Source organism: Lactuca virosa, chromosome 5, assembly GCF_052849685.1.
Source record: "Lactuca virosa cultivar CGN04683 chromosome 5, Lactuca_virosa_CGN04683_v6, whole genome shotgun sequence".
NCBI classification, from domain to species: domain Eukaryota; kingdom Viridiplantae; phylum Streptophyta; class Magnoliopsida; order Asterales; family Asteraceae; genus Lactuca; species Lactuca virosa.
The window spans coordinates 428,789,806-428,861,894 of NC_136430.1; the positions used below are offsets into that span (position 1 = coordinate 428,789,806).

General features: G+C 36.1%; 2 protein-coding genes across 2 annotated transcripts; one reads left to right on the forward strand and one right to left on the reverse strand.

Annotated features, from left to right (window-relative positions):
- Nucleotides 1–10,238: 10,238 nt before the first annotated feature.
- LOC145113049 (putative E3 ubiquitin-protein ligase XBAT31) lies at nucleotides 10,239–13,463 on the reverse strand. The gene is made up of 8 exons (XM_079049156.1): nucleotides 13,093–13,463; nucleotides 12,918–12,980; nucleotides 12,710–12,781; nucleotides 12,497–12,618; nucleotides 12,242–12,382; nucleotides 12,017–12,124; nucleotides 11,657–11,918; nucleotides 10,239–11,122 (listed from the first exon to the last, which is right to left on the reverse strand). The coding sequence occupies exons 1-8, from the start codon at nucleotides 13,267–13,269 to the stop codon at nucleotides 10,712–10,714; spliced, it is 1,356 nt and encodes a 451-aa protein (XP_078905282.1). The 5' UTR covers nucleotides 13,270–13,463; the 3' UTR covers nucleotides 10,239–10,711.
- Nucleotides 13,464–14,346: 883 nt separating this feature from the next.
- LOC145114144 (uncharacterized) lies at nucleotides 14,347–16,037 on the forward strand. Its single transcript, XM_079050148.1, has 2 exons — nucleotides 14,347–15,715; nucleotides 15,805–16,037. The coding sequence occupies exons 1-2, from the start codon at nucleotides 14,347–14,349 to the stop codon at nucleotides 16,035–16,037; spliced, it is 1,602 nt and encodes a 533-aa protein (XP_078906274.1).
- The last annotated feature ends 56,052 nt before the right edge of the window (nucleotides 16,038–72,089 follow it).

Below are 72,089 nucleotides of genomic sequence, written 5' to 3' on the forward strand. Positions count from 1 at the left end.
TTAAACTTAGGGGTGGTTGATTGTACAACCTTATTTTGGCCACCTCTATATTGTAATTCCCCCTAACATCTTGCTTATTCTATAAAATTCTTCGGTTAACAAAAGATTCAAACGATCCTAAAATTTTGGTTTTAAAAAACAATAAACTCCCGTTAACTGTCTTGGATTTTCAGCCATGTGATTTTGATTTTTGATTTGGTTTTGGTTTTTCTACACACTCTTAATGAAATTTAAAGTAACAACGAGCCTTTAAAATGGTGAATTTTCAGTTATATATTATTGTTTTCAAAATAAATAAATATAAACAAATATGCTGTGGTTAGAAGTTAGATGATTAGAATTTATGCGTAAATGATCAGAAAAAAAAAACCAATAGAATTTCTGAAATTTACAGTCCAATCTTGGCGTTATGCTTATTATATTTTTAGCCAATTTTGATTTTTTTTTTCGCAGTTACAAAGTTTCAGAAATTATGAAACTATACTTGGAACATATATATTGGAGTTTTCAACACCAAGAGCATTTATTAATTCTAAAAGTTTTATTTAGTAGAAATATATTAAATTATTATTTACTAGATGTGAGACCCATGTATTACATGAGTTTATTTAAAAGAAAAATTAAATATAAAAATCTAAACATTTGAGAAATATGAATTTATAAGAAAAGTGAGAAAATATTTAATTATAAAAATTGAAGTGTTTTTTTTTTTCTCTTTTAAATTTAAACAAATAATTTAGATAAATAAATTAAGAAAATAAATGCATCTTTAATTTAGTAATTTTGAAATTATAAGGAAAGTTCGTTAATAAAATTGATATGCATTTATTATTGCTTTTAAATACTATCTAGAATTTAATAAAATGAAAAACTCATAAAATGACATGTGGAATAAAAAATAATTTAAAATAACCACAAAATTACATGTGACAAAATAAACAAGAATGTGACATGTGAAAAAAAGATCTTTATTTATTAGGGAGGATTTTCTAAATTTGAGGTTAACGTGAACAATTTTTTTATTTTTTTTATTTTTTGTCTGTTAAAAAAACCCCAAATAAAATGGTTTTTTTTTTCTTTTTCTATTGAATGAGGGATTTGTTTACTTGGTTAAAACGTTGAACCATATACTGATATAGTGATATACATGCCCAACCCATTTTGGTGGACACTTCATTTTTTGGACCTTTGAAGAATTGGGTTTGGTTCAGCCATATTTATTAAGTTTTGGTTTTAATGATTTCGGTCTATATTATTTGGTTTATGAAGAATTGGGTTTGGTTCAGCCATATTTATTAAGTTTTGGTTTAATGATTTCGGTCTATATTATTTGGTTTATTATGGACCAAACTTGGAAACCGAACTAGTAATTTTTGTGATTTTTATAATAACATATGACTTATCTAGTTATCTACTACATTAGCCATTTTTTCTTAATATCTCATTCTCATTCCTGTTTGATTACAATAAAATATTTCTTTCTTTAAATACAATTTTATCCCATCAATGAAAACAGTTTACAGAAAATGGATTCAAGAAGTGAGATTAAGATCTAGATCAATGTCACCCTAATGGGTGCCTAGTGGTTGAAAAATAAAATTTCACATAAATGTTTCAAATCCTGACACACCTAAAATATTATTAGTGTTTTACGATTGACCACTCATGTAGGCCTTGTAGCTGGTTGACATCTACCGTTCAAATAGTGCACTTTACCATTTTTTTTGAAGATCTAGATCAAAATGATATTTGTAACTTAAAATTTAAAGCAAGAACCAATTAATGTTCAATTGGTAAAATGTTTAGGTAAAATGTTATATTTGAAGGAGAGCAAATCCACTGCATTTAAACATCTAAATAAGATAAATAATCTATAACTAATTAAATGTAAAAGACTTTATATTTATGTACTTTTGTCGATCTTGTTTTGTTTAAAAAATTGCTTGAAACGCAACATGTTTCTATTATAAAATATAACTTAAATTCATAAAAACATGAGGTGTCGGAAATGTAAAACATATGACCAAATATCAACGTCTGTGGTATCTACATTTTTTTTATATAATTCCCTCTAGCCCTGTCGAAAATACCCCATACCCGAATTACCCGCCTGATTTTTTCGGGTATCGGATAAATCGGGTATCGGGTAAATTTTTTCTGGTAATCGGGTAACCCGATTTTTTTTCAGGTCGGGTAAAGGGTACGTTTGTTGGGTTTCGGGTATACCCGAATTATTTTAAAAATTCTTTTTTTTTTCGTAGAGTTTGTACTCTGTAGCAGGTATTTGATCACGTTTAAACTAACTATCATTATTGTAAAACATGAATCTCTTTTATTATGACAATATGACACTAACAATATTAAAAGTAATTGTTTATATATCATCTTGTTCTTTAAAACTTAATTATTTTCTAGATTATAGTTTTTATTGCAACTAATAAACTCATTATCTCGACGAAACTTCAGAACATGTTAAAACTTATGGCTACAATTATCTTAAACATTTTAAACTTTTAAATTAAGATCTTTAAGTATTTGTTTTTTTAACATCTTATTAGATTAGATTAAGTTGTTAAAAAATTACTTAATATCTCAGGTATTATTGACTAAAAAATCTCAATGTTCAAAGCTTGAGTAACTTCGTTTATGTCTCGTTTGTTTATATAAACAAGACTAATAAAGCACGACGTATTTATTTCATTAAATTTATTTTCAGATGAAATTCAAAAAAAAAATTATATATTTCGGGTAATACCCGAATTACCCAAACCCGACCCGATACCCGAATTATCCAAACCCGAATTACCCGAATTTAATTTGGGTCGGGTAATGGGTATTTTTTTAACATGAAAAACCCGAATTACCCGAAACCCGAAAAAATTACCCGATCAACACCCCTAATTCCCTCACCGTTCAAAATTAATAATAACTAGGAAATACACCCGTACTTCGGGACGTTTTTTTTTTTTTTGTATTGTTTGGCCTTGTACACAAACACTTGGACATAGGATGTAATATCCATCTCCAAACCCAATTCTTGTAGAAGTTTCTCCTCTACATGGAGCTCATCATGTATGGTAAGCCCAAGAGATCCAATCCTTTGGACATTTTCACTTAACTCATCTAGCTCTTCATCTTGTTGCGTAAACTCACCAATTAATTTATTACATACATATAAATAATAATAATAATAATAATAAGATAAAATAGACATTACCTACCTGATTAAAACCATTTGTGTATCAGATTCTGAAGAAATGAAATCATCATGATCTTTAGCAATATAATGGCTGCTTCTGTGTTGCTGACCTAGACTTGGCTGATGCATCCCATTATATATGCAAGAGCTTCTGCCATTCAAGTCTGTTCTCATCACTAATTTCCTAACATTCACCACCTGAATCTTGTGTGAATATAAAAAAATTAAAAAAATAAGATCAAGAATTTACTTGAGTCCTACTGGTTCTTATCCATTTAAATCTTCTTTATAATATCAATTCCATATTTAGAGGAGTCTATAGTAGTTAAAGAAATAGCTTTCTCCAATTCATCCACCTTCCGAATAGGGATGAACATAGGCGGGTACCCGTTCTAATTGTCTGGAACCGAAACCGAAACGGCAGTTCTTGAAATGTAGGAACCGGAACCGAAACCGATTGCACCGATTCTTTAGATTTTGGAACCGATTCTAGAACCGGGTACCCGGTTGTATTGTGATTTTTTTATAATTTTCTAATTAAAAGATAGATAAATTAATCATTACAAAATTTTAAAATATATAAACATTAAACATTGAACATTGAAAATTTACATCACGAACAAAAATTAATACTTACAAACTTAACCATAAATGGGAAGAATAGCAACCAGGGCCGAACCCAAGAATTTTCAAGAGAGGACAATTTTTGTTTTTTAAACTTTTTATGGGGGCAAATACTTAACCACTAAATCGATACTCGTTACAAACTCAACTAGAAGTCAAATATATACATCCTTATTTGGGAATTATATGAGCGATTCATGGATATTTAATTCTGAAAACAAAGAGAAATATTTAATTCTGAAAACAAAGAGAAATAAGATGTTTGATGAGGGATTCATGGATATATATGTATACAGACCGGTTCTGACGGGTATCCGGCGGGTAGCGGTTCCGAAAAAATAAGAAACAGAACCAGAACCGCCTAAGGCGGTTCCGGTTCCAGAACAGACAGTTCCGAGACGGTTCCGATTGCGAAAACAGGTATCATTAGAGCTGTAAATGAACCGAACGAACACGAACGGGGCTTGTTCATGTTCGTTCGTTTAAGTTAGCCGAACAAATAAACGAACACGAACGGATACACGAATGAGTTTTCTTATTCATGTTCGTTCGTTTAATAAATTACATTGTTCATGTTCGTTCGTTTATGTTCGTGAACATGCTAAACGAACATAAATGAACAGAGATAAAAAAAAAACATAATTGAAGATATATAAACATAAATTAACATATAATACACTAATGTAATCAAACACAATTAAACATATGTGAACAAAAAATGAACTTATATGAACGAACATAAACGAACGTGAACGAACATAAACGAACGTAAACGAACAACATAAACGAACGTAAACGAACAACATAAACGAACGTTCACGAACATAATTGAACGAACGAGACCATTGTTCATGTTCGTTCGTTTAACTAAACGAACGATAATTTGTGTTCATGTTCGTTCGTTTATTAAATAAACGAACATAGACGAACTTCCCGCCGAACGGTTCATGAACAGTTCGCTGAACGTTCAGTTCGTTTACAGCCCTAGGTATCATGTTTCGTTGCTCATCCTAATAAATATTGAGCGTCATCGTTATGATAGTGTGACATCCCCATTTTCACGGCCAGAAAAGACCGATTTTGTTTATGCTTTATAAAAATCAGAGTACCTCTTTTAATAAAAATGTTGCGGAATTTGTTCCCAGTAAAAATGATAAATACGTTATCAAAGCATTTCCGAAGAAAAGTATTTTTATTCATTTTAAAACATTTGGGATGTCATCGTCAATACAGAAACATAAGCATAAACAGAACTTACATTCATTATCACTAGTGATTTATATCTCCTTAATCTCTCAGTGTAATGTGACTTCATATCAACACATGTGATATAAATAAACTGAGTGGGTCAGGTTGGGAAACCTGGTGAGTACATAGGGTTTTCAACCCACAATAAATAAGTTTATTAACTTTATCAAACCAAACAAACCCGATTACCCATTCCCGTTATCCTCACTTTACGTCCCTAAAACATCTAACACAAGGGACCTAGTCTAAGGGACTTTCATCGGGGTGACAACACATGCTTCGGGGGTTCCTCAGCAATTCATGTCAAATAAGGCAACCATGTGGGGGATGGAGTACTGCTGGTGAGCACACAGTTCAAATAAACACCTACAGGTTGCGAGCCTGCTAGCGTTCCACTGGACTGTCTAGAATAGTCCGTGGTCGTTATCTATACTCCGCTAGATGACTGGATCATCAATAACATCTATATCGATGCCTCTCATTATTTTATTTGGTCACACAGCAACTATTACATCTACCCATGTTTTACCCAACACGTTTTGTAGATATAAAATACATATACAATTTAAATCATTTAAAACGTGTATAAAAATATTTCACCCAGCATAGACAGCAAGTATTCAGACAATATGCACACATAGCACGTAATTTATATAAAATACTTCATATCTATGTGTAAGATGAAAGGGACCATGCACTCACTTGAAAAGGTGGTGATTCCGAACTCAGACAGCGCTTCGCTTCTTAAAAATAATTTCCTTCGACGAAACCTAGTATTATTACCACTAGAGTTTAGTATATTATTCGCCGAGACTAATTAATAGTCTAGCTATTATTACTATTATATAAGCGTAAAAAAATACTTATATAACCCATAATAATAGTCCAAGTACTTATTATAAGTTCCTAATAACGTTACTATAATTAAATAAAAGCTATATTAAAAATAGCGTAGGTGTACCTCACTTACAACGGGTTTTATAGAAACCGGGCTTTGCTTGGAGCAGCGTTCCCGAGCCGAAAAACTCTTCTTCTCGGAGCCGTCGAGCACTCCGGGGCTTCCGCCTCGTGCTAGGGAGGTTCCCTAGGCTTTTCGGGGGGTTTCGGGGCTAGAGAGAGGTTCTAGAGAGAGAGTAAAGAGAAGAAAGAATGGGAAATGTGTGAAGAAAATGAGGGTGGGAGAGGTTCTATTGATAGGGTGAAAAATGGCTGAACTTGGTGTCACATGTCACCATCTAGTGGCAAGACTTGGGGAGAAAGCAATGGCCAAGATTGTGCCACATCACCCATTTTCGCACAACACACTTCCGACTTCTAAAATCTGTAACTTTCACATATGACCTCCGTTTTTGATGTTCTTTATATCCACGCGTAGATAAAAATAAGATCTACAACTTTCATTTTGACTCCGTCGGCTAATTCTCGACCGATCTTAAATTTAACAGTACGAGGAGATTATACTGTTAAATGTCCGCGTAAAATTCATAACTTCTACATACGGACTCTGTTTTCGTTTGTCTTTTTACCGTTGAGTTCCTATTAATGAGATCTTCAATTCTCATTTAGGTCGCGTAGGCCAAAAACCGCTCGGTCTAAAATTCGAGTTTCGGACTGTGCACTGTTAAGCCAAATCTTAGAAAATTCATAACTTCCTCATACGAAGTCAGATTTGGGCGTTCGTTTTTTTTGTATGTTCTCGGTTTAACGTATACTACAACTTTTGTTTAGATTTCTAAGACTAAAAAGTCATCCGTCGTAAATTCACTATTTACGTCTCCCGGTGTCGTGCCGGTTTTGCCGTAAAACTTCGACGGACCATAACTTATTCGTTATAACTCGGATTTCAACGTTCTTTATATGTACGGAACCCTTGAGACGTATTCTACAACTTGGTTAAGATTATTTATTCTAAATAATCTTTTGTCAAAAAGTCGTTTTCAACCCCTATTATCTCTAAATTGACTAGCCCGGATCTCCGGGCGTTACAGATAGTACATTTTGTATTGATACTCATTTTCACTCTTTTTAATACAATCTCACATATGCCGCATCGATACATAAATTAACCTACTAGAAATTAATTTATTAATTTATGTGATCATTTTCTCTATTAACTTATTCCAAATCTATACCCTACTTAAATACATTTGTGAACGGCTTGTCATAAGCTGTTTACTGTTTATTTTCTGGGTTTTGCTATTTTATGCCGTGATATAGGTTATAAACACAGTTCTTCGTTTTAAAACATATAATTATACTTGGCTTAGTGGTTTGTAAATAGTTATTCAAAGGGGAGGGTTTGTGTTCTGATATGCTATTGCATTTCTCTTTTTCACTTCTCTTATCCATTTTTTTTACATAGACTGATACACCCCTTTTATTTACCTTTTGTTACAGTTTTAGCCCAACATCTATTTTCTTGACGAATTTGAATTATCTTTCTTAAGTTTTAGTCTAATTTCGAGTTATTTTTAGAAAAATGGTCCACATTTTATTAAAACTATTTTTTACAATTTCCTTCAAATTTATTCTTTAACCTTCTTGTACAATATTTATGTACTTTTTTGAACATTTTTTTTAATGAGAGCATTATAACCAATGTTGTTAAGATCAAGATCCTACGTAAGATTGTTTTTTGGTTTGCAGGATCGGGATCGGGATCCTAAGATCCCACAAAATAAAACATAATTTTAATTTATAATTTTAAAACATGAAAAATATTTCAAACATTCAATTTTTAATTTAAAAGTTATAAAAAACTTCAAAATGTTAATCATAAGTCACAACACAAAATGATAAACGGTAAATTGGCAAATGTTAAAAATATAAAATGGTAAAAAAAAATTAATAAAAAAATCAGGGGAAAGTAGGATTGGATCGGATCTCGATCCTACCTACAATCTTACTATCCTACCTACGATCCTACCCTAAATACAATCCGATTCGTTTTTCATATCTAAGACCGTACGATCCTACGATCAGGATCGTAATTTTGACAACCATGATTATAACATTTGTTACAAAATTTCTCCAACTTTTTTCTCAATTTTGTTTCCTTATACTTTTTATAAAAATATTTTATACTACTTTAAGAGGGTGTTATTTGTTACACTAATTACGTGATTTTTACTTTTTTTACAACGTTTTTTATGAGATCGTGAAAACACTTCTTACAATTTTTTTCTACATTTTTTTTTTAATTTTCCTCCCTTACATTTTTTTTATATTTCATTTCACCCCTTTTATTTTCACTCTTTGTTTATAATTGCACCTTCTCTTTTCTTTAATCGCCAACGCCTATAATTTTTAACTTTTTGCAATTTAAGTCCTCGTACTAAGCTTGCTATCATCCTTATACTTTATAAAATGACATTTTCAACCTTTTACCTTTTAAAATGTTATATTCACTCCTATACTTAAACTTTAAAAAAAATATCAATTTCACCCATTCTATTTTCTTAACTTTTGTTTTATCCCTCGTAATATATATAATCTGATTTACCTACAGTTACCACTCTTCTGATTTTCTAACCTTTTGTATGCATCGGTATAAATTAGAGGTGGTCAACGTTTCGACGTAAATTTAGAACTTTAGTTCGTTAATTAAAAAAAATACTTTGTGTTTTTTACGTTCAGTTACTAATATTTATGTACGTTTTGCATATAATATGGTTTTGGTTATCTCTTCTTGGCATGGCTTTGACCATTCATTATTGTGGTTTGCCAACTTAAGGCTTTCAAGTTCCTGTTCAAAATATAGCAACTTACTTTCTACTACTTCTCGAATACAAAACTGCCGCCGCAACACGCGACGGGTAAAATCCTAGTTATTTTCTAATTAACAACTTTTCTTTTAACTTTTTTTGTTTAATATCTTTACATTTTTTTTAAATTCATCCATATATTTTTCTTACAAAAATTTACCTACTTTTTCCATTTTTTTTTTATGTTAGTATTTTCATAATTTTTTTGTGGAACTTTTGCAATTTTTTTACTAATTCATTTTTAAAAATATTTTTTTACATAATTAAATTTCTTGAACTTTTTTATATCTTTGTTTTGATACATATTTTAAAGATTTTTTCATTTCAAAAAATTATATTGTACATTGCAATTTATGAAATATATATACATAAATTTTACCATCCGATTTCGAAACAAATGTTGTTGTAATCTTTTTTATGAATTAAATTTTTTTTCTCAATTGTTAGAGTTTATTTTTTTTTATCAAATTAAAAAACTAAAAATATAGAAATTGATAAATTTTTATTCTCTTTCCATTGCTATCAAATTTGATATAATTTTTTTTTTTTTTACTTTTTTTGATCTGTTCAGATTCCTTGTGAATCTAGTGCGTATTCACAGTGTGAATCTGAAAAGTTCAAAAAAGTAATATATATATATATATATATATATATATATATATATATATATATATATATATATATATATATATATATATCGAATTTGATACCAATGGAAAAATGATAAAATGTTATGAATTTAGATATATTTAGATTTTTTTTCGATAAAGAATACGATCTAGAACTTGAAAATATAATGGTTTTAAGGTTTAAAATGATTTCTTGTTAAACTTTTATATATATATATATATATATATATATATATATATATATATATATATATTTGTTCTGAGTGTGTGTGAAATGACACTTTGTCTTTTGTACGGAAGTCGCCTCAGCTTTGCTATATTCAATCAATATTGTTACAAGATTGAAATAGCATCAATCTCTGATACCCCATGTGTATTTCTTCCTCCTTTCGACTTGACTGATTTCACCACACAACACAGTGCGTTTGCCATTTCACCCTTCAATTGTAGTAAAACACAATCATCAAACACTTTGCTTCTTCTGTCAATTTCTGAGGTAAATTTGTGTGTGTTTGTGTTTTACCTTTATTCGTCAAAAGTTAAAGTTAAAGTAGATGATGATGAACAGATGATAGGGATGTACCTCTGCTCGTCTACTTCCCTTTTTCTTTTTTCTTGAAAACCAACCACACGCACTATTCAAGTAGCTAGATTTTGTTCATATGATTTCATAAAATATCGCCAAATTATGTAAATAATAATGCCACCAACAGACATGATCACATGAGTCATGACTTGCCCCTGAACTCTTCAATCATTTTGTACAAATAAAAATAATGAAAACTGCCAAGATTTTACATTATACAATACTACACTCCATACTCAATCAAGCAAGAAACTTACAAAAGGTGGGGTCCAATCTACCACACACCTCATTTTCTACTTTTGAGTTGGCCAACCCTTTTCCCCAAACTCAATTTACAACTTTTGATGCACGGGTTACAATTTGAGAATTGTGATTAGGGAAAAAGGTTATACCTATCATATCTACTAAAGAACAATCTTAAAGAATACTTTCTAAAGAGGCATATGCTCCTTCTTGATTCATAAGAATATTACAAAAGAAACAATACTCACCATCCCAAATATGCAAAAAAATCACATTTTGCTTTAGCTTTTGCTTATATCGTTATATGCTTATTCCTTAAGAAGACATATTTCCATAAATACCCAACCGGGCCTGACTTTCTTCAACCAATCCATGCTCGCCACATGTCAAAAGCCCTAACTTTTTTTTTAACTAATTTTCATGGTTTGTTGATGCATTCATTATCCAGTGATATCCTCCCGGATCCACGGCCCACCATTTTCCCGAATGAGGGCACACCCGATAAACCCTTGAAGCTACTGCTTCCCTCACTTAAGTTCCGAGGCTTTCTCAATTTTGGCACCTTTGTGGACGAATAGAGGTCAAGGTCAAGGTCAAGATCATGATCAGAAGCATTGACTTTGACTTTGACTTTTGCAACCACCAATTGGGCAATGTTGCTACGGCAAAAGGGACAAACGGGTGCAGTTTGGGATGAAGTTGTTGGGTTGGGCTTGTTGTGGCAACACAAGGCTAAGGTGCATTGAGCACACATTTGGTGCCCACAACCTTGGACCTCAATTGTGCATACTTGGTCAAAGCATATACAACATAACTCCGTTTCACTTTCCTACAAAACAAACAAACTATTCATTTGTTAAAAACTTGAAATACTCGACTTTTCATCCCTCTTGTATGCTTGCAAAATTGGTCAAGGGTTCGAGTCACAACAGTCATAGTGAAGGGAGTTTTAATCCCAATGTGGATTGCACAGGGTTGTGTGGGCTAGCTCAGTTGTTGTTTACTAGAAGAATAACCCTTTTGTAAAAAAAGTATCAAGATTTATGTACTTTTTGTTATTTAAGCAAGAAAGAATCAATGTTTATGCAATTTTTGTTATTTAAGCAAAAACCCATGATCAAAATTGATAATACACGCAAGAAACACCATAAATCACGCATCTTTCCAAAACAAGAATTCCAAAAGGGATCAAGTCAAGAAAAAGATTGACACTAAAGTCAAAAGTCATCAACTATGACCAGTTCAAAGCCAAATTTTCTGTTTTTGCTTTGTCTTTTCAATATTGTTTCTTTAGTCCCATGTTTTTTACTTTCTAAACAAAGTAAGAAGAATGGTAAAATTTAAACAATTTAAATAAAATTACCTCGGAAATAGTATCATCGGTGGATCCAGTATCCTGATGTGATGGTGATTGTACTGTGTACCCTGTACCTTTTAAGATTGTTTTCTCCCTCTCTCTATTCGCTTCCATTAGAGCTTGCTCTAGCAAAGCTTTTGCATCTTGATTAAGCTCGCTAATGAATTTTAATGGCGATGGCCACACTAAAGGCTCTGCAGATGATGGATTTAACAAAGCTGCACACCCTTCGTTGTTATGCTTTAACGCAACCAAATATGGAATTCTCCTGCATTTATTTGCAAAGATCTTAACACCAATCAAGAAAATAATGCTTCAACTTTCACGACACTTCAACACATTACGATTGGAAACTGAATAGTGTACCCAGATGCATCTCTTTGAAGTCGATCTGCACCCCATGCCAATAATTCTCTGATGCAATCCATTGAACCTCCTCTTGCAGCCAAATGAAGCGGTGTGCTACCAGCGAAGCTGTAAATTATGACAAATAGAAAAAAAAAATTAGAAAATACAGACGCTATATATGGTATAAAAGTATATAACTATATATATAAGAGAAGTTTATGTTATATTTGTATATATTCGTACCCATTTCTACCAGTGGATGCGCAGACAAGAGCCCCACTGTCTAGAAGTAAATGAACACATTGTGGACGTCCTTGACGTGCAGCCAAATGCAAAGGTGTTGCCCCTTTACCATCTCTAATATTCACAAATCTTGAAAATCCCCTGAAATCCCCAATTCGATTAACAAAATTTAGTCTTGATTTGGATCTTTTTTGGGTTTTAAAGTACAGATTTTGATGCATGAATTGAAATCTAATAAAGATAAGAGGGACCCACCAAGAAGCAGCGACATGGGAGGTCCGTGCGGCGTAAAGAATGGTTGCAAGACAATCGGAGTGACCATAATAAGCAGCATAGTGCAAGCATGTTCTTCCGTTTAGTGAATCAAACATCAAAATCTGGCAAATTACAGACAAAATTAGCAGCAATTCTGTTTTAAACACGAAAATATCGAAGTGGGAAAGAAAAAAAGGAAATAATTTGACGTACATTAGCCCTGGCTTCAATGAGCTTTTCAACACAACTGATCTTCCCATAGATTGCAGCCAACATTAATGGAGTCTAACGAGGAACGCCCAGTTTTCAAATTAACCAAATTCAGTCAAACTTTTAAAAAAGGGGGAAAAGATAGTTCACATTTATTCAACTGAAACAGGAAACAAATCGATGAGAGCGCAAAAAGAAGACACAATCACACCTTTTTATGACGATTCAAAGCATCGGGATTCACTGATTGATCTTCCAAAAGCAGAGAAACAATCTGAGAAGAAAAACCCCAAATGGCATATGTCAAGAAACCCATTAAATATCACAAAAAATGAGTGATTTACCGAACGATGAAACAAGAATTCAAGAAATCTTCAATTACCCACCTCGATCTGGCCATTGGCAGCGGCTATGTGAAGAGCAGAATTACGATCATAGGTAGTTTGTTGAACGAGAGATGGATCTCTTTCAAGAAGGCTTTTCACAAGCTTCAAATCCCCAAACTGTACAGCAGTGAATAACCCATGTTTCTCTTGCACTCTGCAACTAAGCCCCTGCCCCATCTTTTAATCCTACCTTATAGGGCTTGATTGTCGGGGAGTAGAGTGGCGGAGGTCCACCGGAATCATCCACTACCACCCAGAGGGAGGGATAGGTGGTGGTGTTGGAGGTGGTGAATGAAGAAGGTGGTAAAGCTTTCACATTTAAGCAGGGGTGGAGAGAAATGGGAGGCGTCGGGCAGCACAAGGAAGACAGGGAACGGGCAGATGGGAGGGGTAAAGGCGGGACCTAATCTGACAAACGGGTAGTAGTCAGATATTTTACGGGCAGTTGGTGGATACTCTAACTTCGAGATAAAAAAAATATTAATTAAATAAAGTCCAGTTGTTTGACTGTTTTCGTTACATTTGATCAAATTTTATGGTAACAAATTAGTGCGTTTTGTTGACGGATTATTTTTCCAAGGAGAATTGAAATGCGAAGAAAATGGTGTGCGACAGTGTTTGGTTGATGGAGTAAATTAAAAAAACAACTAAAATAAATAATTCTCATACGTGACAGTGTTTTTAAGGATCAGTTTGGTCTCTTACAGTAAAAAAGGATTACAATTTAATTTGAATGTCACTATACTACTATAGTACCTTTTATGTTTTCATTGCATTTTCTGTATATTAATCAAATAAAATTCTAATCGTTTTTAATCGATTAAAAAAATAATATATTTTTTTGCTATCCATTATTATCGATCATTCAAATACATCATTATTTTATATTTTTATAATCATCTCATTTTTATGTTTTTTTTGGATAATGACTTAAAAGAGTAACATATTATTGGATTTGTACATATTTGGTCCCTGATTTGTTTTCATATTTTCTCTTTGAACTTGTTTTTGTGTGTAAATTAAATTCTTATTACCGGCTGATGTAGGTTAAGCCGGTCATTTTGTGTTTTACGAGATTTTAAGAAAAATCAAATTAGTTACGTGGCAATTACATGGAATTACCCTCTTCCACCCTTATTTACGAAGAAACCTCATTTACGAAGATCAACGGTTAGGGTTCCATTCTCACCCTTCGTTCTCGATCGGTACCTCATTACTCACTCTTCCCTTCTACCAAAACACCACTCTAATTCAATGGATGAAAATCAAGCTTTTCCAAAAGTCGATGTACACTATAATGGCACTTTTATGCCTAATCCATTATTGTATTTTGCTCCAGAAGTACTACGACTTAATGAAGATGCAAATGAGTTTGTTTTCTCCGATTTCATTAAATATGTTGAGAAGCTTATCGATTTTCAGTGCAAGCATGTGTATTTCTGTATACCTGAAGTGAAATTGAGTAAGAGGCTTCAAACACTACAAAATGAATATGACTACTCTGAGTTTCTTGAGGTTACAAAGGCTCACAGACATGTGGATGTGTATATTGACCACGATAATGAACCTATATTTGAGTGGATTGAGAAAGAAGAACCAGACCGTGAAGAACTTGAGTATTCAGAAGAAGATGTTGACTCTGTTTTAGAAGATGATGAGAACTGTGAACATGAAGAGGATGACTCTGTTATATCAGGCAAAAGAATCTTCAAAATAACCTACAATGATAAGTTTTTGAACAAGTTATGTCCAATAGTTGATACAGATGAAGAGGAAGACGACAATGAACTTCCAACTGTCTACCCTAGGCATGATGCTACTCAGGAATGGAGGAAGATGAAGCCTGAACTAGGTATGAAATTCTCTTCTCCTGCTGAACTTAGGTCGTCTCTCAGTAACTATGCAGTAGCACATGGATATGCCTTGTATTATGAGAAGAATGACAAGGATAGGTTGCTTGTAAAATGTTGTAAAGGAAAAACACCACAATGCCCTTTTAGACTGTGGGCTTCCTGGATGAGAGATGAGCAAACATTTCAAATAAAGTTCCTTAGAGAATACTATAGTTGCTCAAGGGCATTCAAACTTGGGTCAATTGTTACCTATAAGTGGATAGGGAAACAGTTTGTCACTGATATATTGGAGTCCCCTAAAATGTGTTTGAGGAAGATCAAAGTCATGGTATCCAAGTTATTCAACATAAATGTTAGTGTTGGACAATGTAGGAATGCAAAAAGAATTGCATTGTATGAAATTGAGGGTGATTTGAAGGATCATTATTCCAAGCTGTGGGAATATGGAGCTGAAATTAAAAGGGCCAACCCAGGATCTCATGTTGAATTGTATGTGCAGCCCCAAAGTAATTCTACTGTGGTGTTTGAAAGGTTTTATGTGAGTTTTAAAGGAGTGGTTGATGGTTGGTTAGATGGGTGTAGGAAGGTTATTAGCATAGATGGATGCTTTCTAAACGACATATATAAAGGGGAGCTCATATCAACAGTAGATAGGGATGGAAACAATAACATATACCCAATAGCTTGGGTAGTAGTGAATGTTGAGAACAAGAGTACATGGAAGTGGTTCTTGGACAATCTAATGAAAGACATAGAAAAAGGGGGAAATGGTAATGGAATCACATTGATGTCAAATGGACACAAGGTACATATACACAAATTACCTTTTACACATACTAACATTCCAAATAAATGCAAGGTATAATGGAGGTTGTGAAAGAAAGATGTCCAGAAGTGGAGCATAGGTTGTGTGCTAGGTACATCCTTGCTAACTTCCATAAAAAGTTTAAGGGTGAGTGCTACATAAAACCTTTTTGGATGGCTGTAAAGGCAACTATAATTCATAAATTTGAACTTGCAATGGAAGAGATCCAGAACTTTGATGTAGGGACATATGATTATCTCATTAAAAAGGACCCCAACTATTGGTAAAAGGTTTTTTTAAGTGGGAATGGGATGTGATGCAATGGAAAATGGTGTTTCTGAGAGCTCCAATGTTGTTATTGAAGAAGTTAAAAAGAAGCCACTGATCACTGTGTTAGAGGACATAAGGGTGTTTGTGATGGAGAGATTGTACATGCAGAAAGGGAAAGGATTGGGCTGGAATTTGGCAATCTTTCCAACTATCAGAAAGAAGCTTGGTGAACTAAGAAGTTGAAAAGGTTAGTGACCATATATGTTTTACTTACTTTTTGTACATGCAAGTGTTAACTAACTTTTTATAATGGCAGATTCTGGGCTCCATATGTTAGTGGATACAAACAGTTTGAAGTTGTGCAAGGTAATGAAAGGTATGGTGTTAACCTGGAGAAGAGAGAATGTGGATGTAGAGCTTGGAAATTAACAAGAATTCCATTTGTACATGCCACATGTGACATATCTTCATTGAATATTGATTCAGAGGAATATGTTGCAGAGCGGTTTACAAAATCTGCATTTTTAGGGCCTATGAGTACACCATACATCCACTGAATGATAGTACCTTGTGGCCCCACATGCCTAATGTTCACCAGATACTACCTCCTATTAGGAGGAGGTTACCTGGTTGGCCATGTGTGAAAAGAAAAAGAGACCAAGTAGAAAATGAACTTAATGGGAATACAATACATACTATAAGCATGGCATGTGTTCAACACAGATGTACAATTTGTAATGAAACTGGACACAACAAAGCTACATGTCCAATGAGAGGTCCTTCTGAAGAAGGTCCAAGTAAACCAAGAAAGAACAGTAATGAAAAGAACTGTCATTCACAAGCAGGTCCAAGCACTCCAATACATGTGAATCAAAATCCTATGACTCAAGAGCATGTCAATCAAGAGCCTGTGATTCATGAGAATATCCATGTGAATCAAGTACCTGTCAACCAAGATCCTATGAATCAAGTACCTGTTAACCAAGTGCATATGAATCTTGGTGTTAGAGTGCCTAAGAGCCTTGGTGTTAGAGCAAGGAAGCCTTCATAGAGAATCAACAAGATACAAATCAGGAAGTAGGTTTTTCGAAAGAATGGCAAAGGAGTGACTGAGGACAACCCAGTTACTTTAGAATGATTAGGGTTACTTGTTTTCTTTTGCTTTGGAAGTGTGTAATAGTACACTATGTATGGTGACTTTCTTTTGATAATTGGGCCAACTTTTGATGTAATTAACAATACTACCCTTACTTGTAACCTAACAATTTTTGATGGCCTTTTAGTAATGGAATCGGATATGGTATCCTATGCCAATTGTGTTTTGTCTTTTTCAATCTTTATTGGTACCAATGCATTAGTTTATCAAGAATCTTGTTATAATGGGAATCATATGTCAATTGTCTACTGGGAATCATATTTGTTTATATCAATGTCCTTGTCGTTTGGTTGTTGAAATTGCAGCCAAATTCAATGTAAATTACATTCAAATGTGTACCATGTACCATTTCATTCAATACCAACCCATCATTCAATAGAAACCATTCAATACATTCAAATTACCAAAATTCATACATCATACTAAACTCCATTCAACTATTTTCAGATAATATTACAATTGATTTCAACCCTATAACCATGTATTTTATTCTTCAGCTCTTGAACTTCTTTTTTTTCAAATATGCAACATTCTCTTTAACTGCTTCAAGTTCTTGTTCTAAATCTGGACTCCCAGTTACAGGTTCATCAATCCATTCTCAATGCTTACACTTTTTACCTGGTTTCTTCGAAATCAAATATAAAGAGGGTAAGAAGCTCAATATCTTTATTTATTAGAAGGGAAATCAAATGTACAGAGGGAAATCAAGATTGACATACCAGAGAATTGGGGCAAACTTTGAACTGTTTGTTAGGGTTGTCTTTAGTCTTGGATGTGCATATTCGAACTGGGAGTCGAAAATCACAAAGCTCATCTTTCTTTGCGATGGAACCAGATGAACCTTGCGACATCTTCTTCTCTGATTTTAGGTATGGGTTCAAAAGTTTTTTTGATTAAATTTAGGGCTAGGTATCGTATTATAATCGATGGAACTCAGGGATGATCCACGTAGGAGTATTTTCTTTTAATTATTGTCCACATATGCAGTCATGTCAGCAAATATGGCATCAACCGGTAATAAATATTTAATTTTACACACAAAAACAAGTTCAAGGAGAAAATGTGGACAAAAAAAATCAGGGACTAAATGTATACAAATCCAATAATATGTTACCTTTTTAAGTCATCATCCTTTTTTTTGTACCGACCGCATTAGATTTCCACAACATCCTCTTCTTTGCATTCCGCATACTATCCATGCTTCCGTTTAGAACTAGAAAATTAACCAAAATTTGTGTAGATCATGATATTCCACCAAAAGCATAAAATGTTTCTAACATAACTCAAAATGCATGAATTTACTGCTAAAATACAATGCATGGACATGAAATAAATATGCAAAAAGGATGAATATAATGCACCTAACACCCCGGTATAATGTCACATCCCCGAACCGATAAAATGACGGAAACGTCCGGGGGCGGATGACGTCATATACAATATCATAACAATTGAATAATAGAGATCAAAGCATTACAATCATTACATTGATAAAAGGTATTTACATTGTATTTGAATCATTGTTTGACTCCAAAAGCATACGGCAAAATTATAAGACGTAACAATGCTAAGCTCCGTCTTCACAAAACATGTTTGGTTACGTGTCTACTGACTCACTGAGAATACAAGTGGTTTTGAAAAAGTGTCAACATTTAAGTTGGTGAGCTCATAAGCATTTTGTATCAGAAAGATATGTTTTTGTTCCTTGAAAATGATAGTGTGTTCTTCCAGAAAATCCAATATTTTCTTTAGAAATGAATTGTAGTCTTAAATGTTCCAAGACCGAAATGTACAAGTATTTTCCATACTTAAAATATTAATATGTAGTTTTATTCGTATATAAAACCATTTGTATGCATGTTTCCATAAATGTAAACGGTATTATTCTGGAAAATAGTGTAGTGTAATAATATCTGGCTATTATGATCTGTTAGATCGGTATCCTGGTACATAGGTTGTTATTATGTTGTTATGATATGTTAGATTGCTTTGTCTGTCTATAGATTGTTATGTGATTATCTGATGTATGTACACATGTTTGATTAGTGGTTGAGGCTTATCTGCTTTGTGCGAGAGCCAATAGACCTGACGTTCCAACCCAATGGTTGTGGGCCGTGAGTATTCCATACCGAGGATGATTGAACTCGTAGTATGTGGGCATTCCAACCCGATGGTTGTGGGCCGAGGATATTCCATCCCGTGGATGACTGGACACATAGTATGTTGGCATTCCAACCCGATGGTTGTGGGCCGAGGGTATTCCATCCCGAGGATGACTGGACCCATAGTATGTTGGCATTCCAACCCGATGTTGAGGGCCTGGGGTATTCGAACCCGATGGTTGATTGGACCTAAAGTATGTTGGCATTCCAACCCGATGGTTGAGGGCCTGGGGTTTTCCAACCCGATGGTTGATTGGACCCATAGTATGTTGTTTGTGATTATATGTGTATTGTTATGTGTATGAGTATTTTGGGGGAACTCACTAAGCTTTGTGCTTACGATTTCAGTTTATTGTTTCAGGTGCTTCAGATGTCTCGACAAGGCGAAGGCGTGACCGTATACATCCTCGCGTTTTGGACTTATGGTTTCTGGGACATACTCTAATATGAAACTATTTTGAAAGCATTTTGTAATAACTAATGCCTTTTGGATGTTTGAAAAAGTTTTAAATTGGCTTGATTTTTATGGGTGTTACAGATATACTTAGTTCACTATAAACAATGCTCTGATACCAATCTGTCACACCCCCGAACCGATAAAACGACGGAAACGTCCGGGGGCGGATGAAGTCATGTACAATATCATAACAATTGAATAATAGAGATCAAAACATTACAACCATTACATTGATAAAAAGTATTTACATTGTATTTGAATCATTGTTTGACTCCAAAAGCATACAACAAAAATATAAGACCTAACAATGCTAATCTCTGTCTTCACAAAACCTCTTTGGTTACCTGTCTATTGACTCCCTGAGAATACAAGTGGTTTTGAAAAAGTGTCAACATTTAAGTTGGTGAGTTCATAAGCATTTTGTATGAGAAAGATATGTCTTTGTTCCTTGAAAATGATAATGTGTTCTTCCAGAAAATCCAATATTTTCTTTAGAAATGAATTGTGGTCTTAAATGTTACAAGACCGAAATGTACAAGTATTTTCCATACTTAAAATAGTAATATGTAGTTTTATTCATATATAAAACCATTTGTATGCATGTTTCCAGAAATGTAAATGATATTATATTGGAAAATAGTGTAGTGTAATAATATATGTGTAGAACCCTTTGAAAGTATGTATCTGAAACTACCAGTTTGTACTGTAGAATAGTGTAATGTAGTTTTATTATTAAATAAAACCATTTGAAGGTATGCTTTCCCCGTAAATCAAACGTTGTATTAATACTTATTGTGAGTGTTTATTATAACCATGCTAACGACTAGTGGCCTGTACGACGTTCTTCAGGCGTCAGAATGGTACGACATTTGTCACCCCAGACCTGCCGGTCCAACTGTAGCTAATAATTTAGGTGCGGGATTGTCAGTCCCGTATAGATCTATACACAAGTGCCATGCTCTCCCTACAAGAGACTCTGGTTATAATTCAGGACTTTAGTGTGTACTCTGGTAGGTACAATAAAGGTAATGGCTCACAATTCTGTATTAATACGTTTACGTATTGTGTAATGAAATCTTTTTTTCTTGTAACTGTATGTATTATCCTTTCATAGTGTTTACATAGCATAAAAATAATTATACTTTTAAAAGTAATTATTTTTATTGTTTCAAAAAGGGTAAAATAGTGTGAACGTTCCATAAACTATACCTATTATAGTTTATATAAATGTTTCGTTTTAGTCAAAACCCGGTATGTATCTGTTTCACAAATTTAGAAAATAAAACCATTTCATAAATTTAGTATTTTTGTATAAATGGAAAGAAAATGTATGTAATCGTCTCGTATTTTTAACACAAGTTTTCTTGTGTTTTACTTGTATTCCCCCTTCAAAACATAGGGAAATCGTGAAAACTATAGGGGTATGAACTCACCTCGGGTGTGTTCTTGGCTGGATAACGAAGCGAAAGTGATAATCTTCAAGTTAGAACACTTGAAAGTGGTCGTAATCCTAATAGTATTTAATCACATAATAAATGCGTAAATTAGATGAACTAATATGAAAGTGTTTATAAAAACACTAGATTATATATAGGGAATACTTACTAAGATTCCTAAGAATCAAGTGAGGAATTAATCTTCTGGGAATTGTTTGAAGGAGTTTCCTGGGAACTGTTTGAAGATGTTCTTGGGAACACTTGAAGATTTGAAGATGTATGTATGAATCTTGAGAGGAAACGTAAAGGATTATAAAGTTGAAATTGAGAAATGATGTGGTGATTTCGGTTTAGTATATAAATAGAGGGTAAGAATGAGGTGACATGTGCATTGAAATGTGTATTTATCACATTGGAAGAAGTGCCAACGGATAAGGTGGGTGATTTTGTCCTATCCCCACCGAAATCACGTTGATTTCGGTCCAAATGTGTAACCGAGAACCAAGTCTTCGGTCCAAGTGGTTCTCGGTGGAGGGATTTCGGTCAAAAAAGTGGTGTTCTCGGCCTAAGGGATTTCGGCCTAGGAAATGATTTTGATTCTCAAAACCGAAATCCTCAACAGTAATTTGAATTTTTATGATTTAATTTTTAACTATTGATTTTTCTTGGCACAATTGACCTTTGTTTGACTTTCTTTGACATTTATTGACCCGAATCAACCGGTTGTTATATATAATGTCTTTAGATATTCAATATAAATACTTTCACCTATTTATCATTGTCGTTAATGCAACAAAATACATTAGTTCCACTAATGTAGTGAACGGTAAGTTAAATTCATTAGCTTGTGGTTAGTAGAATAAATCAAATAATATGAAACGAAATTGCAACTAAAAAAACTGTAGCTAATTGTAAGAGATGTCATGAACTTTTTTTTTAAATAAAAAAGAGTGTTTAATTGTGGGGAAAACGATAATAAGTTCGAGTTTCCAGTTTGAGTAGTAATAATCGTATAATATTAAAGTTCACTAATTTTGTATTGTTAAGGTCACATAAACATAATCGTGGTGTTAATATCTTAAGTTTGAGATCAAACTATGTGTATCAACATCCTCTATCTTACACACCATTTTGAATGTTTGTTCACGTCGAGGAAGATCAACAATAGATTTGTATTACACTTAATATAAATAACAATTTAAGTAAAATGATTAAATTAATCAAACTCGAATGAATTAAAATAAGATAATCATTTTTACAAACCTAAAAGGTTCAATAAAAAATGAAATCAAAATTAAACACTGCTCTCATTCGTGTTCAGGGGTTAATTAATTAGACATTGTTGAAACGATTTTAAACAAGTTATTGACAAAAATCCTAAACGTTAGTGAAAATATATGAATTTTGGTGATGATCTTTAACCGTGGACTACTTCTAAATTGGAACATATACGTAGAAATATTCAAATACGAATGGAATAATATGGGGTTTAATTGAGGTTTAATGAGATACATGAGAGGAACTTTAGTCGTTTGGGTTGAATGGATGTGATTTTCGATATAGGCAGCATGGGGACCCGAATTAGAAAAACATACTTATACTTTGGTTCGCTTGAAATTGGTTGTTTCTCTTAGGCTAGAAAGGATGGTGTCATGATTGTCATTTCCTTTTACCTGTCACATTTAGCATCGCTTCAATATCACAACAATTTTATCATAGGGTTCTCCTATATACACGAATAAATTCGTCTATTGCATAAAAGTCCCCTTTTTACTTACCTTCACATCCAATCTGTCCAATCCATTATAAATCCATTATACTTGTCAAATATTTTCATTTAAGACCCTATAACTTATAACAATAATCTGTATTACCCCTTTAAATTTTAAATCTTTTTACTTTAAGAGTTTGTCTTTTTTTATAATAATATATTCAAAACATATGTTTTTGACAAATTTTCATATATATATATATATATATATATATATATATATATATATATATATATATATATATATATATTCAAACGAAAACAATTATGAAATCGAGAACGCGAGAAATGATATTGACAATCCATTTTGAAATGATATTTTTTTCGATTTTGTTTTTCAAATATATTATAAATTTTAATTTTTAATTCTCTATAGATGAACATTAATATTGATATGATACTTTTTTAAACAAATACAAATAAATTAATTTTTAATTCTCTATACATGTCCAATACGGTTGACTAAAAATGAATGTTGAAAAAAAATAGTGTAAGATTTGTTGAAAAAACATATCATTTCAAAAGATGTTGATGATTTTAGTGTCACCGTGTCATTTTATATAATTGGAACTAAAAATAAATTTATATGTTTATGGTTCTTAAGTTGAATATTTATGTTTGTTCTTTTATTTCATATGGTTTTTGACACTTAGATATATCATTATTTATGAAAATAACATATATTTTTTATCCACGTAATGAAATAACATATATATGTCCGTAAAATCAAACGTGTTTGAAATAATACCAAGATTATATTTATTATTCATCAATACAATATAAAATATTAAACCAAAACATAACTAATGTTACACACAATTAAAAAAAGCTTTTTATAAAAATAAAGATAAAAACGGCTGGGCAATATATATTTGGATTTATATATTACTTGATATTAAAAAGGATGATTTGGAATCTTAAACAAGAATCATAAAAAACAACAAGATTATAAAAGAATAAGGGTTAAAGTAAACACTTCTATATATATATATATATATATATATATATATATATATATATATATATATATATATATATATATATAAATTTATAAAAAAAAATTATAAATAAAAATAAAATTGATATACAGTCAATCAAAATTTGTGTTTGACATTGACTAACGGCACATCAAATCTTCGTGTAGTTGGAATATGGTTCGTGCCTTTAGAATTACCCTTTATCATATTTTCATTATTTATTGTCACACAGAGAAAATTGTCACCATGACATGTTATATTTATTTTTTTAAATTTATTTAAACAATTATTATTATATATAATAATTTGAATTGAGAAATGAATAGTAAACTTTTGGATTTGAGACATTTGCCACAAAAGTTTTATATATTGCCATATTTAGTCCCTATAATTTTTGGGTTTCATATTTTAACCATATAAACAGTTTTTATATTGGCAGGTTTGTTCCCTAGAATTTTTGGATTTAAGACTTTAGCTACAAGACTTATGTATGTTGGCAGGATTGGTCCTTATGTAAAAAATAAATTACAAAACTGTCCCTGTAATTTACAGAATATGTCAAGTGATGTTTTTTTACAGAAGCAATCCATATGTTTAAGATTTTTGTAAGTTGCTAGATTTGGCCCCTATGTGGAAAATAAATTACAAAAATTATCCTTGTAATTTATAGAAAAGGTCCTTATGCATTTTTTACAGAAACGATCCATATGTTTAAAAAGGTTACACAAATTATCCCTACCTAATAGAAAATTTACAGATTACACCCCCTGCAAAACGGGAATAATATCATCTTAGTTTAATTTAAATAAAAACTTAAAATTTCTGAAATATAAAATACATAGCAAGAAATTGAAACATAAAAACTTAAAAATACAAAAAAAAAATAAATAAATAAATAAAAATTAAAACATGTTAAAAGAACTCTTCGTCCAAAAAATTTTCTTTCAGATCATCTACGGGATCCATGTTAAAATCAATGTTCTAAACTCGGTGACATATCCACCAAATTGATGTGAAGATTGTGATGTGTTTCATTATTAAATATTTTGGCTCTGCTTTTCTTTGACTACTCAATTTATATTGAGTGGTTAATAAACAAAACAAATAGCCTATATGTTCTAATGACAATAAATGATCAATAAAAAAACCAATAGTAATAAGCTACAAAATAAATCTCGTTGAAAGCTCTAACAAAAAAATATTAAAAAATAAGATATATACAAAATGATAAGAGATGTTTTAATAATGAAACACCAAGTACATTGACTACAAAATAAAAAAGCAATAGTAATAAGCTACAAAATAAGTCACGTTAAAAAAGCTATAACAAAAAAATATTAAAAAAGAAGATATATACAAAATGATAAGAGATGTTTCAATTTATAGGCTACAAAATAGTCTATATCTTCACCACCAACCACCAAGTACATTGACTACTCAATTTATATTGACCAGTTAATAAACTAAAAAAAATAACCTATATGTTCTAACGACAATAAATGATCAATAAAAAAATCAATAGTAATAAGCTATAAAATAAATCTTGTTGAAAAAGCTCTAACAAACAAATATTAAAAAAATGAAAGATATACAAAATGATAAGAGATGTTTTAAGACATCTTGAATTGAAAAGCTTGATATAAGAAAATGAATACTTAAAAATGCATTAATAAAAAAATTACATACCTAATTTATGACATTTATATAAGGATTAAAAATATTTTATTATTTCTATTGAGGAGTTCAATATCTATTGATAACCATATCTATTGAACGACAATATAACATCTTAATATGATTGAGTTTAATCATTGAATAACAACTAATTAGGAGGTCTTGCGTTCAATCCCAAAAAAAGGAGAAAAAAATTATTTTTCGTTCAAAAAAAAACTTCGAACTCTTTTATTAAACCATGTCACCTCATGGTGTTATTTGGAAAAATAGTGTCTATTGTACTACTAGTTTTCATGTTGATGACCAGAGAGCATAAGAGTAGAAACAAATCATCGTAAGACTATCCATACAATCTGATTTTGACTCTACAATTAATACTATTTAAGGCTATTTTGTATTTCCACGCATTAAAGCCTTGAGTAGATTCTGTACGCATATAGCTTCCCCAAGCCTTGTAATACCGTACAAATAAATCTAATTATAAAAGATTTGGGTGTGTTTCTAGTTACCATTGTGGACTTGAAAAGTCTTTTCTCGTTGTCATTTCCTGATATGTTATCCTCTGTTGCGTTTGCAAACTTTTACAAAGAATGGATATCATATGTGTTTAGTTTTATATCAAATTAAGTTTTTTTTACAAAGCTAAGGGTTTGCTTAATTTTTAGTAGTGTATGCAAATTATGTTGGGTAGCGGAGTCTGATGATTGTCGAAGGGTGTTTATCACCGCTACAAAGACCAACCAATGGGGTTTGTTGCTGAAAGAGCATCACTCAATTAAGGAAAAAAAATTGGGCCTGGTCTCTATGGTATTTTAGGTATGTATGCTCTAAAATGTTCAAAAAAGCGTCCTTAGCGTAAATCCCGAACTATTGTCACCGAAAAGGCTCTTAAACACACTTTTGATCAATCCTATATAAAAAAAGATAAAATTTCATAGTTGGTTCTTAAGATTTTCCGTTTGTCCCTAAAATAGTCCTTATGAAACCTTTTTTTTAATGGATGGTCCTATTAAGATATAACCTGGTCATATCTATCCCCACATATTTAGCCCACATGTATATGATGGGTTTTGAGCATAACAACAAACATATGTGTTCATGCAACCCTAATTGCTTTGGATCTAAGTTTTTCACTATTGAACATGCAAATTGAATTCCAAAGCAATAACCCTAGATCTGGCATATAATTTTAGAAATCCATATGAAATTAGGGTTAGAAGATTACCTCACTTGTTATGTAGTAATAACAATAAAATATTGAAGATCCTTGACTCTTGAAAGCTTAGTGCCCCAAATGTTGCACCTATAATGGTTCACAAACACCCAATGCAACAAGATGAGTGGAGAGACAAGGAAAATAGGCTAGGATTATGTATCATATGCATAGGCCGAAATTCCTAGGGTTTTGGGAGGTTTATACAGGGCTATGTTGCTTAATCTTGGAGCTGGACTTGAATAAGGAAACCCTAGTTCCCATCTAAAACCCTAAACAACCCATGAACCTCTATTAGAAGCCCTTGGATGCAATCTTATAGGGCCTCCTATAAATTTCGTCCACTCCATTCCATGGAGTCCTAAGCCCAGTTTCACAACTATCAATGATTTGTAAAACAACCCCTCAATTATTAATCAGTTCCTTTAATCCCAAAATTAATGCCAAATTAATTTCTGATTAAATAATAATTAATAATATGATTTCAAATAATATATTAATAAAATCATGTTAAGTACCAATTTATTATTTCAAATAATAAATCTTACTCTCTCTCCACCAGTCATCCTGTCAAGTTGCATGAGTGAAGGCAACCCAAAAGGACCATGCTACTATCAAATCAAGTACATACCAATTATAGTCATGGGCTTAGACACCAAATCTAACAGTCTCCCACTTGGATAAGTCTAATAACTATGATTGCAAGTATGACCTCAAAATTTGACCAACAATCGTAGCTTTCAAAAGCCGATGTCGAACTCTGACCTAGTCAGTTACGTGTCCTTTAGATAAGTGATCAAATTTCCCACCGTTCTACAAGATATCGTATGGACATGAGACATGGATTATAATCATTCACTGTCCAAGAGTTGTTTCCTGATTTCCGATTTATGACGACTGACTATAATTGAACACATCAATTCAGTCCAGGCTTGACCAAGCTCTTTAGTTGTCATCACTAAATCATCGAGGGGCCCATATATATCGCTTTTATCCCATTAAGGGTAAAAGGAACGGATAAACTTTGACTCATATGTTTGTACTATTTACTCATCAAATCACACACAACAATACGTTTTATAACATCAAGATACTGATATGTTTACATATTATCAATGCACAACCGACTCGTAAACAACAAGTCATATATATCCGTTTCAAGAATATAAGATATTATCGTCTCAGAATTACCCGTGATAAAATCCATGAAGTAATTCTCTGAGTGTGGGTTTAATCCAATACTCAAATCCTATTTCAGGAGTATTCATGAACGTTGCAACAAAAATTTGCAATGTCTAAACACTTAGACAATCTACGAGCCGATTCATGACAGTCTTACTTCATTACTTACTTCCAAAGTATGATCGACTGTGGATAGTTTGAATAATCCATTTATCCAGGAAGTAAAACATCCGAAGTGAAACACAAGAATAACCTAATTAACTATGGTCTCAAAACATTTGAATATAAATAAAATCATTTTTATTTAATCACCATATTAATTAGACTTTACTCATTGTATAATATTTCCAGTAATCAACTTAATACTTGAATTAATACATTAGTCATGTCACGCACAAAACATGCACACTATGTTTATCTATGGTCATTTCTTTGTGAAACATATCAATTGAACACATTTCCAATGATGCTCATTTCACAATTCCAAATCCTTATTACAAGTGTAAGAATACCAAATTCTTGCCACCATGAGAATCCGTTAGAGTCTAAACTTACATGCAATGATCCTTTTGTAATGTCAAGACACCAAAGTCACAGAGACTTTGCCAATGATATTACAAAACATTCCATTGGAGATTGGTTACAAAAACAATTCCATGGAAATGAAGTCTCACATTCAAAGAACATTCCTTGAACATCCTTCTTGCATTAAAGTTGCTAATCTTACACACAGATCTCAATAACCAACTCCCACTATGGAAACATTTCCATATTCCCATATGACTATCAATTCTGAACAAGAGTTACCTCTACTCAGAACATGTCAATATGGTCCTTCCAAAATTATACTATACTTCCAACTGTCCACAAGCAACCAATCTTTGGTAAACCTCAGATTGTCCTTGACGGTTGTTTAACAACTTTAGTCATATCTGGTTCTAGTCCTTTTCCCTCTTAATGCCCTAGGAATTTGGAAAATCAGAACGAGTGAATATTATAGCATATGCAATCGATCCTATACCAGAAGCATATGGGATCCGATACATAATGTCTTACATAGAGACATTATATTTGATCAGTCTCTTGCTATAATATTTCCATATATTGAATTTTCCGTGTTGAATCACTTCAACACGATATTCATATATGTTCATGACTAAGTTCCATTAAAACTTCAATTTAAGCATTTAGATTCGAAATGAAGAATCAGTATCTTCTCCCTTAAAACTTTCTATAGCGAAACAAATTCCAAATTTGCAACTTTGCAAATTTGTAACTTTGTTTCCTATAAATAGCATTGCTAACTTGCAACACTTAACATAATAATCACGCTCCCACTAGCACAACAATTATGTTTTTACTAGCATAACAATTACGCTCTTGCTAGAATAACAATTATGCTCCCACTAGCTTTGACATGTACCTAGAAATCAGCTGGACTTCTAGAAATCAATACCTATTGACCTTTTTACCAAAGTTCAGATTTCTGATACGTGGTGCCTCGATAAGTCTTTATCTAGACTTCTAAAGCTCATACACCTTTCACTAGATAGCTTATGTGTGTGTTTAAACCTTTTTAAGAACTTATAGCAATAAATCCCGAATGTTCAATCTATTTTCCATTTCTCACAATTCGAACTATGAAAAGGGATGTCGTAATCATACTCGAATTTGAGAACGCAATTATCACAACTGATAACTCCAAGGACATTAATCAATCCTTTAAAATCTACTAGTGAAAGCGTTTCCTCAAAATCATTTTCATGAAATAGAGTGAAACCTCTTGCCACTTAGATTTTATGGTGTATTTGTTCGTATCCATGTGAATTTGTCATTTCCAACCACTATCATAAGACAAGGTTCATGAAAAAGTCAAATTCATGTTCATATGGACTAAACTTGCTTAATCTCAATTTCTTTCCATTCTGTAGCACAGGTGTAAAATCCCAAAATCCAAGAGCAAAAATTTCATTTTTAATTTAATAATTCATAAAACAGATTATTGAAAACATCATCAAGGTTATCTCATATAATAAAAACCCATAAGTCATATGTCTCAAAAACATGTCATAGGATAATAATGTTAGAGTACAAATCCCAAGAATATCATAATGCGGAAGATCGTGGTGTGATGCGTTGCAGTCATGTCGGCTCCTTTCCTTTCGAAGAAGAAGTACATGAAACAAAAACTGTAAACCATAAGCACGAAGCTTAGTGAGTCCCCCCATCATACCACATACCATACAAATAACATACTGTCAGGCATATCTGAGTGCTCGACCTACCCTGTTGCGCATACCTGGGTGCTCAACCTACCCATGTTAGGTATACCGGGGTGCCCAACCTACCCCTGTCAGACATACCAGGGTGTCCGACCTACCCCTGTCAGGCATATCTGGGTGTCCGACCTACCCTACCACATAATAACATATCATAAACATACTGCCAGGCATATCTGGGTGCCCGACCTACCCTCCGGTTTATCACAACCGGTTACGGGGTCTAACCACCCCTTCTACCACTGTTACATATAACATGGAATATAACAGATAAATCACATCAGATAGTGGCAAACCATACAATTATCACAAAGACAATCATCTCTACTCTATACTCCTACTAGTGGGTCGACATTGGTGCCTTAGACCCACTCCTATAGGAAGGCAACTCACCTCGATAACTGGAAGTAGCTGCAAAAACTCCGGCTTCGGATATCACCCGACTCAAGCCCCTATACATAGAAGATTCCCTTTTCATACTCATAACCCCTTAAGGGTCAACTTTGGTCAAAGTCCAAGTCAAAGTCAACATTCTGGTCAAAGTTAATGTTCTAGTCAAAGTCAACATGTTGGGTTGAATCAACTCGCCGAGTTGGTCCATCAACTCGCCGAGTTCCATAAATCATAAAACCTGACATCGCGATCCAACTCGTCGAGTTCTTTCACGAATTCGTCGAGTTTATCCTATCAACAGAATTGGGACACCCCGACCCAACTCGTCGAGTTCCGCTATGAACTCGTCGAGTTCTTTAGTCTGTTAAGCCCTTCTTAATGGATTAAGCTCCAATCCTTCAGATCTAAGCTCCATACTTCATATACATACTGTAAATGTCCATCTAAGGGTAAAGTTTGCAACTTTACCCATTAATACCCTTCCTTAATGAATTTAGCTAAAACTCTAACTCTTTAAGACCTAGATCTTGATCCAAAAGCCCTTAATACTTCAAGCTAAGGCATACAAACTGAGATCTAGACCCTAGTCACTACATGAACATGTAAAGGCTCTGACTTTCTCTCCATGCATGGCCTTTTGGAGCTTAAAAGGCCAAAATGACATCCTAAAGCTTGCATGGGGCTTCAATGGCCATAAAGTTTGCACCTTTATGCCATGAAACCCCTTCAAAGTCCTAGATCTGGAAGTATACTCACTTGGGACATCCATTTCCCAAGGACCATGCTACTTGGACCAAAATATGAAGAAAATGCCCTAAAACTAGATCTAAGCATATTATAGACAAGATAGGAGCTTTATCCCTCTGATGAACCAGAAATGAAGCTAGACTTCTGGATCTACTCTTCTCCAACACTTCCTTGCTCCTTTTTCACGTACCTTCTTCTTCAAAATCACAAAGAATGCACCAAGAATGGCTCAAAACTCTCAAAAGTGTATTAGGCTTTCGTGGCTAGGGTTTGGGATGATGGAGGATGTAAATGAGGCCAACCTTTGGAGGTTAAGGTGTTTAAATATGGTGCAAAACCCTGAAAATTAGGGTTTCATTCTGCCAGTCCTACTCGTCGAGTTGAGGCTTTCAACTCGTCGAGTAGACATCCTATCCTACGTCCAATTTCCGTCCTTACTCGACGAGTTTGGGGCCTCCAACTCGTCGAGTTTCTATACAAAAACCAATAAAATTTTGAATTAAATACATACCAGGAACTGTGCGTTACAACATGGGACTACCATTACATCCAGGTTGTTGAGCAGCTCACCCATACAAATCAACGTACTTTCACTGATCAAGGTGCTTTGCCATATGCAGTCAAATGAGAACTCATAGAACTCACATGCATAGTCAACTTAACTGGAATGGGCACTGAAACAAGAATATGTTAACATGATAGGTTATCAACCTCAGGTCGTGTGCTAGTGATAACTAAAAGGTTTATTCTTGATCAGTTCCTGAAACTATTCAAGACCATTAAGACTCCCACTGACCTCTTGACATATAAGATTCTCTGTCAAGGAACATTCCTCGACAAACAAATATTCAAGAGTTAGTATGTGTTCTTAACAAGAAAACACTTCATATAATTGGTCTTAGTTGGTCTTTGTTTTAACCAAAACATCACAACTACCAATTTCAAATGTGCTAGAGCAAGAAAACATTTCTACTCCACATTTCATGAGGTGTTATAAACCTACTTAGAACATATTACTCAAAGTACAACTTGGAGTAACTAGAGTATGACTCTAAACTTGATTTTGGAACAAAGTATGCCACATCTTCTTGATTTAACCATTTCAACAATACCCGATTCCTCTTCTTAGTCATACAAATGCACTAAGATTTTCTTAGAGGATCAATTGTGACATGGTTCCATAATCATTAGGATGATCATAAAAGACAATACTAAAGTACTCTCCTTTCCTTTCAGATTGGAGAAAGTTTTATCCTTCTTCCCAATGGATTCTTCTTAGTCGTTCTGCTATACTTTGAATCTTTTCAAGATATCAGAATTACACTTAATATTGCAAGCATAACCATATTTACTGAACTATCAGTAAATCATGACGAATAGACTTATTGTCCTTTGTGGATGATCTGACCAGTTCACATCAATGTGTACTAGATTATTTAGTCCTTCGCCTGACTCACATATACACGTGAGTAAGGAACTTAGTCTTAATTTTCCAAAGATCAAGATTCTCATACATCACACAATTCAAATCGTATGATTCCAAGTTTCTGTCCAATTAAACCTTAGGTGATAAGAATCCTTCCTCACTTGGTAAATTATGACACTACTACATGCGATATAACTAAGAATCAAATCTATTTTCAACATTGCTAATAATAGAAATATATAAACACCAATTTTCATAAATGCCATTGCAAGTAATCATAAAGCGAATAAGATAAAACCAAAATTCACTTTATTGATGATGTGCAGAAAACTTGTCCTTACAACTCAAATACATATGAAAACTATGTTTCTAAATATTCCTACGTAATCTATCATAACTTCTAAGTAGCAGCTCCAAATCCTGATCACTGAACCATGTGACTGAAATCCATTTCTTCATATCAAAATTAGCATTTACTTCCTCTTAAGATTCCTTCATTCTCTTAGATTCTGCAAAACATCAAAATGCAAATTATCACATCATGTACTAAGAATCTATGAACAGGAACTTAATAAAGTTAGATAGTGGATGTACCTGAAGTAGGGTCATACAATTTGACTTTATCATCTCTAAGATCTCTCAGGTAGTCAGGGCAGCTTCGCTTCCAATTTCCCTTCAATCAGCAATAGAGACAGATGGACTCTTCAGGAGTGACACGTGAAACTATCTTAGAATTGGCCTTTCTCTTATGGTCAAACTTTTTGACCTTGGCCAATTTCTCTCCCTTAGGAGAAGAAATCATTTTTGTACTATCGTTGTTGTCATTGCCTATGTCCATGGAAATTTTGGAGGTAGATCTTACAAAAAAAATTGCTTGACCAGTACGCCAAAGCATTGCTGCTGCAGCAGCAATTAGCAAATACGTCAGATCGATTAGGGTCACGTCGTGATCAGTCATGTAGTAATCCTTCAGGAACTGACTATATGATTCAGGAATCGATTGAAGAACCAAGTCAACAGTTAGCTTTCTTGGGAAAACGACACCCAACTTTCCCATTATGTCAATGTGCGACTTCATCTTCAGGATGTGTGCACACAAAGAACTTCCATCTCAGTGTTTACATGACAATAGAGCTTGAGTGACCATGAAATTTTCAAGTCGACGAAAACTTGGGTCAGGGAGAATCACTCGAGGAGGTGAAGGAAGAGAAGTATGATTTCCAGTTCCACCATTGCACGAAGAAGGGAACGTTCTTTCACCTTGATCGACACATGGAAGATCATCTTCAAAAGGAAAGCTTTTTCCAAAGGAATGTGGAAGACCATAGTTGTCTGAACCCGACATCTATAAAAGGGAGAAAATTTAAGTTAGTTGATTTAGATCCTTAATATAACCCTCAAATGAAATATTAAGGCTAGGACCCAACACAATAATTTACAATTCAGAAGAGGGATGCCGTAATCCAATTGCAAATTATTTGAAGGTAGGTAAACGACGATTTACCAATTCCACCACGAAAACGAAATTTTAACGAATTATGTTTTAGATGAAATTCCTAGATCTTTTGAGATTCATTGAACTTTTCAATGACATGTTTAATCTCGATTATGCTCTCACTTTGTAACTGGGATGCCGAGGATCCCAAACGAGATGTGAATAACCATGCAAATTAGCTTGGTATTCTCGATATCATTTATCACCTAATCAATGTGCCGGTTAACCACACACGCTCCATTGATCAACGATAATTTACGAGAAACCCAATGCCAACAATATTAGTCCCATATTAGTGTGTCGATTAACCACACACGCTCCACTAACGACCAATAAGGTGCAATGTGCAATTTCATGGGTTAGCATCAAATTCACATTTTCCTAAAGTAACTAAGATTGAGAATTTAATAAAATCATTTAGTTACTTTATAATTCATTATAATTTTAATGAGAGTTTAGTGTCCTATCAAACCCGTTCGGCTAACGACCCTCCACTAGTCAAGGGTGCGGTGGGTAAGAGTGGATACCCAATGACGGTCATTTTACAGTCCGCTTCTTTAAACACCCCTTATAGATCAGCTTCGTGAATGAGGCCTACTAACGGTAAGACTAACTTTTCTTATACATATATAATATATTAGACTTTTAATTTTATATAATATAAGGGTGCATGTTAAACTTTTAAAATACTAAGTGGTTTAATCCTTTAATAAATTAAACTTTTAATTTAATTAAATTCAAACCATATATGGATTTATCAATTGTCATTTAGTTAATCCTTTAATTAAATTATCAATAAAATCCATAAGGATATTTTTCTAGGTTTTTCCATTTAAATTTCCAAAAATAAACTTTTAATTTCAAATTTAAATTATAAAACCAAGAGGGTGTATTTTAAAAACCTTTCAAAATACCAGGTTAAATTTTAAATCAAAATAATCTTATCATTATCCAAATTTAACCAAATCCTTTAATTATGATAAGGATATCGTATTACCTTTCAGAAAATTCAGTTTTAGGCATTAAAAACGAATTATGGTAATTATCCTAATCAAAACGAGATCTGAAAATCGAAAAATCAGGGAACTGACGAGTTAACTCGTCGAGTTGGACAATGAACTCGGTGAGTTCATCCAACTCGTCGAGTTCATACATGAACTCGTCGAGTTCCTGGATTAGACAGCAAAAAAACGATTTTCTACTACTTTGGACAGTTCACTATTGCATCAATTCAATTGAAAAAAATCCTAGGCTCTGATACCACTGATGGGTTTTAAGCATAACAACAAACCTATGTGTTCATGCAACCCTAATTGCTTTAGATCTTAGTTTTTCACTATTGAACATGCAAATTGAATTCCAAAGCAAGAACCCTAGATCTAGCATACAATTTTCAAAATCCATATAAAATTAGGGTTAGAAGATTACCTCACTTGTTATGTAGTAATAACAAGACAATCTTGAAGATCCTTGACTCTTGAAAGCTTAGTGCCCTAAATGTTTCACCTCTAATGGTTCACAAACTTCCAATGCAACAAGATGAGTGGAGAGCCAAGGAAAATTGACTAGGGTATGTATCATATGCATAGGCCGAAATTCCTAGGGTTTTAGGAGGTTTATATAGGGCTAGGTTTCTTAATCTTGAAGCTGGACTTGAATAAGGAAACCCTAGTTCCCATCCAAAACCCTAAACAACCCATGTACCTCTATTAGAAGTCCTTGGACGAAATCTTATAGGGCCTCCTATAATTTCCGTCCACTCCATTCCATGGAGTCCTAAGCACAGTTTCACAACTATCAATGATTTGTAAAACAACCCCTCCATTACTAATCAGTTCCTTTAATCCCAAAATTAATGCAAATTAATTTCTGATTAAATAATAATTAATAATATGATTTCCAAATAATATATTAATCTTATAATATATTAATATAATCATCTTGAGTACCAATTTATTATTTCAAATAATAAATCCTACTCTCCCCCCATCAGTCATCCTTTCAAGTTGCATGAGTGAAGGCTACTATCAAATCAAGTCAAGTACATACCAATTATAGTTATGGGCTTTGACACCAAATCCAACAATATATTACTATGTCAATATGGTGTTTGTGTATATCTCCTTTAGTTAGTTGTATTCCTGATATATATATATATATATATATATATATATATATATATATATATATATATATATATATATATATATATATATATATATACTGGATGTATTCATTTGTAAAAGATATCAATTTATAATACAAAACAAAATATTCTATGTATCTTCTCTTCTTATATTCTTTATATGGTATCAGAGCCCGGCTCTGAGCACATCACATCTGAAAACTCACCTCCTTCCTCTCCAAAAAGCATGGTGACCAGTGATGACTCCTCCTCATCATTCATCGTTAACACCGCTCTAAAGGACATCATTATTGTCTATTTCCTAGCAACCCTAAAACTAACATCCACAAATTATCTTGGGTGGAAAACACAGATCGGAGACTTGCTACATGGCCTTGATCTATATCGATTTATTGATGGCTCACATCCCGCACTCGCACAAACAATTATTTCAGACGGTACAAACTACCTACACACAGACTATCGAAAATGGTTTAGGCAAGATTGACTCCTCTTTGGCGCTCTTGTCGGAACCCTTTCCCCTCAAATTGTTCAATATCGCCTCAAGAAACTCACCAAAACCTTCAACCAAACAGTCACTGAATACATGCAGAGTGTCAAAATTATTGTTGACGAACTTGAAATTCTTGGAAAGAAGCTTGACCAGGAAGACATAACTGATACAATTGTCAATGGGTTAGATCAAGCCTCTTACAAACCCATTCTTGACGTCATCGATGTTAACTCCTCAATATCCTTCACCGAACTCCATGAAAAATTAATAAACCATGAATTAGCTCTTGCTCAACAGGTATTTGTTGTTGACATTCTCCAACCCGCCACCGTCTTTTACTCAAATCACGAGTCCAACAAGAAGTCATGGCCTTCTCGATTGCAAACTACAACTCCAGGATTGCTCCCTACACTCTTGAAGCATACCAATCCAGTCACTCCAACCACTAGTCAACGTCCGATTTTAGGAAAGTGCCAATGGTGTCACCAAAAGGCCACTCATTAAGCAACTGCTCAACCTTCAAAAGGTTCTTTCCAAATGCCTTTGTGCCCTATTATCTTAACATGCAGGTCCCACATGCTTAAGCTCACTCACGTCATGAACCCTACCAACACACCCACCACAACTAACTGGTTGTTTGACAGTTAAGCAAGTTTTTCATGCCAATAATGACCTTAATAACCTTTCCATCCATGCACCATACAATGGTACTGAAGAATTAGTCATTGGTGACAGTACATTCCTACAAATCTCTCACATTGGTTCTGTAATTACTCACACACCCAATACACCATTAATTCTCAAAAAACGTTCTATATGTTTCATCTCTTTCTCGAAATATTATCTCAATCTCTATTTTATGTATTGATAATCAATTCCTAATAGAATTCTACTCTTTTGTTTTTGTCATGAAGGACCTGGCATCCAAAATTCCACTATTCAAGGGCACAACAACCAAGGGAATGTATGAGTTACGTCTCACTCTATCCCTGTTAACGTTATTGTATGCGACCACGTTAAATCTGACAGAAAGCACTGACATGACGTTATCTCGCCAGGGTCTTGGCCGGGTTATAGCCTTAGCCCAGACAGGCCAGCGTCGGGATAACAACTTATCTTCCCCCACGAGGAAGAATATTCCTTGAAATCTTCTCATTCTCTCATGACCAATTATATCATGACAAAGAGCCTGCTGACGCCCAGAACTGACATCACCTAGCTGTCAGACGGCGTGGGCATACTTCTCCCAGTAGGAAAGTGCCACGTCTCACTCCCCCATTCCGTTAGCAACAGGTAAAAAAATCCCTTCCTACCAAAGGAAGGGGATCATCTTATTCCCTATAAAATTTACCTAAATCTCTCTCAACAGGAAAACTAACTTGATAGTCGGAGTAATGTCCCGGGAGAACCCCCGGTCGTCCTCTAACGATTCTTCTATGTTGTGTATCCAGGACACCTTCCAAGACCAATTCACCAACAAACGATCAATTCCCTGGAGAACATCTCACAACATTTGGTGCCATTCGGACGTTTTCTCAGAGTGATATAGCCAATAGACGGCGCTGGTTCTCTACAAAAGAGGGATCTAAACCCAACAACAACCGGGACGGTAGAAGAAGATCTGTTCAGAACACCGGTGATAGTAAATGAGGGACATCACCACGAGTGTAGAGCACAAGCCCTAATCCAGGTGCTAATGGCACAGGTCCTGGAAATTATGATAGAAGTAGCAGAGCAGTACTCAAGAGCAGTTTCCGGCAACTATCATCAGAAGGTTCACTGCCTCAAATGGCGATAACACATCTTGATTTGCTTCAGGAACCTCCGTATGATGGCAACGAGGTACTCACTATCTCTAAATCTCGTAAGAGAAACGCAACTCACCAAACGGAAGATGAGATAGAGGTACTCTCGAGAAATCTACTCAATATCACTTTTTCGAGTAGCGATCCCAGGCCGTCGAACTGGGATCCACTCCTCATATCTGGATTCATTCGCCATACGAAAATCCATCGAATATACATCGACAATGGTAGTAGCTCCGACATACTCTACGAGCATTGTTTCAGGTAACTACCGGAAATATGGAAGGAGGGGCTAAGGCCCCCAACTGGAGGACCATTGGTGGGGTTCACCGGTCATAGTTTGTGGCCATTAGGCACTATCCGGCTGCCTTTAACATTGTTCAGTCATGACGAAAGGGACATGATCATAAGAACAATTGAATTCTTTGTGATTTGGTTCCCAACAGAACACAATATTCTGCTTAGACGATCAACAATCTCCCTACTACAATTCGTGACATCGACAATACATGGCATAGTCAAATTTAGCACACGCGAGGGATCAGCAACAATTATTGCCGCATATACCAGGGAGCAACACTGCCATCAGATCATAGCTACTCCTGAGTTGGTGAGAACTCCAAAAAATTCAAAGGAGGATTGTATCACTGAACAACACCATGTGAATGCAGAATACCCAGAGCAACTTGTGCAAATCGGCGCTCACCTATCTGGAGAGACCAAGGCACGACAGGTAGTGCTCCTGAAGCAATATTCCATTGTTTTCACCTGGAAGCCAACATATCTGACGGGCGTAGACTGATAGGTTATAGAGCACAGCCTCAACATCACGCCCGAAAGTAATCATGTCATACAAAAGAAGAGGGGCCAAGCAGAAGACCGCAACAGGGCTATAAATTCAGAAGTAGCCGACCTAGTGAGCGCCAACATACTTAGGGAAGCAATGTTCCCGACATGGATAGAAAATCCCGTTATGGTAAAGAAGCCAATGGCTCATGGCAAATATGCATCGACCACTCAGACCTTAATAACGCTTGTCCAAATGATCATTACCCCCTCCCGGAGATAGATCAGGAAGTCCAATCGCTCGAAGGATTTCAATTCAAATGTTTCCTCGACGCGTATAAAGGTTATCATCAAGTACATATGAAACGAGAGGACGAGGCGAAAACAACTTTTCACACCGATAAGGGAACCTTCTGCTACCAGAAAATGTCGTTTGGACTCAAAAACGCAGGTACTACATACCAGAGACTAATGCACAAGATATTCGCTGATTAAATTGGTAGGAACATCGAGGTCTACGTCTATGACATGGTCATCAAGAGCCGTAATGAAGAAACATTACTCCATAATGTGGAAGAGACCCTTAAAACGTTAGCCAAAGCACAAATGAAGTTAAACCCAGCCAAGTGTACTTTCGGTGTAGAAGAAGGTCAATTCCTTGGGTATCAGATATCCAAGGAAGGGATTCTGCCCAATCCCCATCAAAGTCCAAGAGTTCCTTGAGTCGAAAACTCCCCAAAACCTCAAGGGTGTACAAAAGATCGGTGGTAGGCTAACGATATTAGGAAGAGTTATTGCTAGATCAGCAGAAAAGGCGCTTCCCCTGTACCAAACCCTCAAAGGGTGTTTAGATAAAAAACAATTCAAATGGACAGAAAGAGCGGATGAAGCATTACAACGGCTGAAAGATGCCTTACACCATCTACCGGCCCTCGCTTGCCCGCTACCAAGAGAAACACTACAGATATACCTAGCAGCATCAGAAGAAGCTATCTCCTCCGTGTTGGCGGTGGAAAGGGAAGGCAAACAGGTTCCCATCCACTTCGTAAGTAGGGCCTTGAAAGGGCCAGAGGTTAATTACCCAGTCTTAGAGAAACTGGTCCTCGCCCTAGTATACACTGCCAGGCGATTACGGTGGTATTTCAAAGCTCATACGGTGGATGTCCTAACTAGCTACCCTATAAGCAAGGTCTGCTCAGGTCAGAAAAGTATGGACGCCTGGCCAAGTAGGCCATAGAATTAGGCGAACACGATATCAATTATCACCCGCAGACTAGCATCAAAGCCCAGGCCCTCGCAGATTTCCTAGTCGAAATCCCAGATACTATCAAGGGAACACCAACGACAATCTCCGTCGACCCATTGGAACCCGAAGCTAGCGAAGATCTTTGGAAATTATACACCAAAGACACAGCAAGTAATGAAGGCTCAGATGCAGGCCTGATCCTTCAAATCCCCAAAGGCGAAGAAATCACTTACATATTGCGATTCGATTTCCAAGTATCTAATAACGAAGCAAAATATGAGGCACTCCTAGCAGGCTTGAGGTTAGCAAGGGAGGTTGGTGTGAAGCAATTAGCAGCTCTCAGTGATTCGTTACTTATCACGAACCAAATAAATGAAACATATGAAGCCAAAGATCCAAGGATGCAGAAGTAACTGGATGTAGTCCGTAGATTAACAAGCACGTTTAAAAACTTTTCAATAAAGCAAATTTCCCGTGGAAAAAAAATGCGAGGGTGGACGCTCTCAGCAAGCTAGCCTCAACTTCCCTTGATCACTTAACAAAGAAAGTGTTAGTCGAAGTGCTCCCAGAGAGAAGCATTGATAACCAAAAGGTTAATATAGTCTCGACTACCCCAAAATGGACCAAACCATATGTTGATTACTTACGCCACGGTGTACTCCCAGACGACTCGGCAGAAGCGAGAAAAGTCAAGGTCAGGGTGTCACATTTCGCAATAAGAGATAACCAACTGTATCGAAGAGGGTATTTAAGCCCAAGGCTAAAGTGCATCTCTAAGATAGAAAGACAGACGCTCCTAGAAGAAAGCCATTCCGGAGACGCGGTAGCGCACGAGGGGGATCGAGCATTGATGGGCAAAATACTCCGCCTAGGAGTATATTGGCCAGACATATACAATGAGGCCGCAGCCTAACCAAGGAATGTAAAGAGTGCCAGGCATTCGCTCTTTTCCAGAATCAACCGGCCATGCCGTTGACCAGCATCACCAGCCCCTGGACCTTCCATCAGTGGGGGATTGACATAGTGGGACCATTCCCACTAGCGCCAGGGGGTGTGAAATTCTTGTTAGTTTCTGTGGATTATTTTACAAAGTGGATAAAGGCAGAACCGTTGGCCACCGTCTCGGGGAAGCAAATGATAAAGTTCATGACCAAAAATATCTTGGCCCGCTTTGGCACACCAAAAGTTCTCATAACCGACAATGGCACACAATTTGAATTGAGCCCTTCAAGGAGTGGTGTGAAAGTAAGAAGATCCACCGCCGGTTCACGTACGTATGCACCCTCAGGCCAATGGGCAAATTGAGATAACCATAGTTAATGGTTTAAAGAAAAGGTTACTCACATCAAAATCTGTCTGGGTAGACGAACTCCCGACAGTGTTGTGGTTATATCGTACCACCATGAGGTCGAGCATGGGGGAAACACCATTCAGCCTTACATATGGGACGGAAGCAGTCCTCCCATTGGAAATACTAGTTGGCTCACTACGAACAGGGAGTTTCGAGGAAACATGCAATGATGCAGGGCAATGCCAGGACTTAGACATGCTAGATGAAAAGCATGAGGCTGCACAGATACGCCAAGCATTGTACAAATCGCGTACCGATAACTATTACAACTGCCAAGTTCAGGTCAAGAACTTCAAAGTTGGAGAATGGGTGTTAAGAAAAAACGAGTCCAGCCACGCCGAACCATTAGGGAAACTCAGCGTCACTTGGGAGGGACCATACAAAATTGTAGAATCCCATCAGAATGGCGCTTACATACTAGAAGCCTAAGACAGGTGTGTAATACCAAGAACTTGGAATACGCAAAACCTGCGCCATTTTTACTCTTAAACGAGTGACAAAGATAAATTCAATGTTAGAAAAGGCATTGATTATTGGTTTTGGAATGTAAAATTAATCAGTAAGAATTAGTTTGCTATTTCTAGGAAGGGGATCATCTTATTCCCTATACAATTTACCAAAGGAAGGGGATCATCTTATTCCCTATACAATTCACCTAAATCTCTCTCAACATGAAAGCTAACTTGATCATCAGAGTGATGTCCCGGGAGAACCCCCGGTCGTCCTCTAACGATTCTTCTATGTTGTGTATCCATGACACCTTCCAAGACCAATTCACCAACAAACGATCAATTCCCTAGATAACATGTCACAACAATCCCCAATGAAGGACTTGACATCCAAAATTCCACTTTTTTGTGGCACCATCGTTTAGGTCATCCACAAAATGAAGTTTTCAAGCAGTTATCTTCGTTTATTTCTTTTCATTCTAGTTATGATGATAATTGTAATTCATGTCGAGTTAATAAAAGTCATCGTTTACCATTTCATGCTTCCTCTCTTACATCTACTACCCCATTAGAACTTCTTTTTTCTGATGTATGGTGCTCTCCAATTGAGGTATTTGATCACTACAAATACTATATAATCTTTGTCGATCACTTAACTAAGTATACATGGATCTATCCTATGAAAAAGAAATCCGACTCACTTAATATATTCATTCGCTTTCACAACATGTTGAAAATTACTTCAACACCAAAATCAAATAACTCTTTTTAGACAATGGTGGAGAATATCTCTAAGTCGCCACTCATCTTGCCTCGTCAGGCATTTCTCATTTTGCATCACCCCCACACCCCTAAACACAATGGGTATGCCGAGAGACGTCATCGATATATCGTTGAAACTGGTCTCACATTTCTTTCTCACTCCAAACGTCCATCCACTTTCTGGACCTTTGTCTTTACTACCGCCACATATTTCATAAACAGATTACCAACCTTCACTCTTCATAACCTTTCTCCTATTCGATGTGTCTTTTAAAAGGAACCAAATTATTCCAAATTTAAAAGCTTTGGATGTTTATGCTATCCATGGCTCAAACCATATTCCCCACATAAATTGCACCCTCGATCCACCCATTGCATTTTCGTTGGCTACTCTCCCACTCAAAGCGCTTATTATGCTTATGATCCTACATCTTCCAAAATTTACACATCCAGACATGTTGTGTTCATTGAAAATGAATTTCCCTTCCCTACACTCGCCAAGTCTCCCACACCAGAACCACCTATCAATTATGTGTAACACCCCGTTCCGTATCATTTCCTAATTCGGGGATGTGGCCCAAATATCGGTTATCATCAAGCTTAGGGCCTTTGGGAAAAGAGAGATTTATACCCATTTGGGTGTGGGTAATGTAATTTAGATGATCTGGGAATTCGTTTTGTGTTTTGGAGCCAAGGGGTATATTAGTAAAGTGTCATTTCGGGCTTTTATGAATACTGGAATTTTATTTGGGAATTTTTGAGCCAAGGATGAGTTGATAGAAGCGTAGAGCTTCTCATTACCTTTCCATAGATATAAGGATCGTCGAAATCGGATTTAGAACGAAGAAGTTATGGCCTTCGAAAGTTTGGTGGTCATAAGGTTAAACTTAGTACGCGGGGTGTACATAAGGGTACGTTGGGCGTACTAGTGTTAAGCGTAGCACACAGGGCGTACACAGTAGTACACTGGGTGTACTAGGCAGATGCATCGCAGGTGCTCTTTGGAGTACGTTGGGCGTACCAGAATTCCGAATGGTGTACTCCAATCAGACCCAAACCCTATTTAGGGTCTTGGACCCTATTTAAGCTCCTTAACTCACCACCAAACCCTATTATCTTCAGCCTGCATCCCTTTAAAACCTAGAAACAAAAACCTAGCCCCCATTTGAGTGGTTTTTGAGCTTTTGGTGGTATTTCATGCTTTCTGGTGTTCATAGAAGAAGAAGGAACTTCTTGGAGAAGTGTGGGATTGCTTGAAGCTTTTGGATCCAGGCTTGTTGCATCTTGATCTACCTTTTGGAGGTATAAAGTTTCTATATTGATGACTCTAGATGTTAGATCTAATTTAAGGAGTATTTTGGGTTCATTCTGGTCCTTAGAGTCATCCTTGTGAGTATGAGCTACTCCAAGAGCTTAGAATGTTGGATCTTCGCCTTTGGGAGGTCCCTTGTTCATAAAAATGTCATCTTGATGAATTATTTTAGACCATGCATGAAATTGGGTGTTTTTTATGGATTTTATTAAGGTTTTGGTCCCATTAAGCCATGAAAAGGAGTAAAGTTACCAACTTTACGTGTTAAGACATCTCATTAGGGTCATATCTGAGTTTGGAAATCATTGTCTTAACCATTAAGAACTTATTTTGGAGTTTTGGGCCCCTGATGAGTACGTTGGGCGTACGCAGGAAGTACGCTCAGCGTAATGAAGGTTTCATGCATTATCAGCTTGTACATCATGCTTCGAGGGTGAGTACACACAGCGTACCATTCCAGTACGCGGGGCGTACTCCTCAGTATGTCTTTTTAGGCCTTTAGAAGGTTTGGGCCTTGTTGGGCCATTAGACTTCTGACTTTTGGCCATGGATAGACTAAGGGTTTTCTTGGAAGTAGGCCCATGATGGTTGTGGGGCCCAATCAGGTTATTGGGACATAATGGGCTTTTGTTGCTTTTGATTTGGGCTTTGGTTTTGGGCTAAGTAAGAAAAGGGTAAAATGGTCTTTTACCCTTTAGGGAGTTGGTTTATGGAGTGGGCCTCGGATTTTGGGTTTCGGGATAATTATTGATTAAGATTTGTATTTATTGTTAGTTGGGGGGAGGTTATCAGGTTCAGCGATCCGAGTAGTCATTTGATTATCAACAGATTGAGGTCAGTTTCCTCACTGTGTTTAGCGGGTTGAAGGCACCAATTCCGGCCTTTAGTTTATTATGTTAGAATGCTAGATGTCTGCATGACTCTTGCATGTGTTATGTGATGGTATGCTTACCGGGCAAGCCCCGATCCCAGGCGGGGCCTGTTGAGTATATTGTATGCTGGTTATCAGTATGTTTTTTATGCTTACCAGGTAAGACCTGATTACGGGCGTGGCTCGACGAGTGTACGACATGCTATTGTCTTTGTGATTTTTGCATGTGTTCATATGATTATATTTTTATATGATTATATGTGTACTGGGCAGGGCCCGATGCCAGGCGGGGCCTGATGACTGATAGATCTATATACTGAGCGGGGCCCAATGTCGGGAGGGGCCAGATGAAGGGCAGGGGCCCAATATGTGATTATTATGTATGATATGTGGTATTTTGGGGAACCCACTAAGCTTTGTGCTTATAGTTTTTATGGTTATGGTTTCAGGTACTTCCAGTTCGGAAGGGAAGGGTCCGACTTGATCGTAGCGCATCCACCCATGTTTCCGCATTATGTTGATTTTGGGATTCTCTACTTTGATAACTGTTTTCTTATAAAGTACTTTTGAATATTTGGAAAAAATATTGATTATTGACTTAAATATAAATAATGTTTTGGTTGAATTAAAAAAATGAAATTTGTACCTCATAATTTTAGGGACGTTACAAGTTTGTATCAGAGCCTTGGTTTGAGGCATTCAGGCACACTCTTGGGTATGTCTGAACTCAAACTGAGGAATTGATAATCTTTTGAAATAAAGTGGGTTTCTAAAGTGATTTTTTTAAGGGGAATAAATTTCTAACAGGATTTTATAAAGACAAAAGGGGTGGTACGTACAATCAGCTGAGCTCAAGTAAGTGATTCCCATAATACCCATATATGTTGTTATGTTATATGTTATGAGAATCGCATTCTAGTTTAGGGCCAAGGATCTAGGAGAGATGCCTTTGTATGCCTGATTGTTTGAGCTCTTAGAATTACATGCTAGTATGGTTTTCAGATAACTGGATATCATGGGTTGATTAGTTCGTATGCTGGTTAGATTTTTCGTTGCCCGCATGCTGCTTGCTTTGTGATTTGTGGGACTCTTAGTGATGTGGATTAACTACTAAGTAAATATGTCAAGTTACATGTTGTATAGGTTAAATAATCTCAGAGTGGTGGATTTGGCCCTATTACGCAACTCTTGTCTGAGTCCAACCGTTGTAAGGATGAGTCTCTTACTCTAAAGATTATCTAAGCTTTGTTGCATGTGATTATATTCATGAGGTGGTTAATTGACACTATTAGGAGTTCTTCAGCAGCTGATGGCAAGGTGAGGTCGAGAACCTAGGAAGTGCTTTTAGTGGATTGGTTGCGCTGTGTAGTGAGTATCTGGAGTGCCAGTTTGGGTAGGTGACTTAGAGGATTTGGGATGATTCTTGAGGAAAGTATGGATAGGTGTAGAAGGTAGTATTGGGCCCGTACTACTGAAAGCACAGGATCCATACTCGAATTGAGGAGAGTTTTAGAGAATCTAGGAAGCCTGTTGGATGAGGATTTATGGTTATGTTTTGACCATTTGCATGATTGGTTGAGCATGGTGATGAGCACTCAGGAAGGGGGTTCAGGTTCTGGTTCAGGATCAGGTGCAGGTATTGAGCCGATCGATGAGAGGATGCGGGGGTACATCTCGTCGGAGATTACCCACATTATTTTGGAGCAGACTCCTTTGATCTTTGGAACGATCAAGGAGGGGATTTTGGAGATTTTGGATGAGCGTCTGGGCGCATTCCGTGCTGAGGCTATGGATATTATTGGAGCTCACACTCTTTCTTTCCGTGAGTTTCGTGCTTGTGGAAATCTCGAGTTCTTTGGGGAGAAGGACCCCTTTGCCAGTAGGAGATGGTTAGTAGATATGGCTAACGCTTTCAGGACGAGTTTCTGCCCCGAGGGGCCATAGGTACAGATTTGCCTCCTGTCTTCTGAAGGGAAGAGCCCGATATTGGTGGGGGAAGTAGAATTCTCTTGGGAGGCGAAGCCCTGGAAACGCTGACTTGGGATGAGTTTGTAACCTGGTTTTGGGCCAAGTTTGTACCAACTATTGAGGTGCATACATTGGCGATAGAGTTTCAGGACCTTCACCAGATGATTGAGACTGTGGCAAAGATCACTGCTAAGTTCCAGGAAAGAGCTTTGTTGGTTTCGCAGTATGTTGTGGACGAGGAGATGAAAAAGGTAAGGTATCATGATATGCTGAGGGATGAGTGATGTCCGATAGCATGTGAGGGAGTTTGTAAGTTTGTCAGGGTGCGAGACCCTTAATGATATGATTGCTAGAGCCCGAGAGCGTAAGATTGATTGAGAGCACCTCGGGAAGAGGAAGTTAGAGCAGACTCAGATTTCAGTAGGTCAGGTGAAGAGGCCCAAGACTTGGGACTCACTATTGGGAGGCCATCAGGGCCAGGGCCGTTGTGCTAAGTGTGGGAGGACACATGAGGGAGGATGTCGGGAGACAGGCCAAGGATGTTCTGGTTGTGGTTAGATGGGTCATTTTAGTAGGGATTCCCTGTGGGTCATTTCCGATGTGTTTTCACTGCATCCAGGTAGGCCACAAGAAGGCCGACCGTCCGATGTTGAGGGGTGGAGCAGTGAGTACACCTGCTCCAGTTAATTTGAGGATCACTAACGGTCATGAGGGTAGGGCATGAGCCTCAACATCAAGGAGCCAAACATTACAGTGTCAGTCAGGGGAGGTTAGAGTTTCATCAGATGTTGTTGCGAATATATTATCTTTTGCTTTCTTCATGCTTATTATTAGTATTTATAATGACTTGGAATCTTGTTTTGATATGGGTAAGCATTATCTTTGATTCAGTTCTTTATTATCGCTGGGGTTATGTCATCAAGAATTGTTATATGCCATTTTGCATGCCAAGATTCATTAGTGGGTCGTATCTTGCTGAGCGAAATTCAGTTTGTTCGGTTATTGTTCCGGATCTTTGATGGGGTCAATTCAGGGGTACCGTTTGGAAGGTCTATGGTCGGATTAGATGGTTAGTTCTCCAATGAAGTCAGAGTTTAGTCGTGTTAGCATTTGTTCTGGTAGGATCGACAGTCGTCGATGGAAGGACCTTTAGGTCCAATCATTACCGTTGCTAGGGAAGGAGTGGTAGCAAGAAGATGGTGATAGCAGTCGGATGAGTTTGTTTGGTCATTAGAAGTGCTAGGGGAATTTCATAATCGCAAGGATTGAAGATGGTTAAAGTGCAGAGACCCTTCTGAGGATGGGAAGTTGGAAGTGCCAGGGGAATTTCAGATTCGTCACTTTAGAGCAAGGATTATAACCTTATCTAAAGCATAAAGGACTGAAGGATTTGGTGTTATATCATGGGAAGCGATTGGGATTATCGGGCTTGCTGAGATTTTGGGGAGTATTCATCTGGAATTCGAGAGTTGTGAGATCATTGAGATTGGATAATAATGGAATGCTAGTTCTGGTAAGCTCAGGTTGTTAATAGTTTGAATCGTAAGGTTGCGAGATGGATTGGAAATTCATCAAATCTTGAGGTTGGATGAGTGCAGACGAATCCAAGTGGGGGATAATCTTTTTTTGTAAGGGATTGCACAAGAAAGGATATTTGTGTTTCGTTACACATCAGTAGTGGCGCACTGCAGGTATGTGGATCGACTCAGGTCAAGGGTGGTTTTAGAGCCTCTCTGCCTGTTCTTGTCTGATTAAGGATTTGGGGTTCGAAGCATGACCCGAACACCTGATTGGGGTATAGTCGGATGCAGGATCGACTCAGGATGATTGTGGTTGATATGGTAGAGGTTTGGCAAGACAATGGGTGGTAACTGTGACGAGATAAACGTGTTGTAAGACTGCGGGGTGGACGTGGCATTCACTGGGTTGGAAGATAATATGGAAGTGTTTTAAGACTATGGGGTGGTCGTAGCATTCACCAGGATATCAAGAAGTTGTGGGAATTATTATAAGTCTGCGATGGGATTGTAACATTCACCATATTGAGGTAGACCATCGTTGGGGTGGTCGTGAGTATAAATGGGGATCAGCTCGTGCCTTGGGCAAGGCGGATAGTGGGGTCGAAGAGCATTTCTCTGTTACGAGAAGATGACTATTAGGGTCAGAGGCGAGGTTGGGTCTGTGTAGCTGTCGATGGGGCGAGACCCCTGGGCGTGGCCCTTTCGTTGGTGTAGACTGGGTGAGACCCATGGTCGAGCCCTGTAGGATTATGGCAATCCAGGTGAGACTTGATAGAGACCGGTTGGGTCAAGGAATTGGATTATGGTTTTAAGGATGATTATGTGGCCAGGGAGTGGCATAGTATGGTGCATAGGCTAGGGTAGCCTTATTAGTTGGACTCTCAGGAACCTGGTGGCTGGACCAGGTGCGAGACTGGTAGTCTCAACGGTGGTTTGGGGATTTTTATATCCCGATTTAGTGAATGGTTGCCGTGAATAAGAAGATTTCGGGTGAAATGCAAGTACAAGTCCTAGGATCTCCGGTTATAAGTTATGTACCGAGTTTGATTTTGGTTGATACTTGTGTGGGGAATCGTTAGTGTATATGTTCAAGATCCTTTTTTCAGCAAGTTATGGATTGAGGAATCTATATGCCAAGGGCATCAGTTGAAGGGTTCAGGGTCGAAAGGATGTTTTTCGTTATGATGATAGAACAAGACTCTTGTGATTGTGTTTTGAATTGGTTCCACCTGTGTGGAGATCATGCAAGTTGTGGGGCCTCAGAATTATAGAAGTAATGGGTTTGATAAATAGTTATAGGATCAGTGATTGTTCAACACTAAAAGGTTTTTTCGGAACGTTGGTTTCCTAGACGGTGGTAAGGAATGATTTCGAGGACCGAATCTAATTTAAGTGGGGGAGAGTTGTAACACCCCATACCGTATCAATTTCTAATTCGGGGTTGTGGCACGAATATCGAATATTATCAGGCTTAGGGCCTTTGGGGAAACAGATATTAGACCCATTTGGGTGTGGGTAATATAATTTAGATGATCCGGGAGTTCGGTTTGTGTTTTGGAGCCAAGGGATATATTGGTAAAGTGTCAGTTCGGGCTTTTATGAATATTGGATCTATATTCGAGAAGTTTTGAGGTAAGGATGAGCTGGTAGAAGCGTAGAGATTCTTGTTACCTTTCCGTGGATATAAGGATCGTCGAAATCGGATTTAAAACGAAGAAGTTATGGTATTCGGAAGTTTGGTGGTCATAAGGTTAAACTTAGTACGCAGGGTGTACATAAGGGTACGTTGGGCGTACTAGTGTTAAGCGTAGTACGCAGGGCACACACAAGAGTACACTGGGTGTACTAGGCAGATGCTGTTGGATTAATGTCTAAGTCCATAACTATAATTGGTAAGACTTGACCCGACCCGGCATGGTCCATTTGGGTTGCACGGCATCATGCATTTGGATAGACTATAATGAGAGAAATAACACTTAAGGTTGGTTAATATATTATAAGTTCTAATATATTAATAAGGTTATTTAATTAGTATTGATCAAGAATTAATTTGGAATTAATTAAGTGATCAAAAGGAGACTAATTAAATATATGGGTTGATTGTGTAAATCATTCATTCTTATATATGTGGGCTTGTGATCCAAGATTCCTTATGTTGGACTAAGTCCATGGGGTGACCCATGGATAATCCATGGAGGTTAAAATCCATGGAGCATAAGGAATGGGTAAAGTTATGAGTTACATGGTGTAACCCTAATAGCCACCATATAAAAGAATCCCATGGCTCAAGAAATCGTACACTAATGTGTAAGTGTGAGGGCTAGACGATTTCAAGGAGTGTTCAAGTTTCTCTCAAGTTATTCCAAGTGTATTTGGTGTTGTGTGAACCATTTGAGGTGTCACACTTGGGGCACTAGGCACTCAAGCTTCATGAAGACATTCTACATCAAAGAGGTATGTATTCTATCTTGTTATATTTATTATTTTGTATGCTAGATTAGGATAATACCTTGGATGTTCATAATTGTATGTATAATAGAGAAAACATAGATCCAAGGTATTTAGGGTTGCATGTACACTTAGGAGTGTTAGAATGCTCATAACCCAACAGATGCATCGCAGGTGCTCTTTGGAGTACGTTGGGCGTACGATAATTACGCATGGCATACTCCAATCAGACCCAAACCCTATTTAGGGTCTTGGACCCTATTTAAGCTCCTTAACTCACCACCAAACCCTATTATCTTCAGCCTGCATCCCTTTAAACCCTAGAAATGATAACCTAGCCCCCATTTGAGTGGTTTTTGAGCTTTTGGTGGTATTTCATGCTTTTTGGTGTTCATAGAAGAAGAAGGAACTTCTTGGAGAAGTGTGGTGTTGCTTGAAGCTTTTGGATCCAAGCTTGTTGCATCTTGATCTACCTTTTGGAGGTATAAAGTTTCTATCTTGATGACTCTAGATGTTAGATCTAGTTTAAGAAGTATTTTGGGTTCATTTTGGTCCTTAGAGTCATCCTTGTGAGTATCAGCTACTTCAAGAGTGTAGAATGTTGGATCTTGGCCTTTGGGAGGTCCCTTGTTCATAAAAATGCCATCCTGATGAATTATTTTGGACCATGCATGAATTTGGGTGTTTTCTATGGATTTTATTAAGGTTTTGGTCCCATTAAGCCATGCAAAGGAGTAAAGTTGCCAACTTTACGTGTTAAGACATCTCATTAGGGTCATATTTGAGTTTGGAAGTCATTGTCTTAACCATTAAGAACTTATTTTGGAGTTTTGGGCCCTTGATGAGTATGTTGGGCATACACAGGAAGTACGCTTAGCGTAATGAAGGTTTCATGCATTATCAGCTTGTACATTATGCTTCGAGGGTGAGTACGCACGGTGTACCATTCTAGTATGTGAGGCGTACTCCCTAGTATGTCTTTATGGGCCTTTTTAAGGTTTGGGCATTGTTGGACCATTAGACTTCTAACTTTGGGCCTTGGATAGACTAAGGGTTTTCTTGGAAGTAGGTCAATGATGGTTTTGGGGCCCAATCAGGTTATTGGACCATAATGAGATTTTGTTGCTTTTGATTTGGGCTTTGGTTTTAGGCCAAGTAAGAAAAGGGTAAAATGATCTTTTACCCTTTAGGGAGTTGGTTTATGGAGTAGGCCTCAGATTTTGGGTTTCGGGATAATTATTGATTAAGATTTGTATTTATTGTTAATTGACGCGAGGTTATCCGGTTCAGCGATCCGAGAAGTCATTTAATTATCAGCGGATTGAGGTGAGTTTCCTCACTGTGTTTAGCGGGTCGAATGCATCAAATTCGGCCCATGGTTTAGTATGTTAGAATGCTAGATGTCTGCATGACTCTTGCATGTGTTATTTTCTTTGTGATTTTCGCATGTGGTCGTATGATTATATTTTATATGATTATATGTGTACCGGGCAGGACCCGATACCAGGTGGGGCCTAATGACTGACAGATCTATATACCGAGCGGGGATCGATGTCGGTCGAGGCCCGATGAAGGGCGGGGGCCCAATATTTGATTATTATATACGGTATGTGGTATTTTGAGTAACTCACTAAGCTTTGTGATTACGGTTTTTATGGCTATGGTTTTAGGTACTTCCGGTTCAGAAGGGTAGGGCCCAGCTTGATCGCAATGCATCCACCCATGTTTCCGCATTATGATGATTTTGAGATTGTATTCTGATAACTGTTTTCTTATGAAGTACTTTTGAATATTTGGAAATAAATAATGATTGTTGAATTAAATATAATTAATGTTTTGATTGAATTAAAAAAATGAAAATTTTACCTCATAATTTTAGGGACGTTACATTATGATCACTGGATTCCCTTATCCCTACCACTTGAACACTCTGATCCTTCTTCTACTCCTCAAACATCTCCCACCACCCGTGTACACTCTTCCACAACTCATACTGTCTCTTCAAACACTCAATCTCCCATCCTCCAAAATCTCTTTCCCTCTTCCTCTCCCCTCCTCCTCCATCACCCTCCTCTCTCCCAATCTCCTTCTCCTTCCTTACCTATGAAAACCCGCCATCACCCTAAACCAAACACTCGTTATTTCAACTCTGATTTCCAATTATACACAGTATCCACCGACTACCCATCTGAACCTTCCACAATCTCTCAAGCCCTCAAAGATCTCTTATGGTGAAATGCCATGCAAGAAGAATTTGATGCCTACCAACGCAACAACACTTGGTCCCTTATACCATCCTCCCAAGCTCAAAATCTTGTTAGATGCAAGTAGGTTTATAGAACGAAATACAAACCAGACTCAAGGCACGGTTAATTGACCGCCTCAAGGCACGTCTTGTCGCCAAAGGCTTCCACCAACGTCCCAACGTTCTGGGGTGGAGGACGTCATGTCAAGTATCACAACATATGCAGTATAGTAATCAAAGTACAACAACCATTGCATTAATAGTAATAATTTTACATGGGTTACATTTAACAACAACATCAAAGTAGATATAGAAAATAACATAAGCTGCAGCTTGGTACTAGGTTGACTTCGCAAAAGCTCCCGGAGTGTACCTGTCTACTGATGACCTGAGAATACAAGTTATTTTGAAAGCGAGTATCAGCATTTTAATGCTGGTGAGTTCATAAGTATTTTAATGACATTGGTGTAAATACATGTTTTCTTCAAATTAATCGTATTAGATGATGGTGATTGAGTTTACAGAGTATTAGAATCCCTTCCAGGAAATCCTATATTTCCTAATTAAAAGCAGTTTTCTACCAAGACCCGGTTGTTTTATGTTTAAGGAGTATTTTTCCCAAAAGTAACTATCATTATCAAAATATAGTTTATACTTATAATAAATATGTGAGAAGGTCACGAGTAAAAGTGATAGGGAAAATAATGCTTTACTTCAGCAATGACGTTGCTGTTTATAAAGTGATAAAATACAGACTCTAGGTGGTATTAAATGAACAATACACCTCGGGGAGTCTAAGTGATGGAAGTACAGACTCCAGGCGGTATTAAATGAACAATACGCCTCGGAGAGTCTAAGTGAATGAAATACAGACTCCAGGTGGTATTAAGTGAACAATACGCCTCGGAGAGTCTAAAATAGCCTTTAATCCTAAGTATGTTAGTTTAAAGGTTTAACATGTGGCCTAGTACACAACTAGGAAAATACATTATGATATTTTATATGTAGAAAATACGGTGATAACACTTATTACCTTAAAGCCAATGAATTATAAGGTAATTGTAAAGATACTCGTAACCATACTGATTGACGGATGTAAACATGACGACCTGCTGGCGTCGGAGTGAATGTGACATTTGTCACCCCTTGGCTTGGTCGGCCAGGACTGTAGCTAGCAGTCAGGATGTGGGATGGTCTGTCCCGTATAGATCTATACACACAATGCCCGCTCTCCCTCCAAGAGACTCTGGTTACCACTCGACAACGGTGAAATCCGCGTTGTAACGACAAAATTTTTCAAAAACAGTTTTTCACATTTTAAAACATACTTTCATTCACAACATTATAAAAATCTCATTGTTTCACATAACATTCCATAAAGCGTATCCCAATATCATAAATATAAAAAGCTCCTTGTGTGTGTACGGATCATGCCGACGCCTTCCCGCGATCCTAACTGGTACCTGAAACACATAACATAACACTGTAAGCATAAATGCTTAGTGAGTTCCCCAAAATACCACAAATAACACATACTAGCCACTCGAGGCTATAACTCTGTGGACCTTCCGATCCTAACTCTATGGACCCTCTGGTCCTAACTCTGTGGACCCTCTGGTCCTAACACTGTGAACCTTACGGTTCTAACTCTGTGAACCTTACGGCTCTAACTCTGTAACTCTGAAATACACACAACATATGTCACATATAAATAATGCAGTGCAACACATCACATACATAACATACAAAATACTCTATCACATAGCTCTATTACCACTCAAGGTAAAGTATAGTGAGAAGACTCACCTCGGGTATCTCGGATGATCTCGCACACGAATCTACTGATCTAGTCCCCGCCTAATCACATACAAAGTATCCTCAATAAGTAATGGCTCTCAAAGGCTAGATTAAACCCCCTTCTACGATCCCTCAGAAGGGTAAAAGGCCATTTTACCCCTCCTTGACTCAAAAGTCCAACTGTTGACCGAAACCCTAAAAGTCAACGAAAGTCAACTGCCACTCTTGACCCGACTCGCCGAGTGCACTAAGGTGACTCGGCGAGTACACGCCTGCCCTCTTCGCCCCTGGTCCTTTCTTGACTCACTGGGTCAACCCTATACTCCATGGGTATGAACTCACCTGAAGCGGGTGATTCGGATGAACGGATGGTATAGGATGCTAAGTGTCAAGTGAGGACTTGAACACACATGCGGATCCTATTTAACATGTAATGATACATTTAAGTATCTAATTAGTCATTTAATAACTTATTATGTAAGTAAAGACATCCTAATACATGAAAACACTTTGCTACAAGTGCTAGGAGTACTAAGGGTTGCATCTAAAGAGAGTATGACCTCACATTGGAGTTTACTCCCCATATGGTAGCACCACATGGGTTTACGGTTCTGGGACCATTTCCACCATGAGTTTACGGCCGTAAACTCATGGTAATGGTACCATGGGGTGTTTTAAGGTCTTATACCACACAAGGAAGTAAGCTAGACTTGAATCAAAGGCTTAGGAAGTGGCTAGGGCTCGAAATGGTTCACCAATGGAGTTTACGGTCCTTGGACCACTCTTAGGAGTTTACGGTCGTAAACACATGTGTTTACGGTCGTAAACACATGATTTTATGGCCGTAAACTCATGTTTACCCAACCATTTCGTGTTTTGGTGTTTCTAGCTTATGCATGCAAGGTTCTAGTCCTTTATACAAGCCATGGAAGGTGTTAGGGGCACTTAAACACCATTTGAAGGTGTTTACGGTTCTAGGAGATCTCCTTGAACCGTAAACACATATAATCTTGGGGATTTTGATGTTCTTCAAGGGTTTAACATGTATTCTAAGCAAACAACTAGATAGGAGGGGCACACTTACTTATATGAAGCTTGGAAGAGTGTTTTGAGCCCAAGAACACTAGTGTGTGTTCTTGGTGTTCTTGGTGTTTTGAAGAACACTTGAAGATCTAAGAAAAGAGGAGATTTCCATGGATGAAATCGAGTATAAACACTAGATAAAGTGTTATATGAACGAATCTAGGAAGAAAACACTTACATTTTTGGCGGATTTGAAGAAATGAGATATGATACTTGAGAGAGAATCTTGAGTGTTCTTGAGGTGGGAAGTGAAAAGTGAGGAGTGAAGGGTAAACTCATGCTATATGCATGAGTTCATGGGAAAAGAGATTTTACGGCCCAAACTCCCCTTGTTTGGCCGTAAACACCTAGTCAAGGTGTTAATTGTTTATTTGCTCCACAATACTCCTAACGGATACTCCAATTATTTGTTCGTTTGACAGAAAATTAAAATAAAATACCCAAACGAACTTAAAACCGGCCAAAAATATGCTGGGATGAATTTGACTATTATTTGATGTGCTTGACTGCGAAGTTTATACAAATGAAAATTTCGGGTTGTCACAGTATTGATTATAGAGAAACTTCTAGCCCTTTTCTTAAACTAGCCACCCTATGACTCATCCTTTCTCTTGTAATCTATAATGCATAGTCCCTTCTACAACTAGATATAAATAACGCATTCTTACAAGGAACACTTCATGAAGATGTTTACATCTCCCAACCCCCAAGTTTTTTCGATCCCTTTTTTCCTACCCACATTTGCAAATTAAATAAAGCACTTTATGGACTCCGACAAGCGTCTCGGGCCTGGTATGATGAACTTAAAACATACCTTATATCTCTTGGATTTAAATACACTATATTTGACCACTTGCTTTTTCATTCTCAAAAACAATAATTCATTTATTCTGCTCCTAGTCTATGTTGATGACATCATTGTCACCGGTCCATTCCCTACCACCCTATCCACTTTTATATCTTATATTGGAGCCAAATTCTCCTTAAAAGATCTTGGTTCTTTATCTTACTTTCTAGGTGTTGAAGTCCTCCCTCATTCTCGTGGCATCTTGCTCTCCCAAAGAAAATACATCCTTGATATAATTACTAGAGCCCAAATGATAGACTGTAAGCTTGTCTCCACACCAATGATTAGTTTTGACACTTTACGATCTACAGGGGGTACATCACATCCATCTCTAACTGTGTATTGCACCTTAGGGGTACACCACATCTAATCGATAGGGGGTACACTTTACGATCGATGGGGGAATATTAAGATATAACCCGGTGATCTCTATTCCCACGTATTTAGCCTACATGTATATTACTATGTCAATATTGTTTTCGTGTATATCTCATTTAGTTAGCTGTATTCTTGATAAATATATCTTGGAAGTATTCATATGTAAAATATATCAATTTATAATACAAAACAAAATCTTCTCTGTATCTTCTCTTCTTGTCTTCTTTATAGGTCCCTAGATAGCAAACATTGAACAAAAATGGTCTTTACCATTTCTGCCATTTTGTAAAACTTGCCTAAGGACTATTTGTGAAATTTTACTCAAGGAACATTTGTAAAATATTACGATGTTAGTCTCTAACCTTTTTCTTTTTACATTTTCGACCCTCTTTTTACTTTTTTCTAATTCACATTTCTTTTAAAAATTTTCCTTTTAACAACTTTGTTATTATATATTTTTTATAAGTTATGATTTTAGAAATTAGTTATCTACAACATTGTTTTACATAAAATCTTTTTATGAAATATATTTATTTTTACATGAAATGTAATATTTATATAAATAAAAAAAATTAAAACTTATAAATTTTAATCATCATGCAAATACATTTTATTTAATATATAAATAATTTTTGTTGTCTAGACTTTATCTAAAAAATTCGAACTACAACGCATAATTAAATATTTTCGTTTTCTATGTTTTATCTATAAAAATGAAGTATAAAGTATCATTTTATTCCTTTTTAATTTTTATATGAATTAATTTTTAATATTTATATTCATTTATCTTATACAGATATATTTATTTTTATAAAAAAAAATATGATGTGTTATTATAAAAAATATGTTTTTTAACAAGAAGATTTTATAAAAGATAAAAAACAACCTGCAAGAAGCTTGATAATAAAAAATACAAAATGAAAATATGAATACAACCAAAAATGTTAACCGGAGAAGAAATTAAGATAGACAACTCAAGTGGGAACACCATCATAGGATGTAGATACCAAATATTTTAGACAACGAAGTGGTTGAGATTTAACTCCACTTCACGAGGGTGACACCTACAGGGGCAAAACGGACCAAGTGCATTGTGAACTTGAATTAGATGCTATAGAAACTTGTTTCAGGCCACTTCTAAAGTGCAAATGGCTCGTACTAACAAATTTTTCTCAGTTAAAAACTCCAAGGGCAAGATCGTTATAAGTATAAATTTTTGAGTTAAAGATAAAAATATGTTTCGGTTTTGGTTTTGGTTTTGGTTTCATAATATAAGTATGATAATTTTATATCTGTTCGATATAAATTTTTGATATTTAGTTTTCAAAAATTATTTAGTTTTATCGAATTTTGAATACATTCATTAATAAAGACATAAACTTTTCAAAGCAAAATTAAAAAACACATGTTAGCTAATAATTAATTACGTTGATACACATACTAAAATAATTATTCATATGAATAATATGTCATTACTTCTGTTTAATTCATTCTATTTAATTGTTTAATTCATTCTATTTAATGGAAACAATATGACTTTCTTTATTTGTTATTGTATAACTACATATCAAAGTTGTTTTTAGGTTCTATTTATTCTAGTTTAGTCCCAATTATTTATGTGTTAGTAGTTTAAAGTTGAATCCTATGCTTTTCATTAAAATGATATAGTAGTTTTTGAGCATGTAAATGCACATTAAAAGACTTTTGACCCCATTGACTCTTTTCCTTTTTGTTTAACTCGTTAGTAATTTATAATTTTAACCATGATCGATCCATTTTTAGGTAAATAAGATGATAGTGTTACCTCTACGTGTCGGACTATATCACCTCTTAAAAATAAGTTGTTACATCAACGCAAAGTGTTGGTAATTTTAATGTCACCAAGAATTTTGGGTAATTGGAACTAACATGTGAGCTAATGAGCTTATTATTTGTATTCTACATAATATGTTCAGTGAATGCGGAGTGCATGCATGTATAAGATTTAATTATAAGCCGGTATGATAGAATGTCGGTGGTCATGGGGATCGCGCCCCCTTGCAGCGTCCTAGGGGCAGCGCCCTTAGCGGGGTCCAAAGGGTAGAGCGCCAAAAGGTCTTCAGAAATTTAAATTAGTTTCATTATGGAAAAACCGAATTCTAATGGGTGATTATGGTAAGCTTGACAAATCTTTTCAGTTGTGCAAACCATTGATTAAGTCATTACATTTGAGATTCTCCTAACTAATACAGAATAAAAACCCTAATATGTCATGTATATATACGACTCCTATTTTGTGCCATATAGAACCCTTCTTAGCTCTTCTTCTTCAAAACGAAACTTAGAACTTTCTGGCGATTTGGCTTGTGTTTCTGTGCCTAGATATACAAGTGTCATTTTGGATTATCCTAGACTTGATTTCCTGTAACCTATGCATAGGGTGGAAATATCAGTTTAGAAAGTGACCTTACATGATCCATTAAGAACCTGGTTTTCCAACTTCACCCTAATATTCCTCCAACAATCGAACTGATATTTTCGTCAGGTGGAGATGGTAGAATCAATCTGCGAGTTGATCACAAATTTCACAAAACTGGACAAGTTTGAATGCAAATATTTCAGGCGCTGGCAGAAGATGTTGTTCATGCTGACCACGGTTGTTGCATATGTGTTGAGTACTCCAAGGCCAGAAGTGGTGGAGAACGAAATATTGGAAGAAACCAGGGAGAGGAGAAAGTAGGACAACGATGACTACATCTGCAGATGTCACATTCTGAATGGTATTGCTGATTCTTTATTTGATATCCATAGTGAGGCTAAATGTGCAAAGGAGTTATGAGACACTCTTTAATCAAAATACATGGTTGAGGATGCTTATAGCAAAAAGTTCCTGGTCAGTGATTTTAATAACTATAAAATGGTTGATTGAAGATCTGTCATGGAACAATACAATGAACTCCTTCACATTTTGGGTCAATTCAAACTGCACAACATAAATATGGATGAAACTATTGTTGTGTCAAGTGTAATTGACAAACTTCCAGCATCATTGACAGAATTCAAATATAATCTGAAACATCAAAAGGATGAATTGTCTATGGTTCAACTTGGTAGTCATTTGCATATCGAAGAATCCCTTTGTGCTCAAGAGAGTGACAAAAACAAAGGAAAAGTTGAATCTGGACAACCGTCAGTTCATGTGGTTGAAAACAAACCAAGAAATCCAAACAACAAAGAACATGGAAAATGCAAGCAAGAATATGTCCTAAATAACTCCAACAAAAAGAAAAAGGAACTGTTTGTTGGAGGTTCTTCAAAGTGGGACATTGTGTTGGGTTTTATACAAACAATCCTATGTGTGCATACAACCCTAGATTGGATCTATGTTTTCACTATTAGGCATACAAGCATTGAACACAAAATAGAAAACCCTAGTATGCATCTAATATTTCGAAATCTACATAAGAAAGATTAGAACACATACCTTTGTTGGTATGTAGTAATAACAACCAATGAAGACACTTGCTTTTGAGAACAAGTACCACAAGCGTAGTACCTCTAATGGCTCACAAACACACTAGGGCAAGAGGATGAATATGAGAGGGGAGAGGAGTCACTTGATCAGAAATTCGGTTCTTCTAGGATTTTTTTTGAGATGCATGAATTCAAGAGGCCAATGGGTCTATTTATACTTGACGATAGCTAGGGTTTTGAGGTAGAAACCCTAATTCCTTAGCTTAGGGCCTAAGCAAGTCCATGGACTCCCTTACCTTAGGGCTTAGACGAAAATCTCTAGAACCTTCTAGGGGTTTTCGGCCCTCCCTAATAAGGGTGATCCAATGGCCCAAAACCACAACTATCAAATAATTGCAAAACAGCCCCTGCACTTTTAATCCGTTCCTTTAATCCTGAAATTAATTCCAAATTAATTTCTGATTAAAAACTAATTAATAATATGATTTCTAATTAATATATTATTCTTATAATGTATTAATAAATCATTTTTATGCACCAATTTATTATTCCAAATAATAAACTCAACCTCTCTCTCCAATAGTCATCCTGTCTAGTTGCCAGTGTGAAGGCAACCCAAAAGGACCATGCTACTATCAAATCATGTACATACCAAGTATAGTTATGGGCTTAAACACCTAATCCAATAGTCTCCCACTTGGATAAGTCTAATAACTATAATTGCAAGTATGACTCCAAAATTTGACTAGCAATCGTAGCTCTCAAAAGTCGTTGTTGAACTCTGACCTAGTCGGTTACAAGTCCTTAAGATAAGGGATCATATTATCCTCCGTTCTGTAAGATATCATGTGGACAAAGTCATGGAACATAATCATTCTCATTTTCCAACAATTTGTTTTCGAATTTCTGATTTGTTTGACAACGAACTTAATTGAACACATCAATTCAGTCCTGACCGAGCCCGACACATAAGTCAACACAAAATCATCGAGGGGCCCAAGATATCACTTTTACCCCATGAGATAAAAGGAACATATAAACTTGACTTATATGCTTGTACTATTTACTCATTAAATCGTGCACAACAATACGTTTTATAAGATCAAGTTACTGATGCGTGTACGCATTATCAATGCATAACTAACTCGTAAATAACAACTCATATATATCGGTTTAAAGATTATATGATATTATCGTCTCATAATTACTCGTGATAAATTCCATGAAGTAATTCAAATGAGCGTGGGTCCAATCTAATACTCAAATCCTATTTCAGGAGTACTCATGAACGTTGCAACAAACTATTGCTATGTCTAAGCACTTAGACAATCTAGAAGCCAATTCATGACAATCTTAATTCACTACTTACTTCCAACGTATGATTGACTGTGGATAATTTGAACAATCCAATTATTTAGGAAGTAAAACATGCAAAAGAGAAACAATAGTAAACAATTGACACAAGATAGTAAACAATACTTATAAATAAATATTCATTACTTAATCATCAAATGTCAATTACATTTATCTATTACAGGTTTCTAAAATATCTATCTAATCACTGAAACTAATATCGTCCTTCAGATCAATGCTCCTCGCATGCTGAACGTGCTTAATCCTACTCGGACCCTTTGTGAGGGGATCTGCAGGATTCTCTTCTGACGATATTAGTTTTATAAGATCAAGTTACTGATGCGTGTACGCATTATCAATGCATAACTAACTCGTAAATAACAACTCATATATATCGGTTTAAAGATTATATGATATTATCGTCTCATAATTACTCGTGATAAATTCCATGAAGTAATTCAAATGAGCGTGGGTCCAATCTAATACTCAAATCCTATTTCAGGAGTACTCATGAACGTTGCAACAAACTATTGCTATGTCTAAGCACTTAGACAATCTAGAAGCCAATTCATGACAATCTTAATTCACTACTTACTTCCAACGTATGATTGACTGTGGATAATTTGAACAATCCAATTATTTAGGAAGTAAAACATGCAAAAGAGAAACAATAGTAAACAATTGACACAAGATAGTAAACAATACTTATAAATAAATATTCATTACTTAATCATCAAATGTCAATTACATTTATCTATTACAGGTTTCTAAAATATCTATCTAATCACTGAAACTAATATCGTCCTTCAGATCAATGCTCCTCGCATGCTGAACGTGCTTAATCCTACTCGGACCCTTTGTGAGGGGATCTGCAGGATTCTCTTCTGACGATACCCTCTTGACGACGAGGAGTCCTTCTAGTACCCGATGTCTGATGAAGTGGTATTTTCTGTCGATGTGTCTGGATCTACCATGATCCCTTGGTTCCTTTATCAAGGCAACCGCTCCTTCATTATCGCCTAAAATCTCCATGGGTTCCTTTATGGCTGGTACAACTCCAAGGTCTCCAATGAAGTTCTTCAACCATATAGCCTTCTTTGACGCTTCACTCACAACTATATACTTTGATTCACACGTTGAATCAGCTACACTCTCCTGATTGGAACTTTTCCAAGTAATTGCTCCTCCATTAAGGGTAAACACCCAACCTAACTGAGAACGGAACTTGTCTCGGTCGGTCTAAAAGCTGGCGTCACTATACCCTGTCACTCTCAAGTCATCACTGCCACCAAGTACAAGGACCCAATCCTTAGTCCTTCGTAGATACTTAAGAATGTTCTTAACTGCTATCCGGTGAGCTTTAGCTGGGTTCTCTTGATATCGACTGACCATGCTCAAAGCAAAAGCCACATCAGGGTGAGTACATGTGATAGCGTACATGATCGAGCCAACGGTGGAAGCATATGACACTCGACTCATTTCCGCTATCTCTGCATCAGTACTCGGACTCTGACTCTTACTCAGTTTGGTATTGCTCTGGATAAGTAACTCCCCTTTCTTGGAATTCTCCATGCTAAAACGTTTTAGCACCTTGTCCAAGTAAGTACTTTGACTAAGTCCAATTAGTCTTTTACTCACATTTCTCAAAATCCTTATCCCCAGAATATAAGCAGCTTCTCCTAGATCCTTCATAGCGAAACACTTTCCAAGCCAGGACTTAACCTCCTGTAAGGTTGAAACGTTGTTTCCTATGAGCAGTATGTCATAGCGAAACACTTTCCAAGCCAAGACTCATCCTCACTACTAGAGAAACCAAACTATTTGACTTTCTCATCGAAGCAAAGATTCCATTTGCGAGAAGCTTGCTTCAATCCATAGATGGATTTCTCAAGCTTTCACACTCTATTGGGGTATTTAGCATCCAACAAACCTTCTGGATGACACATGTAAACATCTTCAGCCAACTTCCCATTAAGGAAAGCGGTTTTGACATCTATTTGCCAGATTTCATAATCATGAAACGCAACGATGGCTAATATAACCCTAATAAACTTGATATTGGCTACTGGTGAGAAGGTCTCGTCATAGTCAACCCCTGGGGTTTGAGTAAAGCCATTCGCAACCAGTCGTGCCTCGAACATGTGCACCTTACCATCCATGCTGATCTTCTTCTTGAAGATCAGCTTGCACCCAACTATCTTACGACCTGGTACATTGTCAACCAAGTTCCAAACTTGATTGTCATACATGGATTGGATCTTGTTGTCCATTGCCTCTTTCCACTTCGTAGACTCAGGGCCCGTAATGGCTTCCTTGTAGTTATTAGGTTCATCCAAATTTATCGGTGTACTATCACTGATAAACGTATCACCTTCTGCAGTTATATGAAAACCATATAATACAGGTGGAACGCTAACTCTACTGGAACGTCTAAGAGGTAACGACTCATCAACTGATTCAACAGGAATCTCTTTCTCAGGTTGAGCGCTAGTGTTATAGGTTCCTTCACCGCTTGATTCTTGAATCTCTTCAAGATCAATTGTCCTCCTACTGTCCCCTTGGCATATGAGTTCTCTCTCGTGGAAAACTCCTCTCCTTTCTACGAAGACCATGTTATTACTAGGTATGTAGAATAGATATCCAAAAGATTTCTGTGGGTAGGTGATGAAAATACACCACTCACTTCGAGGTTAAGCTTATCGTGAGTCTCTCAACTTACGAAAGCTTCACAACCCCAAACCTTGATATATGCCAACGAGGGAACCTTCCCTGTCCACATCTCGTGAGGTGTTTTGGCAACCTTCTTAGTTGGTACTAGATTAAGGATATAGGCGACAGTCTCTAAGGCATACCGCCATAATGATATTGGTAGCGAAGCTTGACTCATCATGGAACGAACCATGTCCAACAAGGTTCGATTACACCTCTCAGCCACACCATTAAGTAGTGGTGTCCTAGGAGGTGTTAATTGTGAAACAATTCCACATTCCTTAAGATAGTCGTGGAACTCGATACTAAGATACTCACCACCTTTATCAGATCTGAGCATCTTTATCTTCCTGCCCAATTGATTCTCTACTTCTTGCTTAAACTCTTTGAACTTTTCAAAGGTCTTTAAATATGCTTGATTAAGTAGATATAACCATATTTGCTATAATCATCAGTAAAAGTCACATAGAAGCGGTTTGCATCCCTTGTGGTGGATCTGAAAGGCCCACACACATCTGTGTGTATGAGATCCAACAATCCCTCACCTCTTTCACAAGTACCAGTGAAAGGTGATTTAGTCATCTTCCCAATCAAACAAGACTCGCACGTGTCATCTGTCCTTAGGTCAACTGACTCCAACACTCAATCCTTTTGCAGTTGGGCAATGCGCTTCTTGTTGACATGTCCAAGACGACAATTCCACAAGCATGACTTGTCTAAATCATTAGACGAATCAATATGTAATACATTATTTCCTAAGTTATCTACAACAATCACAATTTCATATACACTATTACAAGGAAATGCTTCAAAATAAAAAGTACCATAATAATAAGCATTTATAGACCCACTTTTATTATTAAACGAATATCTAAAGCCTTGTCTGTACAAACCATGAAAAGAAATAATATTCATCGTCATTTCTGACAAGTAGCAACAATCATTCAAATCTAAACCTAACCACTACTAAACACTAAAGAGTAAAATCCGATCTTGGTAACAGGCTACGATTTCCTATTGCCCATTATCAGATTCATCTTCCCATGCTCCACATCCCTACTTCTTCTTAGTCCCTGCAAGTCAGTGAAATGTGAAAACCACATCCTGTATCAAAGGACCCAAGAACTAGCATGTGATGAGTTTTTAGACATAATAGTATAAATACCTGCAAAGGTGGGCTTTATCTTCCCATCCTTGATGTCTTGCAAGTACTTCGGGCAGCTTCATTTCCAATGCCCCTTTTCATGGCAATAGAAGCACGTTGCTTCTTTTGGACCTGAGGAGGGAGGGGTAAAAATGGTTTTAGATTTGGATCCACTAGAAGAAGATCCATCATGAGACTTTCCTTTCCAGTTCTTTGAGGGAGCTTTCCTCTTTTTCCCCTTTCCATGTCCAATAGCTAGGACTGGGGTAGCGACATGATTGGATTCAACACTTTTTACTTTTAATCCACTTTCAACAGTTCTTAACAAACCTTGAAGTTTGCTCAAGGTGACTTCCTCCTTGCTCAGATGATAAGTCATCTTGAACTGATCATAGCAGGGAAGCAAAGAGTGCAAGACTATGTCTATAGCCAACTCTTCGTCAAAGTTGACGTTCAACTTGAGCAAACGATCCACATACCTCTGCATCCTTTGCAGGTGGGTCGTGACGGACTCTCCATCCTTCATCTTGGTTGTTATGAATGAGGTGACTATTTCATACCTCTCTTGACGTGCACTTTGATGGTACTTTTCCATCAAGTCCTGGCACATCTCGTAAGGCCAAAAGTCCTCATAGAGTCACTGCAGCTCGGGAGTCATAGTGGCCACCATAATGCACGATACTTTGGTCGCTTCCTTGCATTTAGCCATATACTCAGCCATTTCTTCTGGAGTAGCAGTGGCTTCATCTATCTCAACGAGCTCCTTGTCGAGAATATGTTCCTTATCCTCGTAACGTAGGGCTATTCTGATGTTTCTGATCCAATCATTGAAATTGGATCCATCAAATGTGACCCTCCCATAAATGTCTAGGAACGAGAGTGGGTTCGAGGAGTTTGAGCCGGAAACGTTGTTTGGGCCAGACATTTGAAAAAGAAGAAAGACAAGTTTATAATTAGATAAGAAATCCTTAATATAACATCCAAAATGAAATATGAAGGCTAGGACCCAAGACAATAATTCACAATTCAGAAAAGGGATGCCGTAATCCAATTTTAAATTTTTTGAAGGTAGGTAAATGACAATTTACCAATTTCACCACGAAAATGAAATTTAAATAAATTAGGTTTTTGTAACGTCGTGATTTTCACCTTAATTTTTTTATTATCTTAAAAACCTTTTAACGGAAAATCGCAACGGAATACTTTATTATATTAGTTTAAAACATTTTCAAACCACAACGTTACTTCAAAATTCAAACATTATTCCAAACCAATTAAAATGTAGCGGAAGCAAAAGTACTATAAAGTAAATAATCAAAAATGTGTCCAAGATTGGTATCGATAATGAAATCTACTAACCATTAGCTACCCCACTCACCAATCCAAGCTCCTAAGCTACCTGTACCGATCACATGACAGAAAGTAGAAGAAATAAGTGTCAGCCCCTGCTGAGTGAGTTAATAAAAGTTGCATATAGTCGTAGGGAAAATGTACAATTTCCCAAACGGGTCAACAATTCAGTTTATGAGATCATAACATTAAGCAAAACATACTCACATATAACAGGAAATTGATCACGTATCACCAAAATCATAACATTTCACCAAAATAACACTTATCACCAAAAGCAACATATATCACCAAAAGAAATAGATATCATCAAAAACATATCACTATACGCACATCACCAAAAGCATAATACCAAAAGTATGTCACCAAAAGCATATCACCAAAAGTATGTCACCAAAAGAATAACACCAAAGGAATATCACCAAAAGAATAACACCAAAGGAATGTCACCAAAAGCATCACATATCACCAAAAGCGTCCTATGATAGGCATGAGACTCTACGCACATCCTACCCTAAGGGAACTACCCAGTTCACTACTCGTGTGCTCGCATTGTTGAATGCTCTAAGTGACTCATGACTTCCACCCGAAACACCAACCCCAGACACCCCTTTCGCTACTCCGACTATGTGAAGCACAAGTGTTCCGCGGTGGCGTTCAGGATTGGTACCAATGGTGTCGTACATCCATAACACCTCCTAATCCAGCGTAATGTTTGTACTAGTCCTCCTCGGTAGGACCACACCACTCCAGTCCACAAACACTGTAGTGACAGTGTACGTGTACCATGTGTCGCGGGATCTTCTAGATAGACCGGGAGACTAAACCAAAATGTCTTAAGCTCTTTTGTATAGGTCCTCTTTCAACCTAGTCACCAAAGGTATCCAGATAGGGTTTAAGGCAAGTGTCATAAACTATCCAACCCACTACGCAACACCCCACAAGATTCAACAATTTATCATATAAAGCATGCAATTTCATAAAATCAACCAATATCATAATATTTATCAAATGCATCAACAATTCACCAAAGCATAGCAAACTATCATCATATCAATCAAATTTATGCTAGCATACCATAAACAACATAATCACCATAATGGAGTCAAATATCGATTTAGACCCTAAGCATGGCAACTATCAAGCAAGCATGTTAATTGTACATATCATCATATCAATCAAATTTATGCTAGAATACCATAAACAACATAATCACCATAAGTGAATCAATGATCCATGTGTGAAATGTACTCGCGACTTATGCACATTTAGTGAGTAAAAACTACTAACTCACCTTGGCCTTGACGAATCCTTTGTTAACTCCAAGTTTTGATCTCCCTTGAAGTTGTCAATACCTCACCTAAAAACATATATCATCAAGTTATTAAGTGCATTCCAAGTCTACAAGTTTAGCTCAACATACTTTAAATTTTATATTGTAATTTTTTATAATTCAAGCCATGACCACTGTTCAGTATTTTAGTCATAAAATAAAATCTACAGCTCTAATTGGGATGACATTAGACTTTCTGGAAACTACACTCTATTTTCTAGAACTTCATGAGAGAGGGGCATCATCCAATTCTGCCCATATTAGCATATATAGCTCTCGCAAGATGGGGCAAAGTTGCTGTACAGAATTCCAACATTCGCCAAAAATCACCATATGCTTTAAGACTTTAGCTAAAGGATTAAAGTCACTAAATTTTACACAAAAAAGGATTGAATGATAGCACTAATACATAAATTGTGTACTTTATGAGAATATCAAACAAATGACACAAAAATGTTGAGAGTAGAATGCCTAAACATTGATACAAACGTTTAGAACAAAGTTCCAGATTTTAACCCGTAACAGCCACCTGTTCAAGGCCATTTTAACACCACCAAGGCCTGAAAAATATACAATATTTTTGTATATTACATTATTTTATACTTTTATCTTTTCAGGGAGTACTCGCACAAATCCATACGATTTTTCTACAATTTTATATGGATTTTACAAAATAGGATATCATTGCAGCTAATTTATGACCAGTCAGTGAAAAACATAATTTTCACATTGGTTAGGGACAATATCAGGTCTTGGAAAAAACAATGGACAAACTCGACTCAAAATTCAAACTTTGAGAGTTTACGGATCACTAATACGACTTCTGATGATTTTTCTAGATTTTTTTCAAAACAGGGGCATAATGGGAAATTTTTAGAATTTCCCAGCAATGCATTTTAAGGGTTATTTGTCAACTTAACCCATTAAACCATAACCAAAATCAACTACAAAGATGAAAATTGAGTACTTAACAGTAGAAACATGTCAAGAAGTTAAAAGAACAATTTCAGCCTCAAGCCATGATTCAAAGTTCAATGCTTAAATGGAAAAACAAAGTACTTTGCTAAAAGAGAAAACACCACTAGAGCTTGAGTTTCCTCCACCATTAAGCATCATATTGAAGACCTTTAGGGACTTTTTGGAGAACTTTTGGATGGCTCAAAACATGGTCTTTTACATAATAAATACCCTCTTGAATCAAGGTAGTAATAACATGAGTTTTATCAATCACCAAAGAATACAATGTTCTCAAAAACTTGGAATTTTTCAAGAACATGAAGCATAACTTTCTTGGGTGAGTTCATACTTGAAATTGATAGCAACAAAACATCAAATTGCTCCCAATGAAATTAGAATTCAATCAAATAAACACTACAAGATTGTAAGGATTGAAAGGAGAAAGAAGATGTGATCATTAACACAAACTAGGAAGAGATTTGACACCACAACTAAACCAATTGACAAGCAATTGAGATGTAAACATGACAAGAAGAAGAAGTAGAGAGTTTTACCAAGGATTGGACTTAATTTTGCAGCTTCTACCCCTTCTAGGATCGACAAGAACAAATTCTTCTCTCCCCCCTTATCTTCTCGGTTCGCTGCCCTCTTTCTCCTCCGTAGCCGATCGTTTTTTTTCCTTGCTAATAACTGATCGATGCCACAAGAAAAGGAAGCCACGAAAATTGATTTGGTCGACTCAATTCCCCATGAACAACGTTAAGAACTAATTCAATTGGATCGACTCTTGTTGCCATCGTGACCCAAAAAACGGACGTATCTCATTAACACGTCAATTATTCATGGGGGTTATATTTGATTTTGCAAAGAAAGTCCCTAAACTTTCATAATTTAATTCCTAACAATCCTAACCCTATTAACTTAACATTTTTTAGTTTCCTTAATGGCACAACAACCCCTCAACATAATTAACACCATCTAAATGATTTAAGTTTACCCTAATAATTCCATAAATTAATTCAATTTAATTATATTTCTCTTAATTACTGATTAATTCTTTTAGATGTTAAATACATCTTTTTTTTTAATTTATTTCGTTATACTACCTTAAAACCAAAATAATTCTATAAATATAAATATTTGTCTAACGGAAAGTAATATCGATGACAGAAATAAATTTGGGTCGTTACAGTTGTATTAAATGAAATTCCTAGATTTTTTGAGATTCATTAAACTATTCAATGACATGCTTAATCTCGATTATTCCCTTCAAGTTTTTGACTGGGATACCGAGGATCACAAACAAGGTGTGAATAACCATGCAAATTAGCTTGATACTCTCGATGTCATTTACCACCTAATTAATGTGCCGGTTAACCACACACGCTCCATTGATCAATGATAATTTACGAGCTCCCCATTGACACTCTTTTTTAGTCTAAGTTAGTGTGCCGGTTAACCACACACGCTCCATTAACGACTTGGCAAAGTGCAATGTGCAATTTCATGGATTAGCATCAAATTCACATTTTCCTAAAGTAACTAAGATTGGGAATTTATAAAACATTTAGTTACTTTATATTTATCATTATACTTATTAATGAGAGAATTAATGTCCTATCCTACCCGTTCGGTTAACGACCCTCCACCAATCAAGGAAGCGGTGGGTGAGAGTGGACACCCATTCAACCGCCATTTTATAGGCAGTTTCCTTATACCCCCCTTATAGACCTACTTTGTGAATAAGGCATACTAGCGGTAAGAATGACTCATCTTACACATATATATAAATTTAACTTTTAATATTATAATAGTATAAGGGTGTATTTTAAACTTTTAAAATACTAGGGTTTTAATCTTATTTAAAATTTTCGAAATTAATACTTTTTAATTTA

What these genes read in the sequence shown, in the direction of transcription:
- LOC145113049 (XM_079049156.1), bottom strand. Translation starts at nt 13,269, where the DNA reads ATGGGGCAGGGGCTTAGTTGCAGAGTGCAAGAGAAACATGGGTTATTC. An exon ending in CTGCCAATGGCCAGATCGAG is followed by an intron (nt 12,981 to 13,092) that starts GTGGGTAATTGA and finishes TTTTCTTCTCAG; the next exon opens with ATTGTTTCTCTGCTTTTGGA. An exon ending in TCATTGAAGCCAGGGCTAAT is followed by an intron (nt 12,619 to 12,709) that starts GTACGTCAAATT and finishes GTAATTTGCCAG; the next exon opens with ATTTTGATGTTTGATTCACT.
- LOC145114144 (XM_079050148.1), top strand. Translation starts at nt 14,347, where the DNA reads ATGGATGAAAATCAAGCTTTTCCAAAAGTCGATGTACACTATAATGGC. An exon ending in CATAGAAAAAGGGGGAAATG is followed by an intron (nt 15,716 to 15,804) that starts GTAATGGAATCA and finishes AATAAATGCAAG; the next exon opens with GTATAATGGAGGTTGTGAAA.